Source organism: Heteronotia binoei, chromosome 17, assembly GCF_032191835.1.
Source record: "Heteronotia binoei isolate CCM8104 ecotype False Entrance Well chromosome 17, APGP_CSIRO_Hbin_v1, whole genome shotgun sequence".
Classification (NCBI taxonomy): Eukaryota; Metazoa; Chordata; class Lepidosauria; order Squamata; family Gekkonidae; genus Heteronotia; species Heteronotia binoei.
The window spans coordinates 6,094,875-6,155,822 of NC_083239.1; the positions used below are offsets into that span (position 1 = coordinate 6,094,875).

A 60,948-nucleotide genomic window follows, 5' to 3' on the forward strand; every position below is an offset into this window, starting at 1 on the left:
CTGCCTTGGAGGGGAGGGCGGGGTATAAATAAAAACTTATTATTATTATTATCATTATCATCATCATCATCATTATGGATCAAATTAGAGATTTCCAGGAGAGGTAGAATAGGTTCTGGGTTCAGGACTGTAATGTTAGTTTTAAGGTAAATATCATTGACTGATATGTTCAACACGTTCAAATAAAACATAAGTTTCCCTAATATACATTTTTGCACTTGCGCAGTACAACTGGAAACACGGTCAAAATTTTTCATCTTAGAAACATTATTGAAGTAGAACATGCAGATATCTGACTTCATGTAATTTATACATCAGACAATACTGATCTTTCATTACCAGTGTTCTAATGCATGTCAAGTTTGCACAAGACACCTCTGCAGAGGCTCCCTCCGGGGTGCTCAACAGAAGCAAGGAAAGGAGGCTCAGAAGGTGATGAGTCTGGGAGTGATCCTAGATACCTCAATCTCCATGAAGGCCCAGGTCACCACAGTTGCCAGGTCAGCCTCTACTATCTTTGGCAGTTCAGGCAGCTAGCACCCTACCTCCCCTTTTAGGACTTAGCTACAGTGGCCCATGCAAAGGTCACTTCCAGATTGGATCACTCTAACTTGCTCTATGCGGGCTTGTCCTTGGGGCTAAATCCAGAAACTCCAACATGCCTGCTGACTGCACAACCTGCACAGGCATGCATTCAATGTCACGGGCTGGGGCCAGGTCAGGCAAAGTCCAGGGGCAGTCCAAGGTCTGTAGCCGGTGAGCAAAGAGGGTCCAAGGCGCCAAAACCAAATCACAGTCCAGGTATCGCAGGTCAGAGGTTCAGAAGCCGAAGTCAGGGGGTCCAGAAGTCAAAGCCAAAGTCAGGGGGTCCAGAAGCCAAAGTCAGAAGCCGAAGTGGATGCTAGAACGTCAGGTAAGTGACTAGTTGCTTCCACAAAGCCTCCTCCCAAAGCCCACAGCTATATAGCCCTCTGCTGTCTGTTGCCCATTTGGGTTAATTGCTGGCTCAGAGAGGCAGCCAGGATCCTGCTGAGACTCAAGCATCCTCACTCCTAGAAGGGCCAGAATCCTTTCAAAACTCAGGGCTCAGGGAGCGTCTTGCTCGTGAGCGTGCCGCCCTCCTCCGATCCCTGAGGTCCTGACGAAGGCGGTCACGCACATGAGCCACCCGAGAGGGCGAGGCAGGGGGCCTTGGATCTTCTCCAGCAGGAGGCAGGGGCACTGGTGCAGGTGGCAGGGGCACCGTTTCTTCTGCAGGGTCCCCAGTACCCATGACATTCAACTGGTGTTAAGCTGGCTACTTAACTGGCTACTTATTGAGTACCAAATTTGCTTCAAGGTAGACCTTCAAAGCCCTACACAGCCTGGGACTAACATACCTGAGGGACCGCCTCTCCCCATACATACCCCGAAGGGCTTTACACTCAGTAAATCAACGTCTGCTAGTTTTCTGCGCCCTGGCCCCAGCCTGGTGGGACACGCTCCTGCTAGAGATCAGGGCCTTGGTGGACCTGTTACTATTCCACAGGGCCTGCAAAGTGGAGCTGTTCTGCCAGGCCTTCGAATGAGACAGCAGACATCCAAATTAAATTGGCCTCCCTTGCTGAAGCATTCCCTCTTTAGGCAGCCCAATTAGAGTTCGACGGCATCTTGCCGATTCGCTGGTCCCAGCTTTGAAACTGTATTCCAATCCAATCACACCTTTATCGGCATAACGAAAAGAGATATACAGAGACTTGCCAATCGAACAGCAATCAGATATGTCTGTTCAAAGCATAAAAGGCTAAACTAAGATTAAGGTCACACTAAAACCTGCTTAGAATAATTTTTTGACAATTTCAGCCAAGGATTTGGCAACAGCTTTTGTGATATCGATTATGTTGTCATTTAATAGGAAACGCCAATCAATTCTATTTTCTTTAATGTAGGACGGTAAGGAAAGACTGTCTAACAGAACCTTCTGGAGATTTGTATACAATTGGCAGTTCAATAAGATATCCTGGATGGAATCCGGCGAGCTTGACCCGCATAGACACCTGGAAGCTGCAGCTAGTGCAAAACGCAGCGGCCAGGCTGTTATTAGGACTCCCGAAATGGGAGCATATACAGCCGAGTCTGCGCGAACTGCACTGGCTGCCAGTTACACACCGGGTTCGCTACAAAGTGCTGGTCATTACCTTTAAAGCCCTATATGGCCGAGGACCTGCCTACCTGAAGGACCGTCTCTCCCCATATGAGCCCCAAAGAGCACTGAGGTCAGCAGGGAAGAACATGCTGACTGTCCCTGGGCCAAGGGAGGCAAAATTACAGACTACACAGGCACGGGCTTTCTCCGTGGCAGCCCCGTGCCTGTGGAATCAACTCCCGGAGGAGATGCGGGCCCTGCGGAACTTAGATCAATTCCGCAGGGCCTGCAAGACCATCCTCTTTAGGCAGGCCTTCTCAGAATGCTGACAGAGGATGGCTGAACGGAGGATCCAACAAAGTGATTCTTTAATGATTCTTGCCACCATTTAAATATGTAATAGTGCCCGGAACACCTCTGCTGCTGTTAAGTTATAGATTATATATGTTATAGATTATATACGTTGGATTAGTTCTTAAAATGTATTAACTATGTATATTATTAACTATGTATAATTTTAATGCTGTTTTATAATTTTAATGTGTTTTAATTATTGTATTTATATTATGTCTTATTGAATGTTGCTAGCCACCCTGAGCCTGCCCAGGCAGGGAGGGCAGGATACAAATAAAATTTAATAATAATAATAATAATAATAGACTATGTCTTTCGCTAAAGGGGACTTGGAGAACATTGGAGGGAAACGCATTCATCCTAGCCAGCATAAAAACTCTCCGATGTTGCGGATTATCTAGGTTCAGATAAATATTTGGCCGTTTTCCTGGCCGTCTGATCAACTCCAAGTGAGGCAGGAGAGCAGGTATAAAATTGGACAGGACACAGCTTATGAGATTCTAGATCTAATATTCTCTGTTTGATAAATCTAGCTGGTTCAGCCCTATAAAATATCTGTAACCAATATTTAAAAGTTAGAGTCCAAGCTTTTGTTTCAATCAGAGATTGGCCTGTTTCTGAACACATTACAAAATAAGGAACACAGCTGGGGATTCCTAAAAGTTATCGAAGAAATGCAGCCTGGATACTTTCTATTTTTTGGTTCAGAGCATTAATCCACAGAGGGATATCATATACAAAATTTGTGGTAGTGTGTTAGCATTAAAAGCTCTGATTGCAGCAGGCAAACATTGGTTACCTTTTTTTTTATAATAAAACTGTTTAATCTGAGATGAAGAACAACTAACTATATTTATTATTCCGTCACGGTGAACTGCCCATTTGAGTTTGTAATCAAAGGTTATGCCCAAATATTTAAAGCATTTGGATTGCTCAATTTCCTGCTTGCCCTATATACCATTTTTGTGGTCGCCAACTTTTAGAAAAGACCACAACCTTAGACTTGGAATAGTTTATAGCAAGTGAGTAAAGTTGGCAGTAGTTGTTAAAAGCTTTCAGGTATCGCTGCAGGCCGACTCTTGTGCGGGAAAGTATAGTTGTATCATCAGCATACAATAATATTGGGACTGAGAGATCATCATTTAACTTAGGTGGGTGCCCATTTACGGAACTAAGATATTGTGCCGTATCATTTAAGAAAAGGTTGAAAAGATGTGGGGCTAACACACCCCCTTGTTGAACTGTATTAATTTCAATCAATGCTGTCTCCTGCTCTGAAATCTGATGGTTTTGATTGGTTTAATTACTGATCCATGAATTTTAAACTGTATTTTGAGCCTGTTGTAATCCGTCCTGAGCCCGTTTCACAGGGTAGGGCAAAATAAAAACCCACAAAAATAAATAAATGTAATTTACCACCAATGGAGTCAATGCAGGAGGATTATTCACTTCTGTAACAAGTTCATTAAAGAGCAGAGAGCTACGGCTAACGCGTATCATTTATGCACAAGCATCACGGCTACAGCATCAGACATGCCAATCTGCATGCGGCCATCGTTCTTTTCTACAATGTTCTCAAACAGCTTTGCTGAAAAGGAAAAGCAACGCACCCTAGAAAAGACATGGGATTGGCTCCTACCAATGTGTCTGCTCTCTTGCCCCATTCTGCTCCCCACTGCGGCTTTCATCCTACAATGGCTTTTGTCTGTGTCCCATGATGCCCAGAATAGCTTTTTTGGGGGGTGGCTTCTTACCTAAACAACTGCGCTTATTTTTCCAATTTGTCTCTACAGCCGTTCTTCACTGGAGTCCGCAGACCGCAAAGGGGGTCGCCGTGAACTTGAACAGGGGGAAAAAAATCAAACCTTTATTTTCGCTAACCTCTGAAATTTAGTATTTCCTCCAATCATGAATGTAGGCAACGGACCATATTTTGTATTGGCAGTACCTGTGACTCTGCCACCAACAGAAATCACAAACACTTTCATTTCACACGACACTTGCTGCTGCTATCTTGAAATAGCGTTTATGCTCATTACTACTTTGAATAGTCCAGGGGCTTCACCAGACTGCCAAAGAGGTCCATGGCACAAAAAAACGGTTAAGAAGACCTGCTCTATAGCAACGACGGCTAGAAACTTGAAAGACAAGACTGAACAACAACTTGTGTGTCATACAAAACTGCACTAAGTAAACCGATATCCACTGTTCAGGTCACCTCAAACTGAGACCAAAGCATGCACTTTAACCTGAAACTCCCTCCTCCCCAAGTTGGAAGGGTAATTCCAATTTTTGCCATCCCTTCCCGCACACACTGCAGAGCTCCTCTAGGCACCCTGCATTTTTCCTGGCCATCTCCCTCACCCTCCACTCCTAATACTGGAAAAGAAACAGGAGAGAGAAGGTGGGAAAGTTGCTATTCTTCTCGCAAGGCTCCATTCTTGCTACTTTGATCCAAGCCTTAAAAAATCACTAAGTGCTTGAGAAACTGAACAAACAGACAAAAGAAATGGCGGAAAGAGAGCAGGGAGAGAATGTAATGTGAACTAGACAAGAGATGTGGGTTTTTCATAGCACTCTTTTGTGAAATATTCTCAATTACAAAGCACTGTGGGATCACTGAAAGAAAAACTTGACAAGGCACTTTTCAGTTCCTTTTATTTTAAAGAACAGAACATCTCTTATGTATTCATCCAAGCCCTGACCACATCAGTTCATTCTCTCACCAGCTTCCTACCTACCAAGACACACATGGATGCATCACATAATCGTGTTGGAAGGGACCTCCAGGGTCATCTAATCCAACCCCCTGCACAATGCGGGAAATTCACAACTACTTCCCCCCATGCCCCCAATGACCCCTGCTCCATGGACAAAAGATGGCAAAAGAACTTCCAGGATCCCTGGCCAAACGTGCATGGAGAAAATACCCCCAGTGACCCCTGCAGGCTCCATGCCCAGAAGATGGCAAAAAAACTTCCAGGATCCCTGGCCAAACTTGCATGGAGAAAATTGCTTCCTGACCCCAATGTGACAATTAGCATTTCCCTGGGAAAGTTTAAAAAAAAAACAAGCCAATTACCACTTTGGGGTGAGGAAGCAATTTCCTTCAGCAGTGCAGGACCTTGTGTGGTAGGTGTCATGTTTCTTGTTCCTTAGGATTCAGCTGAAAGTGGAAATATGCAACACAGCCGCATGATGGCACTGAAAGATGTACTGTCATTATCTCTGTTCCAGGAGCAGAATAATCTGTAGCTTAGTCCTGCTGACATGCCCGGTTATTTTCCCCCCCCACCATTTTTTATCTTGCACATATTATCAGGAAGTTTTTTACCTGCTCACAAGTATACGCCAAAGAACTGCATGGAACATACTTTCAGTAAAAAAGGGAAATGGCACTATCTAAACAGAAACCTGGCAAAAGCCACATTGCTACTGAGAATGCATGAACAGCATGTCAGCGCATCACGTACAGATGTACGGAACGGAGTTCTACCATATTCATATTCCACCCAACCCCAAATGTCCCCTTGCCCTTTCTCCCGTTTTCCAAAAGGACACACCCTTAAATTAGCTCTGCTGGAAATTTCTAGAGCCTATCGCGATTCCACCTTTGCTCAGATGTTCCGGAGCGACAATAAACCTCAGCAGCACCCACCCGTTTGGGACACTAGAGAAATTAAAGAACGTATGAAAGACCGCCCTATATGCCTGCAAAAGTAGCCCAAATGTTATAAGACTGCCACCATGGTGTAAAAGCAGGCCTGCGATTACAAACACTTGGCTCATCGAGCAAAGAAAACAGAACACAAGTGAGCATGCCGCACTTGCTGCCAAGTTGATATTGCAATGCACAGGGCAACACCAATGAAATGGTAGCTGTTATAAGCTGTCACAAGCTCATTCCACCTGCCTTTATTTCCTCAACAGGATGCCATCTCAAAACTATGTACAAGCATCAAAGCCGCAGCCTATGTACTAAGAACTAAGGGGCACAAAAGTGATGCTCAACAGGATCTCACGTTTATTATTGAGAACTGATTAATGGTGAAAGAAAGGCAATGCCCATTCCTCATTGGCTTAACAAGAAAACTGAAGAAACATTCACTACACAGATACAATATTTTTCTTCCAAAATTAATTTTCCTGTAAACAAACAAGGTTTTTTTTTTTTTACCACTGTTCCTTTTAAGCCTTCAAATGAAATCAATCCAGACTTAATCTGTAATCCATATAATGCACAAGAATAGAACATTTCTTAGGACTTCTTTGCATTTGACTTTTTTTTTTTTGAGTGACAGAGGGTCAGAGAAAACGTAGCATTCCCTCCGAGACAGACCTGTCGACAAATTCCATCCAAATCTTCTAGGCATAAGAGAAAAAAAAAAAAACTCAAATTCATCGTAAAATTCTTCTTCCAGTCTGTGGGAGAAGGGGAAAAGTTATTCATTCCACGTCTTATGGTGGATGTCCAAAAGAAAGTCACAACTCGGTGTTCCAAGTGCAAATGCCAAAAAACAAAACAGGAAAAAACAACCACCAAGGGAAAGATGGGTTCAAAAAGGCTTACGGGAAAGGGGAAAGCGGCAGGTTTAAAAATTAGAGGAAAAAGGCATATGCCACTTACGGACTTTAAAATCCGATTAACATAGTAAAAGACAAAAAAAACCAAAGCGTAAGCTCTGAAATCACAATCAAAGCCAAAAGGGGGACAGTTTTCACCTATACTCTACCTAGAAGGGTTTTTTTGTTTTTCTTTGTTTTTTTAAAGTCCTATGTATCTTGTGAAATGCCAATACTTTTTTTATTTAAACTGAAAGTTTTTAAGAGTCTTTTTGAAGTCAATGAAACAAGTCCTAATTCTCTTGGTGTAGTTTTCCTTCCTGTCTGCAAGACACCCAAGTTGCAACATCTGCTGCAGTCTCTGTGGAAGGGGCCGTTGTTCTACTTCACACGGCCTTGGCGTTCCTATAGCAGAGGGGGAAGAAAAAGAGAAGGTTAGTGGAATGCCATTGTGGGAAGCTTTGAAGGATGTTACTTTGTTATATACTTCAAGGGGTTCTGTTGAGAAACATTCCTTATTACAGACATTCAGCTGATCTGAGCAACCTACTCGGGTACCAAGTTCATCTAGATAATGCACCACGTTTAGTCAAATTCTATCTTTTGCTTATCCCATAAACAAAAAGCAAATACTTCTTTTACCAAATCAGGCTGTCTTGCAAAAAAGAACTACACTAGTATCAATCTGCATCTTTTTGCTGCCAGCGTACACTTCTAATACCTAAGACTTCTAACACCAATCAAATACATTACAATGAACATTATCTAGTGTTCTTCTCCCCTGGCTTTCATATATTGCCATCAATGTAAAGTTGGTATTAAAAGTTTCTTCTAGTTCTATAGAGCTAGTTCTTATAGTTCTAGTTCTATAGAGCTAGGTCTTATAGTTCTAGTTCTATAGTTTGGTGTAGTGGTTAAGTGTGCGGACTCTTATCTGGGAGAACCGGATTTGATTCCCCACTCCTCCACTTGCACCTGCTAGCATGGCCTTGGGTCAGCCATAGCTCTGGCAGAGGTTGTCCTTGAAAGGGCAGCTGCTGTGAGAGCCCTCTCCAGCCCCACCCACCTCACAGGGTGTCTGTTGTGGGGGAGGAAGGGAAAGTAGATTGTGAGCCGCTCTGAGACTCTTCAAAGTGGAGGGCGGGATATAAATCCAATATCTTCATCTACCTCACAGGGTGTCTGTTGTGGGGGGGAAGGTAAAGGAGATTGTGAGCCGCTCTGAGAATCTGTCCTTGAAAGGGCAGCTGCTGTGAGAGCCCTCTCCAGCCCCACCCACCTCACAGGGTGTCTGTTGTGGGGGAGGAAGGTAAAGGAGATTGTGAGCCGCTCTGAGAATCTGTCCTTGAAAGGGCAGCTTCTGGGAGAGCTCTCTCAGCCCCACCCACCTCACAGGGTGTCTGTTGTGGGGGAGGAAGGGAAAGGAGATTGTGAGCTGCTCTGAGACTCTTCGGAGTGGAGGGCGGAATATAAATCCAATATCTTCATCTACCTCACAGGGTGTCTGTTGTGGGGGAGGAAGGTAAAGGAGATTGTGAGCCGCTCTGAGACTCTGTCCTTGAAAGGGCAGCTTCTGGGAGAGCTCTCTCAGCCCCACCCACCTCACAGGGTGTCTGTTGTGCGGGGGGGGGGAGGTAAAGGAGATTGTGAGCCGCTCTGAGACTCTTCGGAGTGGAGGGCGGGATATAAATCCAATATCTTCTATCTTCATCTTCATCTATAAGCTTGCTCACAGCTATAACAATTTAGCTGGGAAATAATTCATGTTACTACGATGAAAAAGAGCAAATAATTAAAGTGCTCTCTAACAAAAAAGTTAATGCGCACAGGCAAATGCTCAACATTTACATCCTCTAGGAAAGACTGCACACAGGCAACCTGGTACACTGGCTCCAGTTGAACAACATCTTACTTTTTATCCCTCCTGCACTACAAAAACCTGCAATGCACCACAGGATGGTCTTTTCCCCCTTTACATAAAGAGAGCCCCCATGTTATAAGGGCAGCTATGCCGGGCTTACATCTGAGAGTTTTAGGCAGCCTTGAGCAAGCAAGTGTCAAGCATGCTATTTCTATGCATTATTGAATTCTGATTTCTTCCTCTCTAGTCCTGACAACTGTCCCTTCTCATAGCTGCATAGCAAAGCTAAACCCACACCCCTACTTTCTCACCTCCCTTTCTCCTTTCCCACCTCTGGGTAGCAAATGTAGGAATGCTGTAACTTTGATGATAGAAAGAAAGGAGGCGCCTCCCCCCGAACAGTTCCCATTCATTGCTTATCTACTGTAGCAAGAATGTATGAGAGAGGGGGAAGTTTCAACCGCAAGATAGTACTTTGCATAGTTGTAACAATTCACACATGCGTGTTATGTCTTGAAGCTATCTTCACTATACTCTTTGATGTAATCCTTAAAACGCCATGCTATGAGCAACTCTGTATCACTTTCAAGGTGCTGCACCTTGAGCAACAATGGATTATCAATAAACTAAGACTTTGTATTCAACAGTGGCTTGGTTACTTAAAATACCTATGCTTGACAGCAAGTTCTTCCCTAATCGGCTTAACACAGCTACTGTGAATTTTTTTTTGGGGGGGGGGGGAGGGGAAGACTTCTAAACCTCTTTGTATGCTTAAAAGTTCTCTATGAATGATGCATGGAAAAGAACTCTACTTTCATTCAAAGAGCGACAAACGAATTTCTCCAATCATATAAACAAACCTGTATCATCTTCTCATGGACCTGTATCATCTTCTCATTTGAGAAAGTTTACCTGTATAAACAGAAAGCTGGTCTTACCCAAACAGGTTGGGCAAGAATGTGACTCCAGCATGTCGTTCATAGTGCTATGATTCTCTAGTTCTATGATCACTATGGAGTGATTGTTGGTTGTATTTATTATACAGTCCTCCCTGCACTATTTTTAGCTGTAATCTGCCTTGAGTCTCAGTGAGAGAGGCAGATCATAAAGTAAGGAAATCTGGGGGGGGAGTACACAAGACCAGTTTCTCCTGTAACCTGAACTATGCTTCAGAGCCAAAATGCTGCAGGCTGCTAACTAGGAGAACCTGAGAAATGCCATCAGCTTCCTTAACTACCCAGGCAATAAGTGATCCTTTCAAGCTACTCAGAACAGCAAGTCAGCGGATTAACACATATTAATATCAAGGCAATGATGACAACAGAGCAGACTCTGACCCATGTAAAAGAACAACAGAGATAAGCTATAAGTTATAAGGCAAGCCAAAACTGCTACAAGGGAGCTTGAAATATGGCACCATGCTCTGAGTCAACAATGTCACTAAGGATCGTCAGGGCATGAATATCTAAGGGCAGCAACCATAAAGACAAAGTATATCAAAAGCCAGCATTACCCAGCAATGACAGACTGCACTTTTAAAAGCTTAGACATGTTATATAACAGGGGTGGTCAAACTTGCTTCATGTAAGAGCCACATAGACTAAATGTCAGACGCTCGAAAGCCACAAGGTGACTTCAGAGGAAGAGGCAGGTATGGGGGAGTAGCCTAAAAGTGACATCACAGGAAGGGTGGAATAGGTTGTGACATCATTAGAAAGGGTGGGATTTAGGAAATGATATCACCTGATCATTAATCTTGAAGTGACATCACAGGGCATGACATCACATCCTTTCTAGGTGCCACCTAGAAGCAGAGGTGGAAACTTTGGTATTTTTGAAACCCTTTTCAGCATTTTCCTCCTTATTTCCTTCCAGAATTCTGGTAATTAAAATTACACCCTGTCTGTGCATCAGCCTTCTGGACTGTATGTCTCCCGAGAGGAGGCAGAAACATCAATCCAATCTGGAGCAGATTTTTAACCTCTTAACTGTGCTATTTAAGAACTTTCTAGTTATCTTTTTTCACTAAGAGCCCACACTGTGACTCAATAAAAACCCAGTTAAAACAGATACACCAAAGAAAATAATCAAGAAACAGAAAATATCCACTCCTCAATCAAAATATTAGTAAAGCTTTCATGAAACAACTAAGCATAAAAGAGCAATCAATAAAATATTTGCTATGGGATAATAGGAGAGAGTGAAGAAACAGAAAAAAAATTGGAGAACGGTATTGCAGAATGAAGGAACGGAACAGTGTTCCATCTTCACATTTAGTAACATCTGACAATCTAAATTGGACGTTATTATCCTGAGTAATTATTACTGGCATCCAGCACTTCTAACTAAAGAAAATACAATAACTGAGTAAAGTCATAAGGATAATATACATCTTATATACACGATCAGAAACATACAAATGTACAGTGCTGTACAGTACTGTGGCAGGGCTTCTTAAAGGTTGTGTGGGTGATTGGGAAAGGCAATGGCAAACCACCGCATAAAAAGTCTGCCATGACAACGTCATGATGCGATGTCACCCCCGAGTCGGAAACCACTGGCGCTTTCGCAGGGGAGTAACTTTACCTTTTAACACAAATACAGTGGAAACCCAGAACAGGAAAGACCTCCTCCCTGGTCTTTTTAATACTTTCAAACAAGAGTTTTCCCATTCCCTGAATGCAGTCTTCACTTCCTCCTCTTTTTTTGCTTTCCCCACTAACTGAAAGTGTCATTTGTTGTACCCAGGGCCAGCTTGCCCACTAGGCAAGCTAAGCAGTTGCCTAGGGCGCCAGGCAAATCGGGTTCCCCCCCTCTGGTGTCCCAGGCAAGTGCTTAGTTTGCCTTTCTCCCCCACCACCGCTAGCCCCTTCCAGCCTGCCACCACCCCTCTGGCCCGCTGCCACCCCCTGTGCCTCCCCCGCCACGCTGTGCTCGCTCCCCTCCCCCCTGCTTGCCGCGAATAAAACTAAGGCCTGCCGGCTCCTTGCAGTCCGTGCCTGCACATTTTGTTAAGAGACTCTTAACAAAACATGCAGGCGCGAGCTGCAAGAAGCCGGCAGGCCTTAGTTTTAGTCACAGCGAGCGGGGAAGAGGGGGGGCGAGCGAGCAGAGTGCAGCAGGGACGCGTTGGTGGGCCGGAGGGGGCGGGGGCAGGCTGGAGGGTGTTAGCGGCAGCTGTGGTAGCGGCGGCGAGGGAGGGAAATGGGAAAGGAAGGGGAAGGAAGGGGGGAGGAAGTGAGTGGGCACCACGCCTCAGCGGGGCACTGGGGGGCGGCTGGGGGGTGCCCACGGGCCGGCGCTAGTCGTACCCCACAACCACCAGCCCCTTGTCAGGCTCTGGTAGCATTTCCAAGCACGGCTTTATTATGGGACACAAACACTGCAGCCAAAATAAACAACGAATCTGCAACGGTTTGCAAGCCCCCAGCTTGCTCAGCTCAGCACCTTAAGCAAGGGCAAAGAGGCACTTCCTACCTAAGTTATATTTAAAGAAAAAAAGGCTTTTATTTTCTTCTCCATACAGTGTTCTGCCCCCCTAAAAAAAACTATTTACATAGTAAACAGAGGCACTTTGGAGAAGCCATGGAGAGACTTGCTCCATGCCTGCTTCCCTCCCCTGTCCCTTTCTTTTCACAGATATTTTAAAGGCTGGGTGAGAAATAGACTTCTTAGTAAGCACACTGGGAAAAACCTGGAGGGACTCTTTTCTCTTTCTCTGGATCACTGCAGCTTCACACCAGAAGAGCAACATCGCTCCGTGCCTGCTTTCCCACCCCCCTTTCCTCTCCCAGAGATTTTAAGGAGCCTGCCTGACTCAGAGAGAAAGAGACTTCTTGGTAAACAGAGACACATTGGAAAACCTACGGAAGGATTGTTCTCCCCCTCTCTTTGGATCATTGCAGCTGCACATCTGTCACCTAGAAGAGCAACACTGCTCCCTGCCTGTTCCCCCCCCCCCCCCCGCTTTCTTGTTGCAGATTTTAAGGAGCCTGCATGGTTGGGCAGGAAAGAAACTTCTCTCCCTCTCTCTGGTAGTCATTTCCAACTCATGGCAGTGGCAAGAAGAGATAGCAGCTGCACCTGGGGCTTGTCCTGGCAGGACTGGGGACTGCTGGGGGCGGGGCTTAGCTGTCTGTGAACAGGGCCTCCTGGCTGCTCACCAGCCTGCCTGCCTGCCCACCCTCCTCTTTGCTTTAAAAAAAGTTTACTCATGCTCCACTTTCAAAGCAGGGTTGTGGAGTGTGTGGGGTGGGAGACAGCTTCGGGAGCAGCAGAGGAAGCCTTAAAAAGCCTCATGAGGCTCCCGAGCCACAGTTTGGCCACCCCTGTTATATAAGCAAATACATAACTGTGAAGGGTTAATTCTTCACAGAAAGAGAGCACTGAATGACAGGCTGCTCCAAGGAATCTGACTGGTTAGCATCAGCTGAGCAGAAAAAGACTCAAGAGTTGAATGCTGAGAAGAAATTCTGTCTGATTTCAGCCCTAGCTGGGAAGAGTTGAGTACTGACAGCATCTGAAGAGCAGTTTAACAAAGAGTACTGGGGGGATTGGCAAGGATGAGTGGGTAGTTCGGCAAAGACTCCCATTTGGGCCAAGGAAAGGAGTTAGATCTTAATGAGAATAATTTTCCTACCCAGTCAAAACCAGAAGGGTCAATAAAACTCAAGAGGAGCACGTGTGTTTAGAGAAGGGGTTTGGTTCTGGATAGAGTGTCCCAGCCTTCTGGAAACAAAAGACTTAGTGAATACTCAAAGAAATTTTTACATTATCAAAAAGGAGGTGATGTGGAGGCATTTCTCTTCAGTTTTGAATGAACTTGTCAAGATTTCGGGGTCCCAGATGAGGACAGAATGATTTGCACCCATAGATTTGTGGAGGATTGAGTGAAATTTACTCAGAGAAGATGGATGATTTTTAAGCAGGGTCCGAGTCAGATCTGGGCTGACCACTGCACAAAGTCAACAAGCTTTCAGAGAAATCAAAAGAGAGCAGGTCAAAATTCAAATTCAAATGTATTGTACAGTCAAAGACCAGCATCCATAAAATACCACAAAAAAACACAAAAGATTAAGATTAGTAAAAATTGCACAAAATTAAAATAGACAATATAAATACACAGCAATATAAACGGATGCTATTTATATAAACCCCAATAACAAAAGCAACTGATGGAATCTATAGGCTGTTGCACCAAATTTTGCAACTGAGGCTGTAGTTGTTGGATTTCCTTCTTCTAGAAGTAGCCTAACATATTCCAAACTCGTTCTTCCAGGTATTCTATTGATCAAAGGGGTGATGATTTTAATGCAAGCATCTTGATAGGAAGGACAACATAGAAAAACGTGATCGACAGTCTCAATTTTACCTTCATTGCAGGGGCAAAGCCTTTTCCCATAGGGAATTCTATTAAACCACCCATCTAAAACAGCAGAGGGGCGTGCAGCACGCCAAGCAAGTATAAAGGCGCTCCTGTGACCATGCACTTCCTAGAGGGACAAATAGGCAGCCAGGCTGACTATATATCTGGTGTTTGCAGGGGACAAGAAAGTACGGACCCTTCCTAAATCAAGCTGGTGTTCAGTGTCCAATAGCCTTTGCTTTCTGGCCTGTTTTGCCTGGTCAAAACCGATGGTTAAGATCACGGAAGGCTCGCAAGTTTGTAAAGGACTGTCTTAAACCATACAGATTGATGTTAATCCTGAAGGAGCAGTGGGGTCAAGCCTTGCTGAAACGCAGCCAGTAATTTAGGGAGGCTAAGGCACACCTTAGCTTCCACTCTGACACTGCCAGTCTCCAGACTTAGCAACACATTTGGCACACAATTGGGAACTCGTAATGTTGCTCTCAGGAACTTTGATTGGACACACTCAAGGGGGGGCAAAAGAAAATGATGCTGCCCCTATTACAGTCTTGTAGAAAAGTTGGGCCAAGGTTTTGCTTGGAAGAGTTTCAGGACAGCAGGGATGTAATGTCCACCCTTAGTTCAAAGAAATCTAAGTACCGTATTTTTCGGTCCATAAGGCTCTCCGGACCATAGGACGCACCTTCCTCCTGGGGGGCAATCCGCTGCCTCTGCCTCCGATCCGGAGCTTCCCCCGCGCCTGCCTGCCTGGCTCCATCTTCTCCCAGCAAGCGCTGGGATCGCTCCACGTGGCCCCACCACAAACCCAGCGCTTCGCGAGCGCCGGCTGCGGAGGGGGCAGCGTGCTTCCTCCTTGCCTGTCTGCCTGGCTCCACCTCTGATGTTTAAAGCAAGCACTGGGATCGGAGGCGGAGGCAGCGGATCCCCCCCCAAGGTACGTACCTTCGGACCATAAGACGCACACACTTTTTGGGGGGGGGGGTGCGTCTTATGGTCCGAAAAATACAACATATTGTGAGTCGACTTTTGCCCAGTATTTGCTGCGTGGGCAACGTGCACTTGGAATACTGCACCAAGATATTTAAAGGTCTACACCTGGTTCAACCAAAGGGCTATCAATTGTCTAGGTTCTATCTAGCACAGCTAGATTGTTGTTTGGACAGAGCCTTAAACAGGGAAGCAAAGCACAGGCATCTGAAGAACTGAAGTAATTAGCTGGCTTAGAACAGTTTTATAGACAAGTTCCAAAACTACAACTTAGATGGTTCCCGAGTGACAGAAAGTTCAAAACAGTATGTGCAGACACCACTTTATTAGATGAGATAAAAGGAGATCTCTTTTCCCACTCCACCCCCATCAAGAAAAAATAAAGTTTGGGGCACCTGTGAGTCAGAACACCTGCAAGCCAAATAGAAGGGATGGGGTAGAGTGTGCTTTAACTGCCAGGAAGACACATGAAAAGCCTGTTGTCCAAAATTAAACAAAGGAAGATAGCACACTTCAGCCAAGACTGCCAATGTAGATAAAAGAAGCATATCTGAATATGTTGTTAGCCGCCCTGAGCCTGCCTAGGCGGGGAGGGCGGGATATAAATAAAATTTATTATTATTATTATTATTAACAAAACTCCCACCAGATCCTGTACCAGAAGAAGCCCAATAAAGAGACTAGCTAGAGTCTTACAAGTATGAAAAGTGCAGAACTTAAAACAGGGAATTTTTGGAGTCTGTAGACATAAAAAACCAAGAAGTAATAGGCTGGAGAGATAGAGACTGAAGTCACCTTAAGAAAGCCTAAATTTACAAAGAAAAAGCAATACTTACTAGGAAGAACATATATGGTTAAGGGAATTAGTGGCCCAGAGTTTGGCATGTTTAAAGGATTCCAGGGGAAATGGATAATGGGTATGCTGGGAGAACTGGACACTTCAATTTTATTAGGGAACGACCAGGCCTTACAAGCAGCAGTAGTTAATGTGGTGACCAGAAGTAGGCCGCAGAGTCAGGCTTCAGAGCAGCAGCCTAGGCCTGAGACTCAAGTGGTTGATATGAAAAGCACCTGCAACACACTGAAGACAATTTACAATGAGGGTCCAAAGTGATGAGCCTGACAGCTTGTTTCCGTGTACCCGTGGTGCAGAATTTCTTAATGAGCAAAGACAAGATGCAACTTTGCAAGATTTGTGGCAGGGCTGAAATTTCTCAGGGAGTGAGTGACAAGTGAACATCCTTGTCTAAGATCCTATAACAGAGACTCTTCTGAGGCATAAATGTGCAAACAGCTAGTTATACCCAGGAGATAGAGAATACAACTTTTTCAGATAGCCCATGAGATACGTATTTCACAACATCTAAGGATCTGCAAGCAAGATTCTACAGGCCAAACATGGGGAAAAACATCAAGGCATCTTGTCAGGCGTGTCAGCTAGTGGACAAAGCGCATGACAAAACAAAAAGACTCTTGCGACCGATTCCATTTGTGTCTGAAGAATTCTCTAAAATCAGTCACACATATCGTCACTGCTTCATCAGCTGCGTTGGCTTCCAGTTGAGTATAAAATCAGGTTCAAAGTTGTGGTATTAACCTTTACAGCCCTACGTGGTCTGGGGCAGTCATATCTGCAGAACCAACTCTCCCCGTATGTTTCCAGAGAGCCATGCGCTCTTCGGAACAGTATCTTTTGGAGGTCCCCAGACCTAAAGACATCTGTATAGTTTCTGCCAGGGCCTTTTCAGCCCTGGCCCCAGCCTGGTAGAATGCTCTTCCAGGTGAGATCCAGGCTCTGTGGGACTTATTACAGTTCTGCAGGGAATGTAAAATGGAGCTGTTCCGCCAGACCTTTAAGGGACATCGAAGCAAAAACTGTGGCAGAAGCCTTAGTAATGGTGTTCATCAGGTTAGGTTTCCCACAATAAATGGTCCTGGATCTGGGAACCATCTTCATGACCCAGGTGATGAAGGAATTGTTGCAGGCTTGTGGAATCAAACACCTCACCACCACAGCTTATCACCCGCAAGCAAATGGACTAAATGAAAGATTCAGTGACACCCTGAACACATGCTGAAGACCTACACAGTAAAACATCCTAATGACTGGGGTCAGCGACTTCAACATCTCTTTGGTTATCAGGAACTGCCACAAGAAAGTTCTGGTTTTAGTCCCTTCACACCACACCAGGGTTCAGGAAGCATAACGGATGACTTAATATGCCATTTGGGAAGCCACGCAGTCCCCAAGGTCATCTGACTAGGCTCTAGAAAGCAAAAGAGAAAAGTTATGTCCCAAAGCTTGTGTGAAATAAACTGGGTAGGGGAGTTTCAGGGACTGCACAGCTTTCTCCAACCCTGCACTGATGGGACAGCATGCAAACTTCTGAATCTTATATAACTTTAGCACATAGTGGGTTGGATCCCAGCTAAAAGTTCCAAGGTCAGAATGTACCTTTCCTACATCTCTCCCACAGAGTTTACTAATACCCACAAAATATTGTTCGTGGAAGATATGGGGTCCTGAGGAACAATATGAGTGGGGTTTGCAGAGAGAAGGGGGAATTGGATCCACTCTGTGACTTAGTTTTTGCCGTATGAGAGGGAGGGAAGAAAATGTGGTGCATGTGTGTGTTTCTTTAAGAGAACTGTTGTTATGGAGAAGAGGTGTATATAAGTTGGATGTAGGAAGTGAGAATGAGTGCAGCTGTAGGAATGTGTTTTAACTGCTATTTGGCTGAAACCCTAATAGATTTTGGAATGACTTGAAAGCATTACAGAGACCACAAATTGGTAACAAAAATAGGATGGCCTTTTTGCCTTTGAATCCACCAGCATCTTAAGAACATAAGAGAAGCCACGACTCTTTGCAACTCCATGGACAAAGTCACACCAGGCTCTCCTGTCCTCCACCATCCTCCGAAGTCTGCTCAAATTCATGTTAGTTACATTAGTAACGCTGTCCAGCCATCTCATCTTTTGCCGTCCCCTTCTTCTTTTGCATTCTGTCTTTCCCAGCATCAGGATCTTCTCCAGTGAGTACTCCCTTCTCATTTGGTGGCCAAAGTATTTCAGCTTCAGCATCTGACCTTCCAGGGTTGATTTCCCTTAAGACTGACTGATTGGATCTTCTTGCAGTCCACGGGACTCTCAAAATTCTTCTCCAGCACCACATAATTATCTGCTTGCAATTAGTGACACAGATGTGTCTGAAGAGAGAAAACTTGGGCTGCTTGTTCACTCCTTGGGAGTAGGACAGCATGGGGGGGGGGGGGGTTTACACACATCCTCTTGCTGATGGTAAATATGAGACTGCTTTTACTGCACTGAAGGGGGTTTTTTTGTACCCAAAGTTAATGTAGTAATTAATTATCATAAATTTCATCAGCGTGAATAGAAGCCGGGAGAATCAACTTTACGATATACTGTTGTTTTGAGAAACTTAATTGGCCCCTATGAGTTTGGAGCATTGGCCAATAAGATGATTAGAGACCAGTTGATTGAAAAGACAAATATGCCTTGCATAAAAGAATGGTAGCTTTTAGAACCAGGACTCTTTGCAAAAAGCTATAATAGCAACTAAAAACGAGGCAGCTTAGAATGAAACTAAGATAAATTTGGACACTAGAGTACAAAATGTGGACTTGTTGCAGAAGCTCCAATACAGACTAGGAATGGGCAAGAAGAAAAATTCAGAATTTTTCAGATTCAGGTATACTGGACCCAAAAAATATCAATAAATACCTACTGGTCAACCGTTAAGTTTAGGCCATTTAAACCTAACAGCTGAACTGTGGATGAGAATGAAACTACCCAGTGAAAGCAAAGCATGTTTAAACATCTTTCTTTCCCTCCCCAAGCTGGCTGAGGAAGTGAAGGGAAGGCATTTAAACATCCCTTCCTTCCTTCCCAAGTCCCCCCTGCCTCAGTGGGGTAGCTGGGGAAGGGAAGGCATGTAAACACGCCATCACTCTCTGCCTTCCCTTTTCCAGCTGCCCCACTGCAGTGGGGAGACTGGGGAAGGTGGGGCAGAAAGCGAAGGCATGTTTAAATGCCTTTCTTTCTCTCCCTGAACCAATTCAGGGCAAGAAAGAAAGGCATTTAAACATGCCTTCTCTCTCTTCCTTCTCTCCTCAAGTCCTCCTGTCACAGCACGGCACCTCTGGAAAGAAAAGCATTCCTCTCATGTAAACTTAGCAGCATAGCAATCCACCTGTCAGCTGATTGGTTTACAGGGAATGAAGTCATTTCAGCCATCCCTCTTGCCCACCCCTGCTCTGGAGGCAGGGGGAGCAAAACGGAGAGCTTTAAATAAAGGCTTCCTTCCCTGTAAACTGATCCACTTATAGGCGGATCCACCACGCTGATCAGTTACATGGGTGGAAGCCATTCAGCCCTTCCTTCTGCTCCAGCCACTCTGGAGTGGAGGAAGTGAAACGAAGTGTTGAAAATGGCTCCCAGGCAGGCATTTAAACCAAACAGCTCATATGGAAAAGTTACAGAGTCAGCAAAGTAGAATATCAACAAAAATGTGTCCTACACAGTATCTTGCAAGTTATCTTAAATGTCCTGCAAAAGTAGCACACTGAAACTATTGCAAGAAGGCTTGTAGTAGTCAATAAGAGTAATCACTAAGTGCATGCAATTCAAGTGCCAAATGTAAATGTTCTTGAGTGTGGGTGGGAGTAGATCTGTATCTGTAGCAAAAAGAACTGTGCCCTGTTAAGATCTTCGCTACCCCTTTTGGGAAGGGTCAGAATATTGAGTAGATGCTAGATATTGGTTCAGCGATCTTTATATTATTTTCAGTATTTTAAGAATGTGCCATAGATGAGGGGGGTTTTGTTACCAGTAATTCAAAATGAGGTTGGGCCTGATTTTGATGGGAACATTTCAGGTCTTCAGTCAGCACCTTTAGATATGTCTCAAAAGACATTACCACCATCAGTTCTATCCCACCTGTTGTAGGGGTTGAGAAAAAAGAAGCAAGAATGAGACAACCACCTGTTTGGATGAAAGACTGTGTTATAGGTATCTGTATGCCCCTTCAAGAGAACTGTTGTTATGGGAAGAGGCATATATAAGTGGGATGCAGGAAGCAGGAATGAATGAAGCTGCAGAAATGTGTTTCAATTGCGATTTGGTCCTTCATAAACAATTCTGAAATTTGACTTGGATGCATTAATGAACAGATATAACAGAAAGTAGGAAATGTAAAACAAATGTCGTAGTAAATGAAATAAAGCTTAATCTTTGGGGAGAAATATACTGTCCGGTACAACTAGCAAAATATTTGGATATATGGATAGAACCAGCAATTGATGAGTGAAGTATGTTATATCTTTTCCTTGTTCTCTCCTCCCTACCAGGTTCTTTCCAATCCCAGGGCTGTGAGGTGACGAGGAAGGGAAAGGGAGGCAAAATCACCCTCTACTCCTGCCAGTGAAGCTCCAAGTAGTTAAACAATGAAAACATTAACTCCCCAATAGCATATTATCATCCCTGTTCATATCCCTGAAATGTGTTGTGTTCAACAATCATATACAAAGGAATCATCATTATCGTATTCTGTAAATTGTCCTACATTAAAATTGTCAAAGCACACACTGAGTAAAGCTTCACCTTAACAAAAAAAAATGTCATTCATTCCAAAGGAGAAAATATCTCAGATTTCCTTTCTTAAGGCTCCCTCAGAATCTCTAATTTTTCCACTATACAAACTGAACATCGTTTCAAGGAAACGGGAGGATGGTTTTCTGAGATTGTCCAGGTTTTTCACCTCAAGGCATTCACATCTCTACAATCTCATATTACATCCTGAACAAGCTGCACTATTCTGCTAAGACACCTTATGTTTTAAGACACTGAGGAAGCGGCAACTGCTATCATTTGGAATGAGCTGAGTAAACTAATTAGAGCCATGTGACCAATGTATCTTAAAAGAAGCCCCCAACAACATCCTTCCCAAGTACCCTTCTATAAAAGCGGAACAGCACAAGCAAACTTGTGAAAGTTTATTTCAGTAAACAAAATACTATCATAAATATATCTCCTTTATGTCAAGCATGCTATTTCTATGTACCTAATAGGCCAGATATAAAGCAGAACACCACCAGGGCCTATTCCCCACCACCACCACCCTTGTGCATAATATATCCATCTAGACCCAGGATGTTTAGGTTAACCTTGCAGTAACTGTGTAGAGTGCCTCTCCCCCAGATTCACACAGCCAGGTCTTATTGGCTCTCAGAGAAAGTGTGAGAAAGGGAGATGTTTTTATTAGCTTGCATTCCTTAGCCATAAAAGAGATACTAGCTAGTAGTCTTTGAACCCGTGACTCAAATAGCATCTGTATGCCATCCTTTTGAAGTTTTCCTATAAGTAATTATTCAATGCTGTGTACGTCATTACTTCCAAGGATTCCGTCCTTGACTAAGCTATGGAGTTAAAGCAACTTTTGATTAAAAGAACAAAAGCTTGATTATTGGGAAATATCGATGCTTGACACTTACCTCATTCTATCAGAAATCATCTTAACTGCCATAAGCCCTTCTTAATTCGGTAACACTGACTGTTCTCTGACACACTATCCTAAAAGGAGGGGGCAAAGCTGTAGCTGAAACAGATTCAAAATTCTGAAACATTCTGAACAAAGACAATCATGAAGCTAAATGTGCACACAGGAAAGCAGCAGTGGCATCCCATTGTTCACACTCTCCTCAGTATTTAAAGAAAAAAAAATAATGAAGCGATTTCCTGCATTTGTCTGGTGCCAGCATGAAGAAATTTCAGCTCTGCTAAATTTTTAAAGAACCTCAATGAAATTCAGCAGCAAAGGCTTGAATGTGTGTAAAGGGCAGAGCTAAGAAGCAGAGCCCATGGGCTTTACATGCAGGAAGTCTCAGGTCCAGTCCTTGGCCTCTCCAGCTAAAGGATCTAAAACAGCAGGTGTTGGGGGCTAAAGGATCTAAAACAGCAGGTGTTGGGGGGGAATGATCTCTCTCTGAAATCTTAGATAGCCTCTGCCACTGACCAGGGCATATATAGTCAAGGCTAAGAAATATGGACCAATACATTCCCTTGGAGAACCACAAAAAAAGAAAACTGCACTTACCTGTAAATATTTAACGATGTATCTTCTGTGCAGGCACACACTGGGACTGCACATGAGCAGGCCAGCCACAGATAGAAGTTTCAAGCACTAACAGACCTGAGAGGGTGCACTTCCTCCTTCAGAGTGATCACAATGATTTTTTTTTTCTTGCCTAAACCATCACATGCTCTCGGGGAGCAGCAGTTCCTGCTTGTCTGCTGCAAAAACTCTCTCATACCAAAACAAAGAGAGCTCGCGACAGGACAGGACAGAGGGAATGTGTGCCTGCACAGAAGATATGCTGATGTACAACAGTTACAGCTAAGTACAACCCCGTTTCAACCTCTGTCTTCTGCGCAGTCTCACTTTGTGATTCTTGCAAGCAACTCATCAAAAGGAGGTGGAGTGATGCTCTCATTGGAACAATTACTAAAGAACAGCTATGCCAACCTCTGTATCTTTTATTGCTTGCAGGTCTAGAGAGCACAGCACCTCACAGACGTGCCCTTCAAAGACCCACATGCCCACCAACCATACATTGCAATGTAAAACAGCAGAGGAATTCTCACTCTGGTGGAATGAGCACATATTTTGAGAGGACAAGGCGAACTGGCAATCTTACAGCACAACGTTATTGTGCCCACAACCCATCTTGACAGGGATTCAGCAAAAGCAGATCTACCCTTTCAAGAGCAAAGCAGGAAATAAACTAACCAAGTTCTTTCCTAAATGGTTCATTTCTCTATGTAAAACAATAACACCTCCTCAAGTCAAGCGAATGTAGTATCTTCTTAGCCCAGGACAAGGGACAGAGAAAGAAAACCAGGAATACAGCTGTGTCGGACTCAAGGAAGAGTGCCAGGCACAACCGTGCATAGTACCCGGTTCCATTCTAGGCCTACAAACTCCGCCCCATTCAGGGAAATAAGCTGGCAGCATATAGTAAGTTTGCAAATGCACGGAAGGCAATATTTATTTATTAAATTAGACTTTTAGGCCATCCTTCTCTGAAAAGCAGGGCTCCGGGCAGCATACAGCACAATAAAATTCCAATACGTTAATATTCCAGAATCAAAATATAAAATATGCCTAAGGCATTTAATGCAGTCCAACCCATCTCAGGGTGAAAAGTTTGCAAGAGATGCCACAGCCTCAGAGGGGAGGGAGGCTAGAGGAGACGGGAAGGAGTAAGCTGTTGTCCTCAACCAAATGCCTGGTGAAATACCTCTGCCTTACATGCCCTGAGGACAGGTAGATCCTGCAGGGCACAGATGTTATTCAGCAGGGAGTTTCACCAAGCAGGGGCCAGGCCAATAAAAGATCTGGCCCCAGTCAAGGACACCCAGATCTCTCACACACCAAGGACCACAGAAGGTTCTTATGTCCTGAGTGTAAAGCTCTTTTGGGGGTACAGAGAACATAGTGTCGCCAAAGTTACATGGATCCCAGACTGCAAAAGGTCTTAAAAGTCAAAACCAAAATCTTGACCCTAATCCAGTGCTCCACCAGAAGCCAGTACAGATTCCATAGCACAGGCTGAATTGTGCACCATGTTTTGGGGGGGAGGTCCTGATAAGGACCCACATGGCCGCATTCTGGACCAGTTGAAGTTTCTGGGTCAGTCTCAAGGGTAGGCCCACGTAGAGCGAGTTACAGTAGTATATTCTGGAGGTGACTGTTGCATGGATTACCATGGCCAGCTTGGTACAATATGGGTAGGAAGCTAGTTGCCTGATCTGACAAATCTCGAAAAACAGGGAGGAATCCAGAGTCACCCTCAGGCTCTTGGCCATCAGTGCAAGTGTTAAGGGCATGCCAAAAAGGGTCAGAATTTGGCATCCCAATTCTGTGGCCCTTGCACCCAGCCACAGAATCTCCATTTTACCAGGATTTAGTCTCAACTGACTCTACTTTAACCATCCCACTATGGCAGCCACACCCTCATCCAAATCCACAGGAGTGGCAGTTGAGGCTATGACATCAGAACTGTTGGATCTGAGTATTGAGCTAAACAGAGCTCTTCAGAAGCTATCAGATCCAACTGCAATTCAGAAAGCAGCTTGTCCAGGGAATGGGAGTGAACAGCAGGACTAATATGGCCTCCTATTGCTCAGGGGTCAGAATTGATGGTGTCTAGAGACAGACTTTGACCTTTCCTTATGGCTGGTTTCAGTATTCTGCAAGTGGTTCTGAGGAGCTCATGGGAGCAATATGTTGATTGAGAGCACTGTCTAGGACAGGGGTGGCCAAACTCGCTTAATGCAAGAACCACAAAGAACAAACACTAGATGTTTGAGAGCTGCAAGACATGAACACTGGAGGGAGGGAGGGATGGGAGAAGTGGAAAGAAAACAACTTTAAATGCATTCTCCAAGCCGCCGACTGGTTTGGAGAAATGATTTAAAGATACAAATGCCTTCTCCAAGTCAGCCAACGGGCCATGTGGGCTTCGAGAGCCATACAATATGTATGAAAGAGCCACACTAGCCACAGTTTGGCCACCCCTCGTCTAGAAGACTCTGATGTTGTAATGGACAGAACTGTCAGAACCAATGCCAGTCTCAAATGGCAACTGGAACCACTCAAGTGCTTAGATACTTTGGCAGATGAGAGCACCTTTTCCCAAAAAGCAGCCTTCAGTTGTGATGCCCTATTACTCCGAGCCATAGGGGTGAACTGCTGGCACCATTTCACAGGCAATGTTTATTATAAGCTGCAAAGTGTTGCGGGCAAAAATTCTCCTTTGTGAGTCAAAAGGATTGGGCCATGCGCCAAAAAATGCTCCGGTTCACTATGGGGGTAGACCCGGACTCTGGAGATTAGGTCTCCCCATGATGATCCACTATATTGGTAGATCTGGCCTGCAGGGAACAGATCTACCAATATAGTTGAAGGACGGGGAGACCAAGGACTCGGGCTGTTGCCCTGCACTGAGTCTACTATCTCCTGCACTAAAGGCTAGAAACTGGTGTGCCAGTGCTCTCTAGAGCAACTTAGCAGGAACACTGTTTGCGGGCAGCCGCGTTATGACTTTCCCCAAAGTACATTAGGCACAGATCATGCTTGTTTATGTGTGCTATTTTTGTGCCACACTTGACACATTTTCTCAAACATTACTTTGACAACGTAGTTGCTTATCACTCAAGTGCAATAAGCAAACCTAGCAGGAGGCTGAAAACAAAGACCACGGCCAGCCTTGGCAAGAACAGCAGCCGCTTCACACAAAGTTAATAAAATAAACTTCTCCCCCCCCCCTTTTTTTTTACTTTTACAGTTCACATAAGAACATAAGAGAAGCCATGTTGGATCAGGCCAACAGCCCATCCAGTCCAACACTCTGTGTCACACAGTGGCAAAAAAATCTATATATACACACACTGTGGCTAATAGCCACTGATGGACCTGTGCTCCATATTTTTATCTAAACCCCTCTTGAAGGTGGCTATGCTTGTGGCCGCCACCACCTCCTGTGGCAGTTAATCACCCTTTGGGTGAAGAAGTACTTCCTTTTATCCGTTTTAACCTGTCTGCTCAGCAATTTCATCGAATGCCCACGAGTTCTTGTATTGTGAGAAAGGGAGAAAAGTACTTCTTTCTCTACTTTCCCATGCATTATCTTGTAAACCTCTATCATGTCATGAAGCATTGAGAGAAAGAACTGAGAAAACAATATCACCTTCGGTCACGGCAAGAAGTTCAAAAACACTAAGTATAGTTGAGCAAATAACAGAAGGACTAGGATGTTCATATCCACTTAGCCGCAAGAAAGAAACTAAGGGAAGGGGCTGCTGCTCCTCCAAAGTATGTGATGGTTCAGGCAGAAAAGCCGCTGCACTCAGGTTGAAGGAGGAGGTAGAAGAGACAGAAATTCCTATCCACGGCTGGCCTGTAGTCCCAATGTGTGACTGTAGAATGGAAGATGAACAATTCACAGATTGCTCTACACTTGTTTAAGGTGAAAAGCAGAAGTCTATACGGTTTGATAGCTTCAAGCAGGGGTGACCAAACTTGCTTAATTTAAGAGTCACATAGAATAAATGTCAAATGTATGAGAACTGCAAGATATGAATTTCAGATGTTTGAGAGTCGCAAGACAGGAAGGCAGGCAGGCAAAAAAGTGGTGGGGAGAGGTGGAAAGAAAGCAACTTTAACTTTAAATGCATTCTCCAAGCCACCAGCTGGCTTGGCTTGGAGAAGTGATTTAAAGAAATGCCACACAACAGATGTCCAAGAGTTACATGTGGCTCCTGAGCCAAAGTTTGGCCAGGTCTGCCTTCAAGTATATAAAGCTTTATTTATTCAGGTGAGTAGCCATGTTGATCTGAAGTAGCAGAACTATGTTTGAGTCCAGTGGCAACTTTTTACAATGGTGACTTATGCAATAATATGTCACTGTAAACGGTCCAAGCTGGTTCCAAGGATTAGTCACCTTTACCGAGATGTATTTTACTAAAAAAATAAATCCTGCACTGAACATTCCATTTTTCTAGAAGTCAGACAAGTATCACACTTTTATTAAGTCACTGACATTTTAAAATGATTTTTCTCAATAGTACACGATGTAGTAGATGTGATGCAGAGGTTATTAGTATCTGACTAAGAACATAAGAGAAGCCATGTTGGATCAGGCTAATGGCCCATACAGTCCAACACTCTGTGTCACACAGTGGCCAAAAAAATTATACACACACACACACAATGGACCTCTGCTCCATATTTTTATCTAACCCCCTCTTGAAGCTGGCTATGCTTGTAGCCGCCACCACCTCCTGTGGCAGTGAATTCCACATGTTAATCACCTTTGGGTGAAGAAGTACTTCCTTTTATCCATTCTAACCCGACTGCTCAGCAATTTCATCGAATGCCCACGAGTTCTTGTACTGTGAGAAAGGGAGAAAAGTATTTCTTTCTCTACTTTCTCTATCCCATGCATAATCTTGTAAACCTCTTGTCACCCCGCAGTCAACGTTTCTCCAAGCTGAAGAGTCCCAAGCGTTTTAACCTTTCTTCATAGGGAAAGTTTCCAACCCTTTAATCATTTTAGTTGCCCTTTTCTGGACTTTTCCCAATGCTATAATATCCTTTTTGAGGTGCGGTGACCAGAATTGTACACAGTATTCCAAATGAGACCACACCATTGATTTATACAGGGGCATTATGATACTGGCTGATTTGTTTTCAATTCCCTTCCTAATAATTCCCAGCATGGCATTGGCCTTTTTTATTGCAGTCGCACACTGTCTTGACATTTTCAGTGAGTTATCTACCATGACCCCAAGATCTCTCTCTTGGTCAGTCTCTGCCAGTTCACACCCCATCAACTTGTATTTGTAGCTGGGATTCTTGGCTCCAATGTGCATTACTTTGCACTTGGCCACATTGAACCTCATCTGCCATGTTGACGCCCACTCACCCAGCCTCAACAGATCCCTTTGGAGTTCCTCACAATCCTTTCTGGTTCTCACCACCCTGAACAATTTAGTGTCATCTGCAAACTTGGCCACTTCACTGCTCACTCCCAACTCCAAATCATTTATGAACAAGTTAAAGAGCATGGGACCCAGTACCGAGCTCTGCGGCACCCCACTGCTTACTGTCCTCCACTGCAAAGACTGCCCATTTATACTCACTCTCTGCTTCCTATTAATTAGCCAGTTTTTGATCCACAAGAGGACCTGTCCTTTTACTCCATGACTCTCGAGCTTGCTAAGGAGCCTTTGATGAGGAACGTTATCAAAAGCTTTCTGGAAGTCAAGGAAAACAACATCTACTGGACCTCCTTTTTCCACATGTTTGTTCATCCCCTCAAAGAAATGTTAGTGAGGCAAGATCCTCCCTTACAGAACCCATGCTGAGTCTTCCTCAATAACTTGCATTCATCAATGTGCCTACTCATTCTGTCCTTGATAATGGTTTCTATCAACTTTCCCGGTATTGAAGTCAGACTGACAGGCCTGTAATTTCCCAGATTTCCTCTGGAACCCTTTTTAAAGATGGGGGTGACATTTGCTACCTTCCAGTCCTCAGGAACGGAGGCAGATTTCAATGAAAGATTACATATTTTTGTCAGAAGATCCACAAGTTCAACTCTGAGTTCTTTCAGAACTCTTGGATGTATGCCATCCGGACCTGGTGACTTATTCGTTTTTAATTTGTCTATCAGTTGTAGGACCTCCTCTCTTGTCACCTCAATCTGATTCAGGTCTTTCAACATCCCTTCCAAAATATGTGGTTCTGGAGCAGGCAAACACTTCTCATCTTCCACAGTGAAGACGGAGGCAAAAAATGCATTCAGCTTCTCAGCCATTTCCCTATCCTCCTTCAGTAATCCTTTTACCCCTTGGTCATCCAAGGGTCCCACTGCCTCCCTGGCTGGTTTCCTGATTCTAATATATTTGAAGAAATTTTTATTGTTGGTCTTTATGTTTTTTGCAATATGCTCCTCATAGTCCCTTTTTGCCTGCCTGCCTGATCAGTCTTGCATTTGATTTGCTACAGCCTGTGTTCCCTTTTATTAATCTCACTTGGACTAGTTTTCCACAGCTTAAAGGAGTCCTTCTTACCTTTTACAGCTTCCATTACTTTGTTTGTTAACCATGCAGGCCTTTTCTTATACCTGTTTGTGCCTTTCCTAACTTGTGGTATATATTTTTTCTGAGCTTCTAGGATTTTAGTTTTAAATAGCCTCCAAGCTTCCCCAAGGCTTTCAGCTTCCTCTTCACATGCCTCCTCATCTCAGAGAATTTACCCCTTTAAAGTTAAACGTGGTTGTGCTGGTCTTTTGGGGCAACTGTTTATTTACACAAATGGTGCAATCAATAACGTTATGGTCACTGCTCCCTGTCAAGCATTGGAGTTTCAAGTAACCAAGCAGCTGTTGAATACAAAGTCTCAGTTTATTGATAATCCATTGTTGCTTCTGGTGGAACACCTTGAAAGTGATACAGATTTGACCATAGTGTGGGGTTTTATGGATTACATCAAAGAGCATAGTAAAGACAGCTTGGAGACATAACAAGGATGTGCGAACTACTGTAACTATGCAAACTACTATCTTTGCGGTTAAAACCCCTCGGTCTCATGCATTCTTGTTACTGTTGATAAGCAATTAATTGAAACTGTTCAAGGGAGGCGCCTCCTTCTCCTCTATCATCAAAGTTACTGCATTCCTACATTTGCTACTCAAAAGCGGAAGAAGGGAAAGGGAGGTGAGAAAGTAAAAGGGGGTTCTTAGCTTTGATATGCAGCTATGGGAAAGGAAAGAGCGACTAAAGGAAAAGCAATCAGAATTCAATAATGCATAAAAATAACATGCTTGACACTCCCAAGTGGTGCGATCACTTTTACATCTCTCACCAAGTCTTGGGCATTATTTAGGACCAAATCCAGGATCGCCCCACCCCTGGTAGGTTCTGTTACCATCTGCTCCATAGCACAGTCATTGAGAGCATCTAGAAACTCAATCTCTGTCTCTCGACCTGAACACATATTGACCCAATCAATCTGCGGGTAGTTAAAGTCATCAATTATGACACAGTTTTTACGCTTAGCCGCTATCTTTAATCCTTCCATCATATTATAATCATCCTCTATCTTCTGATTTGGTGGGCGATAACAAACTCCCATAGTTAAATTTCCTTTTGGGCCCTCTATTTTGACCCAAAGCATTTCTAGAAGGAAATCTAATTCTTTGACCTCAGTCTTACTGGACTGTATACCCTCTCTGACACAGAGAGCCACCCCACCTCCAACCCTTCCCTCCCTCCTTTCGATATAACTTTTATCCAGGTATCACCGTGTCCCACTGATTCTCCTCATTCCACCAAGTTTCTGAAATTCCCACAATGTCTATGTTTTCCCCCAACACTAAACATTCCAACTCACCAATTTTACTTCGAACACTTCTAGCATTTGTATACAAACATCTATAAATTCCCAGGCAAGTTAGGCCCGCAACCTTCCTCCTGCCACCTCGAGACTTTGGCAGACACTCCATACTGTTTGTCACCATCTCAGTGGACAACTCTGATCCATTTACCTGGTAGAAAAGTAACAGCTAACCCTTCATCTCTTTGAGATGAGTCCTCCCAAACCAGAGACATTCATCTCCTGTCAGCTTTCCCCCAAGATTTAGTTTAAAAACTGCTCTGCCACCTTTTTGATTTTAAGCGCCAGCAGCCTGGTTCCATCTGGGGACAAGTGGAGACTGTCTCTTTTGTACAGCTCCCGCTTGTTTCAGAAAGCACCCCAAGTGCCTAACAAACTTAAACCCTTCCTCCTTACACCATCGTCTCATCCACACATTGAGACTTCTAATTTGTGCCTGTCTCTCCAGCCCTGCACATGGAACAGGTAGCACTTCTGAGAAGGCTACTTTGGAGGTCCTGGCCTTAAGTCTCCTACCTAGCAGCCTAAATTTTTCCTCCAAGACCTCACAACTGCATTTCCCCACATCGTTGGTGCCAACATGCACCACGACCACTGGCTCCTCCCCAGCACTGTCTATCAGCCTATCTGCTACACGCTTAATGTCCGCTACCTTCGCACCAGGCAGGCAAGTCACCTTACGGTCAGTACGCGGTTTTGCCACCCAGCTGTCTACTTGCCTAAGGATCGAATCACCAACTACCAAGACCCCCCCCCCCCCCCCCCCGTCTCCCTGCCCAGGGATGGTTCCTTGGAGCATCCGGGAGACCTGAATTTGAAACCCCACTTGTGCCATGGAAGCTCACTGCTGACTGGTGACCTTGGGCCAGTCACACTTTCTTAAGAACATAAGAACATAAGAGAAGCCATGTTGGATCAGGCCAACGGCCCTTCCAGTCCAACACTCTGTGTCACACAGTGGCAAAAAATGTTATATACACACATACACTGTGGCTAATAGCCACTGATGGACCTGTGCTCCATATTTTTATCTAAACCCCTCTTGAAGGTGGCTATACTTGTGGCCGCCACCACCTCCTGTGGCAGTGAATTCCACATGTTAATCACCCTTTGGGTGAAGAAGTACTTCCTTTTATCCGTTTTAACCTGTCTGCTCAGCAATTTCATCGAATGCCCATGAGTTCTTGTATTGTGAGAAAGGGAGAAAAGTACTTCTTTCTCTACTTTCTCCATTCCATGGATTATCTTGTAAACCTCTATCATGTCACCCCGCAGTCGACGTTTCTCCAAGCTAAAGAGTCCCAAGCGTTTCAACCTTTCTTCATAGGGAAAGTGCTCCAGCCCTTTAATCATTCTAGTTGCCCTTCTCTGCACCTTCTCTAATGCTATAATATCCTTTTTGAGGTGCGGCGACCAGAACTGCACACAGTACTCCAAATGAGACCGCACCATCGATTTATACAGGGGCATTATGATACTGGCTGATTTGTTTTCAATTCCCTTCCTAATAATTCCCAGCATGGCGTTGGCCTTTTTTATTGCAAACGCACACTGTCTTGACACTTTCAGTGAGTTATCTATCATGACCCCAAGATCTCTCTCTTGGTCAGTCTCTGCCAGTTCACACCCCATCAACTTGTATTTGTAGCTGGGATTCTTAACCCCAATGTGCATTACTTTGCACTTGGCCACATTGAACCGCATCTGCCACGTTGACGCCCACTCACCCAGCCTCAACAGATCCCTTTGGAGTTCCTCACAATCCTCTCTGGTTCTTAACCTACCCTATCTCATAGGGTTGGTGTGAGAATAAAGAGGAAAGAATGCTATGAGCTGTTTTGGGGTCCCATTGGGCAGAAAGGTAGTATGCAAAGCAAGTTAATATATAAAATAATAAATTCTAAAATACAGTCTGGCACTTGCTTTTTACTTTCACTTTGATCCAATTACATTATTCATCTCTATCTGTGGACAGTAAACTACAGAATGCAAATATTTAAGCAAATTCTTAAAGCTCATGAACAGCATGCCCTGTGTTTATGAGGTCTATAGCCATAAGGCCTATCAATGAAGCACCTAAAACATTACATACCATCGATGGGAGAAGGCAGTAACTGATGCTGTCATCTGAATGTACAAATTAACTGTTATTCAACATGAAATCTTGTAAATAAAGCCAACAAGGAAACGGTTTTTGAAAAACTAGAGTGCAAAAGCAATTCTCAACAGCCCATTGGGGCAAGACCACTGTGCTCATCAACACAGATAATGCTGCTTAAACAGCTATTTTAAAAGGGGGGAGGGGAAATAGGTATATGTCATGGCAAAGCAGAGTTTTAAAATATTTTCGCTTCTCATCAAAGCAGCTTCTATGCCACACCTACCTATGATTATTCAATAAGAAGTCCCATTTGTCTTCAGTGGGATTTACTAGCAAGGTTTAAGCAGAGAGGACTCATTTGCAGTGCAATAGAGGGGCACGAGGGTCCTGATAGGATGCTCCATGCCAATTAAAATATGGTTAAAAACTCTGAAGACCGCTTCCACCCAAGAACGCTACTTCAACAGTTAAAATATTCCACCCACAACATTGCTCTGATATTTTAAACGCGATGCCGCAGGTGTGTCTAGGTGCTCCAAAACTTCCAACACCCTGGCTGCTGAGCGGCGCTAGTTTGCTACAGAGCCCAGTCACTTATGGAGAGGTTGGCTGGTTTCTGCAACAACATAGTTCTAGCCCCCTCTATAAAGTAAAGCAGCTGGTAAGCTCTAAGCTGGTGTGTCCTCACTGCAAGGCACCATGGGGGTACAGAGGAAAACCTGCAAGGGTGGACTGGAGAGCCAGCAGCACAGCACCGGGGAGACACCACTGCACTGTCGGGAAGGGGGGGGGGGGAATAGACCCTTTCCCTGGCCTGCTTCCAATGCTGTGAGTCCAGGCCCTAGGGTAAAAATGTTGAAGCAGCTGGGGGTTGTGAGCTCCCCCCTGCTCCTAAACCACCATGGATAGGGACAGGGAAAACAAGCTGAACTAACTCCCCTTCCTCTGGAAGCAGGGTGGTAGCTGTCCAGGTATGAGGCCATGTGCACAGCAAGACCTAGGCCAAGCAAAGCCTGTGCAGCAGTGACCACCTCTGCCCAAGGCCACCAGGTGATCCATGGTAGGGCGATAGGGCTTCAAGCCAGGGATCACTGGTAAGCTGTGAAGAAGATGAAGATATTGGATTTATATCCCGCCCTCCACTCCGAAGAGTCTCAGAGCGGCTCACAATCTCCTTTCCCTTCCTCCCCCACAACAGACACCCTGTGAGGTAGATGAAGATATTGGATTTATATCCTGCCCTCCACTCCGAAGAGTCTCAGAGCGGCTCACAATCTCCTTTCCCTTCCTCCCCCACAACAGACACCCTGTGAGGTAGATGAAGATATCGGATTTATATCCCGCCCTCCACTCCGAAGAGTCTCAGAGCGGCTCACAATCTCCTTTACCTTCCTCCCCCACAACAGACACCCTGTGAGGTAGATGAAGATATTGGATTTATATCCCGCCCTCCACTCTGAAGAGTCTCAGAGCAGCTCACAATCTCCTTTACCTTCCTCCCTGCAACAGACACCCTGTGAGGTAGATGAAGATATTGGATTTATATCCCGCCCTCCACTCCAAAGAGTCTCAGAGCGGCTCACAATCTCCTTTCCCTTCCTCCCCCACAACAGACACCCTGTGAGGTAGATGAAGATATTGGATTTATATCCCGCCCTCCACTCTGAAGAGTCTCAGAGCGGCTCACAATCTCCTTTACCTCCCCCCCCCACAACAGACCCCCTGTGAGGTAGATGAAGATATTGGATTTATATCCCAGCTTCCACTCCGAAGAGTCTCAGAGCGGCTCACAATCTCCTTTCCCTTCCTCCCCCACAACAGACACCCCGTGAGGTGGGTGGGGCTGGAGAGGGCTCTCACAGCAGCTGCCCTTTCAAGGACAACCTCTGCCAGAGCTATGGCTGACCCAAGGCCATGCTAGCAGCTGCAAGGGGAGGAGTGGGGAATCAAACCCGGTTCTCCCAGATAAGAGTCCGCACACTTAACCACTACACCAAACTGGCTCTCTGAAAGCCAAGGGATCACCTGATGGGGGTGCAGGCACTGTGTGCATAAGGCCGCATGTGAGGCCCCAGTCCACCTAGTAACCAGTATAGCTGGAGACCACCAGCATCGCCCTCCCATGAGGCAGCAGCCCACTACAGCTGAAGGCTGCTAGGCGTTTCGCGAGAGAGGAAGACCCAGCCACCAAGTTGCATGCTTGGTGGCAGGACTAGGCCCCTGATGTGTGAAAGAAACTGCCCCCCCCCCCCATGGGCCAAAGCACAGCCACCTCATAGGCAGATGTAAATACAGCAGAGGTGCTGGCCACCAGCAGATCATCTGCACACACACACCCCCCACCGGACAGCATACCCAGAGCTGCAGGCTGAGCAGAGAGGCATATGGCCTTGCCTTGAAACCCTGAGTCAGCATCAATGTGGCCGCAGCGGCTCTGAACTTACCAGTGAGACTGCAAAAAAGGTTCTGCTTGACTGCTGCAGACGAGGTTGTTCTACCGTGCCGAAGCTACAACTGGAGCGGTTCCACCCCCTCCCCTCCCCCAACAGCCTCCTGTTCCCTCTATCACACCGGCAGCTTGTGGCCTGATAAGAACCGCGGACCTCAGGGCTCTAAAATGAAACCAAGTCACTTTCCCCTAATGCACCTTTGCATAGCGATCTGTAGCAAGCTTTTGAGTCACGTGTAATACTGTCGTAATAAAAAAAAAATATGACAGTACATACTTAAGAAAAATTTGCTTACTAATTAGACAATATTACGAAAGACGTAGCAACTTTCACAGAAATCACAGAGCTGGAAGGGATCCCTAGGGTCATATAGTCCAACCCTCCTGAATAATGCAGGAAATTCAGATTCCCTCCCCCCCACCCCCACCCCGCCCCTACCCAGTGACCCTCGTTCCAGAAGATGGTGAAAAACCTCCAGGATCCCTGGACAAACTGGTCTGGAGAAAAAAATTGCTTCCTGACTCCAAAGTGGCAATCAGCATTTCTCTGGGTATGTAAGAAAGGACCATGAGAACTAAGCACTGACGTAATCCTTCCAGCCCTTCCTCTCATGATCTGCCTAAGTTCACATAATTGGCATAGCTGTCAGACGGCCATCTAGCCAAAGGAGGAGAGCCCACTGCCTCCAGAGGAAGTCTGTTCTACTGAGGAAGTGTTGTTAGGAAGCTCTTCCTAATGTTTAGCCAAACATTCTTTTAATTTCAACCCATCGATTCTGGTCCAACCTTCTTCTCTGTTTATATTTGTCCATTTCACAGCCCACCATTCCAGCTCCAAAAGAAATGAAAAAAACCAATTCCCAAGGCTCTTAAAACATAAATATTTTTTCCCAACAGGTATATATCAACTTTTAACATGTTCAGCATTAAATGCCTCCAGTCATCAGGAAAGGAAAGGACCCCTGCGAAAGCACCGACTTCTGGGGTGACGTTGCTTTCACAACGTTTTCACGGCAGACTTTTTACGGGGTGGTTTGCCATTGCCTTCCTGGTCATCTACACTTTCCTCCCAGCAAGCTCATTTTACTGACCTCAGAAGGATGGGAGGCTGAGTCAACCTTGGGCCAGCTACCTGAATCCAGCTTCTGTCGGAATCGAACTCAGGTTGTGAGCAGAGAGTTCAGATCACAGTACTGCAGTATGCTGTTTTACCACTCTGCCACGGGATCGCTCCAGTCATCAAAAAACACACTAAAATGAACATATGAAGCTGCCTTATACTGAATCAGACCCTCCGTCCATCAAGTCAGTCTTGTCTCCTCAGACTGGCAGCGGCTCTCCAGGGTCTCAAGCTGAGGTTTTTCACACCTATTTGCCTGGACCCTTTTATGGAGATGCCAGGGATAGAACCTGGGGACCTTCTGCTTCCCAAGCAGATGCTCTACCACTGAGCCACCGTCCCTCCACAACTAAATTCTAAAGCAACTGACTTGCCTATTTCAATCTTTCTTTTGCCATGTGATCCCATCTTAACAGCACCAAACTTTACTTTTGTAGGAGGATTTTTTTGCCATGTCATGTTTTTTGAAGAACAGGTAACTCTAAAAGTTATTTCCATAAAAAATCATGGCACGTACTGAGAAAGTCATAATTTCCAAGGTTCTGGAAGCAGCCCTGCACAAAGAGAGTAAGACTGTCGTGTAAAGGAACAGAAGATGTTTTAATAGAGGGAACAGGACTGTAATCTGTTCTGCTCTATAGTCCATGTATTATCTTGACCTCATTGCATTATTTTCTATTCTATTTAAATTCCATTCTTTTCTGCATTGTTTGACAAATTGTATCTGAAACTTTTTTGCACTGTTTCCGGTTTTTGTGATCCTAGTCCTATTGCACTGTTTGCCGCATGTCATCCTGCTGAGAAGGAAGACTGGAAATAATGTTCATTCTCAACTAGATATTAATATATTGAAGTATACGCCATACCAGTGGCAAAAGCTATGGCGCCAGCTACAGCCGATCAAGACTCTCAAACGCATTAGAATGGCAAGTTCTATCCCACGCCACCGTACGCCACTCCCCACCGCTTTTTGGCACTCTCTCATACCAAACCCCAGCAGTTACAGCAAATTACCTTTTTCACATTTTCCTCCTCCTCCTGGCGTTTCTCATAGTGTGAGAAGTCATCAAAAATTGAAGTGGTGTGCTTGTAGGTAGCAATGATTTTGAGCACCTGCTTGGCCTTTTCCAGAGGCACTTCCTGAGTGTCCCTGGAGTTGGTCACTGGTTTATTCTCATTGTTCTCTAGGCGAATGTGCCGCAGTTGGCTGTTGGGAACGTCCTTCACAAAAATCCACCTGATGTCAAAACGTCCCTTCCATTTGTCCTGGGACCATACACCTGCGCACGTGTTGTAGTCCACGGCAGATTTCATTTCCGCAACTCCGCAGAAGTGACCGCTGCCATTGACGCTGAACAGCAAGTAAACAGGACCTTTCCCATTCATGGAGCGGTACGCGGCATCCAGTCTTTTATTCCCGTGCTCTGTGCTGCACCAGATGTTATACTTAATGGAGCGGTGGATATCGTCCTCGGAATAACTCTTGATGATGAAAACCCGGCCGTGCTTTGGGTTCCAGTCAAAATCCTTCGGGTTGTAGTTATTGATGGATCGCAACTTCTCTAAGACGGGGTGCGGCTCTGAAGGAGCAGCGCCAGAAGCGGCCTGAGACTGTCCAACGGAACTACCGTCCACTCCATTTTGGCCAAACCCGTTGCCACGGTTACGAGGCGCAACCCAGCGGGCGGGCTGAGCTGCCTGCTGCTGCACTGGCAGCTGAGCTGATTGGGGGGGTGGCGGAGGCAGAGGTTGCGGCTGTTGTCCTGCCAAAGGCTGTACAGTGGGGGGGCTGCTGCTCAACGCCTGGCCCATCGGCTGGGGGGATATCTGGGACGACGGCTGACCAATATTCTGAACTAAGGCCTGGGACGGAGATTTCGCCGCTGGTCCTTTATTATCCCAAGTTCCAATGTCCATATTATGCTTTATTGGGGGTGGTGGAAGACTTGAACTCGCGATGCCGTTCTTGGTCTTCAGCTTGGGCTGCTGTTTAGCAGGTTTGCTGGCAATATCAGCCCAGGAGGCTGGTTTGGGAGGAGCGATGGTTGCTGGGGGCAAACTGTTAGAAGTCACGATATTACCGGCAATAGAGCCACTGCCTACAGCGGACCCGACGACTTTGGGGACGGCGTTTGCGACGTCGGTGCTGCCCAGCTTCAACGCTGCCATCCCCTGATCTATGGTGTTCATCCCAGGAGCCTTATTCAGAGTTTCATTGGCAAAAGCAGACTGTCCATCTATCATGGCTCCACCCAATGAGCTTGGTGCATAAGCATAGTTGCTGCTATAGCCAGAGCTTTGAGTGGACTGCCCCTGAGAACTGTTATTGCCCCAAGCCGAGAAGTCAATCCCGCTTGGGAAAAAGTTAAAGCCATGCTGTCCGAGAAATGGAGTGCTGCCAAGGGCCCCTGGCTGTCCAAACATGGCATCTGGAAGAAAGTGAGGCTCACCATTGCTCAGCTGTCCATAGGAAGTTAAGTAGGGCATGGGTGGATCACCTCCAGTTGACCAAGCAGCTTCACCCAAGGAGTAGGAGAATCCAATAGATGGGCTGTAGTAACTTGGCAGGTAGGAATCGGACATTGCGGTATATGCATTATTCTGAAATATAAAAAGTACTGAACAATTAGAAGAGCATTACAGGGGGGGGGGGGGAAATCCAGAAAAGAAATATCATAGGTCCCTCTTCAAATATTTTTCACTGGTATTTTAATTGCTGGAAAGTCTAGAATTTCAGTAAAAACCTCTATTTCCACGTTTTCTCCACACAAACACATAACAAAGTATCTCTGCATGAAAAGGTTCCCGTGTAAAAAATGGGCAGTTTGCACAAAGCTTGCCATATACTGCAAGCCCAGTTTTGAACAGTTCTTGCCAATAAAGCACCCTTAACCTTAAATAGAATTACACATTTAGCTTAAACATTACTGTTTTTAAAAGGCCTGACACCTTCTGAACTAGGTCATTAAAAAAAAAAGTTTTCACTTTATTTCCTGCATCAAAGCTGTTTCTCATTGTCAAAACGTAGTGCTTTGCTAAGAGAACCTACAAAGAAATGAAAAGCTTTACTTGCTTTTTACAAACACAATTTTGAACTTCTGCAGTCACGGTCACCAAGGACAATCTGATCGGGCTCAGTTTGTGTTCAAAGCACCGCGATGTCATCAGTGCCTATCAATTTTTTGCCTCACTAACATTTTTCAGGTACTCTACTAATAATTTCTGAGGATGGGCATGAACCTAAAAAGGCGGTTCAGTTTGGGGCAGCCCACAAACCGAACTAAGCCGAGTGGGCCCCACCCCATGTACCGTTCTTCCTTTCACTTGCCACCTTTCACTGTGGGAGGGGCTTCCACCTTTCTCCCAGCTGTGGCTCATGGGGACCAGAAAAAAAAGAGAGTGATCACCTAGGAAAGGACTTCCTTTCCCCCTTTCTCCCAACCACGGCCTGCAACAGCTGGTAGAAAAGGGTGGGGATCACCCAGAAAGGGGCTTCATTTAACTCTTCAATTTGACTCCCCCTCCTTGAAGCAACATGGAGCAAAACCAAAGTGTTAAATGGCTTGGTAGCCATTTAAACCTAACAACTGAGTGGCAGACCCTGAACCGCTAAGCTGTTAGGTTTAAATGGCTGGCCCAACCAAACCAAATCAACCAAAACGTCTGGTAAATGTGGGGGGAATGCGCCTTCCCCAAACATCAGTTCAGTGCTCCGAACTAGTCCAAATTTGCCTGAATTTTGGCTTGGGGGCCAGTTTGTGTCCATCCCTAATAATTATTTCAAGATTTAGTTGCTATTCCTCTCAACCACCATGAAGGCCTTCGTTTAAGTCACAGCAGAATCTTGAGGACTGCTGTACATAGTATCACAATTTGCTGCTATTACTGATAACAATGAAATACTGCACAGTTTAAAAAGAAACTTTAATTATGTTCACACGGTCAACAATTCAAACACAGGAACTGTGCAGCACGGAATGAAAGGCTGAAAACTTCTGTGCTCCTTAAAACTTGTGGGCATTTGGCCCGATAGTGAGAGTCTAAAATTATTCCAATATGTGAAACATCTGAAAAGATGGCTGACTTATACAGGGCATGTGGGTGGCAACGGAGTAGATTTTTATAACACAAAGCCTGGCCATTCTTGCTAGACGAGAAATCTTTAGTAGTGTTCTCCCACTGAAGCCTGGATTGAGCTTTCTTCCATGATACGACATTATTTCTAATTTATTATTTTACATACAAGACACAAAGCAATGCTGTTCAGTGAATTATGTGTTTTTAAACGTCAGCACAAACATATCTAACAGCATTCTTTTAAATTACTTTCGGTGTTCAGTGAATCATAGAATCGGAGATGGGAGGGATCTCCGGCATCATCTAGGCCAACCTCCTGCACAATGCAGGAAACTCAAATACCTCCCCCCCACTCATCCATCCCCAGTAACCCTGCTCCATGACCAGAAGACAGCAAACAGGCCTGACCCCAAAGCCGTGATCCCTGGGTGTAGAAGAAAGGGTCACAAAAACTAAGAACTGATGCAACCCTTCCTGCCCTCTTTCTTACGATCTGCCTGTTCACACACTCAGCATTGCTGTCAGATGGCCATCTAGCCCATTTGAAAATCTCCAAAAGGAGAGCCCACGACCTCCCGAATAGGCCTGTTCTGAGGAATCACCCTGTCGGGAAGCTCTACTTAATGTTTGGCTGAAAACTGTTCTGACATAAATTCAACCCCTTGGTTCTTGGTTCTGGAAAACAGAAAACTATTCTGCATCATCCTCCACATGACAGCCCCCCTTCAAGTACTTGAAGAGGATGATCATATCGCCTCGGTCATCTCCTCTCCCAGCTAAACATCCCCAGCTCTTTCAACCTTTCCTCCTAGGACTTGGGTCTCCAGACTCCTCATCATCTTTGTCGCCCTCCTCTGGACCCGTTCCAGCTTGTCTATAATATCCTTCTTAAACTGTGGTGCCCAAAACTGAATGAAAATGAATAGAGCAGAGCAAAGCAATACCATCACTTCACATGATGTGGACATTATGCTTCTGTTAATACAGCTCAAATTGCATTTGCCGTTTTTTTTAGCCACCGCATCACGCTGCTGACTCATGTTCAGTGCATGGCCTAAGACCCCAGATCCTTTTCGCACATATACCGCCGAGACAAGTCTCGTATAAGTATACATATGATTTTTTCCTACCTCAATGCAGAACTTTAGACTTATCCCAGTTAATATTCATTTTATTTGTTTTAGCCCAGTTTTCAGCCTGTCAAGATCATCCTGTATCATCTTTCTACCGTTATCGGCTACCTTTTCCCAATTTAGTACCATCTGCAAATTTAATAAGCGTTCCCTCTATTCCCTTATCCAACTCATTTATAAAGATGTTGAACAAAACAGGTCCTGATACAGATTCTGAGGCACTCCACTTGTCACTCAACTCCAAGAGGAGGAACCAATAACAAGTTTGGCCAAGGATCCGGAAGGTTTTTTGCAATCTTCCGGGCATGGAAAAGGGGTCACTGGGGGGGGGGGGGTTGGGAGGGAGGGAGGTACTTGTGAATTTTTTTGCAGATAAAGTCTCATCACTCAGTCACGACCTCTCTGCCACAGTTGAAACAGTAAGCGAGACTGTAAGATTGAGAGACGGTAATTGGAAAGAATGTATGAAAACTTGGGAACCAGTGTATATATGGGCAAAAAGTATTAGAATGGCGGTGAGATACTAGAACTGGTATTTGGTAAAGCCCTCACAACTCCTTATACATGTGGGTGGATAGGTGGTGGGAAGTCATGGGTTTTTGTGTGTATATTATGTGTATGTTGTTTGACATGTGTTTGGCTTTGTTTGTTATTGTTTGATTCACAATAAAATATTTAAATTTTGGGGAAAAAAAAACAGTAAGCGAACTTGAGGCTCTGAGTACATCTTTGGGTCCATTTCTGGATCACTTTGACCCACTCAGCCTGGAGGAAGTTGACAGGATTCTCATTTCTGTGCGCTCTACAACTTGCGTTTTAGATCCGTGCCCGTCCTGGCTGATAAAAGCTAGTCGGATCACGTTATGTGATCCACTTCAGTTCTATTGTCAACAGAGCCCCTCATAGAGGGGGTCTTTCCCACACCTCTTAAAGAGGCTGTGATCCGCCCTCTCTTGAAGAAACCATCTTTAGACTCGACCACTTTGGCCAACGGTGTCAAACCTGCTCTTTTTGAGTAAGATTATAGAGAGGACGGTGGCGACACAGTTACAAGGTTTCCTGGAGGATGCTTCCATACTGGACCCGTTCCAGTCCGGCTTCCACCCAAGCCACGGGACGGAGACGGTGCTGGCTGCCCTCATGGATGACTTCCTGAGACATCTGGATCAGGGCAGCTCGGCAGTACTGCTCCTACTAGACCAGTCGGCTGCATCGATACAGTCGATCACCAGCAGCTGTCTAGCTGTCTGGCAGACGTGGGGATATAGGGGTCTGCCTTACAGTGGCTCTCCCCTTTCCCCCAAGGTTGGGGACAAAGGGTGGCAATTGGAGAAATGCTGTCTCAGAGACACTCACTTATTTGTGGGTTGCCCCGGGGGTAGTTCTTTCCCCAATGTTGTTTAATATCTATATGCGCCCCTTGCCCAGATGGTAGGAGGTATGGGCTGGGTTGCCATCAGTATGCAGATGACACCCAGCTGTATCTATCGATGGGTGGCCAGTCCGCCTGCGCCCCGGAGAATTTGGACCTGGCGCTGCAAACCGTGGTATCATGGCTCAGGCTGAGTCAGCTAAAGCTGAATCCAACGAAGACGGAGGTTCTCTATCTAAGTTGCAGCGGCCCGGGAAGGATGATTCCTCTACCAGCCTTCGAAGGGGCGCCACTGGCGCTGGCGTCGAGGGTTAAGAGCTTGGGAGTGCTCCTGGAGTCCTCCTTAAGTATGGAGGCCCAAGTAGCAGCCACTGCCGGAGCTGCTTTTTTTCAATCTTTGGCAAACATGGCAGTTGGTCCCCTACCTTGAGCGCAACTTGGCAATGGTGATCCACGCCTTGGTCACCTCAAGAATCGATTACTGTAACGCTCTCTACATGGGGCTGCCCTTGACTCAGATTCGGAAGCTGCAGCTGGTGCAGAATGCTGCAGCCAGGCTACTAATGAGGCTTCCCCGTCAGGAGCACATTCAGCCTGTGCTGAGAGCGCTGCACTGGCTGCCTGTTGCGTACCGAATCCGTTTCAAGGTCCTGGTATTAACCTTCAAAGCTCTATATGGCAGGGGTGGCCAACGGTAGCTTTCCAGATTTTTTTTGCCTACAACTCCCATCAGCTCCAGCCAGCATGGCCAATGGCTGGGGCTGATGGGAGTTGTAGGCAAAAAAAACATCTGGAGAGCTACCGTTGGCCACCCCTGCTATATGGCCTAGGATCTACCTATCTGCAGGACCGCCTTGCCCCACATATTCCCCCAGAGAGCACTGCGATCAAGTTCTCAAAATCTTTTGGTTGTCCCTGGGCTAAAGGAGGCTAGGCTTAACTCCACCAGAGCAAGAGCCTTCTCAGTTGTGGCCCCGATACTTTGGAGCACCCTTCCAGAAGCCATCAGGGCCCTGCGGGATTTATCGCAGGGCCTGCAAGACTGAACTGTTTCGGATGGCATATAACATCTAATGGGAGAGGGCTGTCACCGCGTCTGGATTCACAGCGCTTTTATTACTAACTGCCCAGGATCTGTGCGCGTGAGAAAGAAAATATTATATGATCTGCCTGAAGTAGCACCATCGTTATTATCTGATTGTTTTAATATTGTTTTGTTTACTGTCTATTTTATGCTGTTAGCCGCCTTGAGTCCGTATGGAATGGGCGGGATATAAACATAACGTAAATAAAAAATAAATAAATTTCCTGCATTTTTTTATTGGATTATAAAAGTTATGAAATGGACAAATTAACAAGAATATTAAGAGACTAAGAAGTTTTTAAGATGGAGTGGAAAAAGTTTAGAAGATATATAGAAAAAGAGCGGAAAATAAAAGGACATTGGACAATTTTTGATAATAGTTAAGTTTTAAAAAGAAGAAGAATATAAATTTTTGTTTTAATAGTTAAGGGTACCTTTAATATTTGGTTTTTTTTAAGTAAATAACACTGGCGGGGGGTCATGTAACGGGGGGAGGGGTTGGGTGGAAAGTAATATATGGGGTAGATAAAAGAAAATTTTAAAGATGTAAGATATAGATTTATTACCATATGTTACTAATAAAATTGTTTTACATACCAGTAAATTTCCTGCATTGTGCAGGGGGTTGGACTAGATGACCCTGGTGGTCCCTCCCAACTCTATGATTTATTACTCTAAGCACATTATTGTTTTCTACTTCACCAAACAGGGGAAGGTGTGGTGCTTTTTTTGTATTCTCAGTATCAGAAAGTATAGGGCTGGTTTGGCCAAACCTGCTTAACATAAGATCTGCAGAGAATACATGCCAGATGTTTGAGACACGTAGGACATAAATGTAAGATGTTTGAGAGCCATAAGACAGGAAGGAAAAATTGAAAGAAAGGTGGAAAGAAAGCAAATAGATGGGGGAAGAAGAGGTAGAAAGAAAGCAACTTTAACTTTGAACGCATTCTCCAAGCCGCTTTGTCTGGCTTTGTTTGGAGAAGGGATCTGGACAGACAACTGCATTCTCCAAGCCAGCCAACAGGGCAATTGTGGCTTCGAGAGCCAACGATACGTGTGAAAAAGCCACATGAGGCTCCTGAGCCACAGTTTGGCCAACCCTGCTTAAAAGAATAGTTTAACAACTATTAATATCACATACTCAAGTTTCCCTACCGCCTCTCCAATTAAGTTGGAACTTCCCCATTCAGGGAATCGAGCACAATGATGTTATCATCAAACGTCTCATACCTCCATGCTACCAAAAAAAGAGAGAGAAAGAAGAACCATAACTGGCACTCACAGTGGTGGTCAAAACTAAAGATGGGCATGAACCAAACCACGAATCATGATTTGTGCGAAAAATGGCTCATTCATGGTTTGTTCCAAATTGGTTTGTCTGATCCCACCGAACCCAAACATGAACTAGGATTTTTCTTGGCATGTTGTTTGGTTCATGTTTGCTTTATTTATCCAGACAGCCTGGCTTTGGCATGATTCCCCAGTCCCTTCGCTGCTGGTCATTACTCAGTGAAACTGACTAGAAGCAGAAGCTCTGCTCTCCTGGTGCTGCACTTCTGGTCAACTTCACTGGAAACTGAACAGAAGCACAAAGGGCTAGGGAGAGCATAGCTGCCACTTTAGTCAGTTTCCAAGCTTCCTGGGAGTGAAACTGAACAGAAGCGGCAGGGCAGCTTCCCTTTCTTCCCCCAACTTGATATACTTCTAGGATAGCAGTTCATTGGGGGCACCTGCTTTGGGGGGCTGTAGCTTGGCCTCCCCAAAATCCAATTCACACCAAATTTGGAGAGCAGGTAGAGGAGAGTCCACTGTATAGGCTGTTGCGTCTCTAGCTCATTCGGGGGCCATTCTGTGCCTTCCCAAACCAAACGAGCCAACAAACCACAAATTGTTCAGGAAATTCAAAGACACACAAAATAAAATGAACCACCAATTTGAGTGACCCAATGAACTACGAAACTAAACGAACCACCATTTTCATGTTTCATGCCCATCCCCAGTCACAACCCTTGCAACGCTCCATCTGGATTTTAGGAGAAATAATTTAAGGGCCTCATGTTAGGTACTGCCCCGCAGATTCACCAGAATTGTTAAGCTTTGGCCTAACCATGTGAATCACATGTCCTTATTAGAAGTGGATTGATCACTGCAGGTAAAAAGAAGTGCAGGAGGAATCTTACTATAAGAGTGGCTTCCTTAAGAGCAACTAAGTAAAGCAATGCACAGCCTCTCAACGGAGAAAAACCTAGTAGCCTTATTGTGACTTCTACAAATCTGGATAATTAAACACACGGTTGTGGCCCGTCATCCCTACACTGAACACTCGCTGCAAATAACTCACTTTAATCTGGATATATGGTTCTCAACGTGCATTTGAAATACTCTTCAAGAATGCAACACCTCCCTCCAAATGACCAATTGTTTCAACAACGTGAACAAATCTTTCAAGCTTGTTACGAGCTCTGTATGTCAATGTCACAAGGGGCATTAACTATGAACATATGAAGCTGCCTTATACTGAATCAGACCCTCGGTCCATCGAAGTCAGTATTGTCTTCTCAGACTGGCAGCGGCTCTCCAGGGTCTCAAGCTGAGGTTTTTCACACCTATTTGCCTGGACCCTTTTTTGGAGATGCCGGGGATTGAACCTGGGACCTTCTGCTTCCCAAGCAGATGTTCTGCCACTGAGCCACTGTCTCTCCCCTAACTGGCAGCGGCTCTCCAGGGTCTCAAGCTGAGGTTTTTCACACCTATTTGCCTGGACCCTTTTTTGGAGATGCCGGGGATTGAACCTGGGACCTTCTGCTTCCCAAGCAGATGCTCTACCATTGAGCCACCCTCCCTCCCCAAACATATGAACATATGAAGCTGCCTTATACTGAATCAGACCCTCGGTCCATCAAAGACAGTATTGTCTACTCAGACTGGCAGCGGCTCTCCAGGGTCTCAAGCTGAGGGTTTTCACACCTATTTGCCTGGACCCTTCTAGTTGGAGATGCCAGGGATTGAACCTGGGACCTTCTGCTTCCCAAGCAGATGCTCTACCACTGAGCCACCATCCCTCCCCTGCTCTCCAGGGTCTCAAGCTGAGGTTTTTCACACCTATTTGCCGGGACCCTTTTTTGAAGATGCCAGGGATTGAACCTGGGACCTTCTGCTTCCCAAGCAGATGCTCTACCACTGAGCCACCATCCCTCCCCAATCATATGGACATATGAAGCTGCCTTATACTGAATCAGACCCTCGGTCCATCGAAGTCAGTATTGTCTACTCAGACTGGCAGCGGCTCTCCAGGGTCTCAAACTAAGCATACTACGGCACATCCACATTAAATTTTTAAATCTTAACTATAAGGGGACTTCTACCACCATCACTTACAAAGGTTTAAACAGAACAAGGTAGGAATCCAGTGGCATCTTTAAGACCAACAAAGCTTCATTCTACCTATAGGCTTTCATGTGGATACACCACGGGTGGCCAAACTTGCTTTAATGTAAGAGCCACAAAGAATACATGTCAGATGTTTAAGAGCCATAAGACCTGAATGACAGATGTTTGAAAGCTGAGGAGGGAGGAAGGAAAAGAGATGGGAAAAGAGAGGTGGAAAGAGAGGAACTTTAATTTTAAATGCATTCTCTAGGCTACTGGCTAGCATGGTCCGGAGAAGTGACTTAAAGAGAGAAATGCCTTCTCCAAGTCGGCCAACGAGGCGGTGGGGGCTTTGAGAGCCACGCAATGTGTGTGAAAGAGCCACAGTTTGGTCACCCCTAGCAAAGACACTTCGGATACAATGAAACAGACTTCCTCATGCTTTACGTAAGGGAGGGCTTTTTTTTCACTGACCGCACTTCTCTCAATGAGAAGCGAGTTGGTTTCCTCACTCTCTAAAGACAATGAGACCGTGGTGGGTCAGCTAGAATCGTCTACCTATGGATGCTCAGTTAGGATTATTCCAAAGCTCTGAGAGTATGGATGGAACAAAATACCTCTGTTAATGACCTAACCCCAAAAGTGTAAGATTAGGCTGACCCTAACCTTAAAGTAGAAAAAAAAATGTAAACAATGCAGCTGTTTTACAACTTTTTTGTATATAGACATCTATTTGCAGTCATAAATGAGAGGGATTTGTGAGCAGGGCGGAAATAAACTGGGGAAAAGATACAAGGTTAAAAGCAACACAATTTGACTTCATTTTGATATACGTTCACAAGGTATTTCAACCTTTGTTAAAATACAGGCTACCAAACACACATCATCTGTTCTCAGTCTGAGAAAGAGAACGGTGCTTCTTACATGTTGAGTTACATTGGGTTTATTTATTTATTTTTGCCGTCAAGTCACAACTGACTTTATGACAACTCCCTCGGGGTTTTCAAGGCAAGAGACATTCAGAGATGGTTTGCCATTGCCCTCCTCTGCATTGCAACCCTGGACTTCCCACCCAAATACTAACCAGGGCAGATCCTACTTAGCTTCCCAAGATCTGGTAAGATCAGGCTAGCCCGGAATCTGTCTGGATGCTTTTCCAAATTGTTTTACATTGTTTCGACCGTAGACAACATTCTAATGTGTCTTCTTCCCATCGCTTCACCTGCGCAACTTTCTTCCATTTACCGAGTTCCTAAGGCTTACGAAACTGAAGAACGGGCTAGCGACAAGGTTACTCAATACCAACTTTGTGCTGAGCAACTTTTGAAGGAACAGCCCTCCTTTACCAGCGCCAAGTCCCTTCTACCAATCTAATAAGCCTGGGCTATCTACGTCCAAAGACTGACTCATCTCAAACCTAATCGGTCCTTTCATTTAGTAAGTGTTAATGTAGAGTAAAAACAGATCAGAAGGTTCATTTTTTTGTTACTAGTATTCACTAAAACAAAGGGGTACATATGTGATAACCCTGCTCAGAAACAGAACATTGTGTATATTTTAATGGAGATCAGCAACCAAGAAAAACTGGGTATTTTGCTTCCTGAATGTGTATATATACACACCATAGAGTTATGATTCATTCTGACCTTGCTTACATGTTTTGGACCATTAATAACATTCTGACAAATTATTTTTGATGGTCCTAATCCATTCCAATAATGTAGTGGGGCATTACTGAAACGACATGAACAACCCATATTCTTCTCTGACTTGCTGCTTTTGTAGAAGTTGCCAAAGTGTATGTTCTGTAACTTCAGAAATATCCAGATGCTTACCAGATTCTCTGGATTTTTACTAACTAGTAGAGAAACGGCCTTGATCAATAATCTTTGCTTTGAAACAGATAAATAATTTCAGTCACGTAATATTCATATCACTGCTGATCTAAAAAAATTATTGATATTTACACCAAGACTCTCCCTGTCCCCAACTCCTACCCTTACCTCACCCTCCCTCTGGTAATTTTTTTCTACACAAAATTATTTTCCCTTAGAAGCATCTGAAGAAGTCGTGACTCGCAAGAACTTGTGTTGGGTTAAAGGTTAGCCTTTAAGGCGGCACTAGACTCGTTTTATTTCACACGAGCTGTTTCACTCGTTCCCAGCAGAGAAAGAGTTAGAAGCCACCACTTGTGTTCCCGTGGCCTTTCATAAAGGGATCCCCATAGGATTCTGTCCTTTCTTAACTTCTGCATAAGTGCATGTACAACAGAGGCACTTGAACCAAATCAGATGCTGTGCATGAAGAAGAAGAAGATATTGGATTTATATCCCGCCCTCCACTCCGAAGAGTCTCAGAGCGGCTCACAATCTCCTTTCCCTTCCTCCCCCACAACAGACACCCTGTGAGGTGGGTGGGGCTGGAGAGGGCTCTCACAGCAGCTGCCCTTTCAAGGACAACCTCTGCCAGAGCTATGGCTGACCCAAGGCCATCTCAGCAGGTGCAAGTGGAGGAGTGGGGAATCAAACCCGGTTCTCCCAGATAAGAGTCCGCACACTTAACCACTACACCAAGCAGGCTCTTTTCATTAATCATTTTATTTGATACACAAATTATGAAAGGATGCAAGCAAGCCAACAAAATACAGCAATGCTGAAAAATGGCCCTTTTGACTGCAAAAGAAAAAAGAAAAAGAAAGATTCAGCTTGTATGCAGTTTGTTCTGTGCTATGTTTCTCTGGTTTACATGCATAGACAATTCCTAAATCTAGTAGCGTAGCTGAAATTTTACTGCTCAAGGTGGGAATGGATACTTTTCAGTTTACTGATCCATTAAAATGCATCTGCATCTATCCAACCCTTCTTTCCAATTTAACATTACCAACCGTTATTTAATCTTTGGTTACTGCAACCCAGTTGACCTGTTCTTCAACTGATCAGAAGTTGTAAAGTTTTCTGACCTTCAGCGTGCTTCAAGATCTGCAGTTCCTTCTTGCAGTCCTCAAGGCACAATTTCAAAGTACTGCTGGGAGCCCAGAAAGGCTGAACATCTTGAGCCTGTTACCTTTACCTTGAAGCCTGATCCACCACAGCCACATGACCGTGCCACAGCGCACCACTGTCCACATAAGGGTACGCAGCAGCGCCTCCATGAATGTTGGGTGCATAATAATGGAATCCTCTCCCAAGCAGATACCAGCTGGAGCTGGACCCTAAAGATTTCCCAGAACTGAGGAAAGATACTTGTTACTGTTACCTTTCAGTCATTAAACAAAATGACTTTCATATTTCATAATTCTCCAAAATCAGAAGGCCTCATCTAAGTTTTTGTGGATACAATAAGGGATGTTTTAATAACTGTACAGACCACATCAGTAATCCAAGGCCTTAAAAGCTATAGAGCCACAAGTAACAGCCTTCTAAATGCAGTCTACCAGCATTAAATACTTTGATTATTAAATTTATTAGATATGTAAGTAAAGCACCTTCATGACAGATCAGAAACAGAACACCCTACTAAAATGGCGTAGGTAGCATTAGAATTAGTGAGTGCCAAGGCTTACCAAATGGTTGAACAGAGTTATTGGGTTTATCTTGTGTATCTTTACTTGAAAAGTGAACCCCCCACCCTGAACTCAATAGGACAGTCATCTTTGTTGTATAGCAAAAAGCTGTCTTACAACACAGCAACAGTAATTCCTTCTGAGTAAATAATTAAGGTTGGGTTACTTAGCTTACCTGTAATTCTAAGCATGCTTACTCCATCCCACCAAGCTCTATAGGACCTACACAGGAACAAGAGTACTTAGAACTGCAGTCTCATCCCCACTGATGTGATGTGGGAAACTATTTTGTAGCTCAGAATTCTAGTTTTACTTTCATATACAGCACACCTGGAAGTCATGGGAACTTCTGGTGACTGATCCCCCCTCTACATGGGGCTGCCCTTGTGTCGAACACGGAGACTTCAGGTAGTGCAGAATGCGGCGGCCAGGCTGTTGGTGGGACTACCTAGATGGGAACACATACGGCCTGGACTGCGGGATCTGCATTGGCTGCCGGTCGTCTACCGTGTTCGCTATAAGGTGCTGGTTATTACCTTTAAAGCCCTATATGGCCGAGGACCTACCTACCTTAGGGACTGCCTCTCCCCATATGTTCCAAGGAGAGCACTGAGATCTAGCTCCCAAAACCTCTTACAAATCCCTGGGCCAAGAGAGGCTAGACTGAAGACAACCATGGAGCAAGCCTTTTCAGCAATGGCCCCTCGATGGTGGAACCAACTTCCAGAGATGGTGCGAGCCCTGCGGGACTTGAATCAGTTCCGCAGAGCTTGCAAAACTTTTCTCTTTCAGCTCGCATTTAAGTTAGGACCAGACCAAATTGACTAAATTGTTTGTAGCCTTAACCATCTTATGCATAACTGTAACTGACAGTAATGATTGTATGACAGCATGTTTAATTGTGATTGATAGTAGTTATAGCACCTGTTTTATCTATTTTAATTAATTTATGTAATTGAACTGTATTTTAAATCATTGTTTATTTTGTATTTTAACTAAATCATGGCACGCCATGTCTGTGAGCCGCCCTGAGCCCGCCTTTGGCGGGGGAGGGCGGGATATAAGAATAAAACTTACCTTACCTGATCCCTAACGGGGGCCTGGAAAATATTTAGAGAGGTAGCTGAATAAAGCCTGTCTCTGTCCTCCTGACTGCTGGTATTTCAAGGAGATCTCCCCCATCTAAGTACTTGCCAGAGTTGACTCTACTTAGCTTCTGAGATTTGAAGAGATTGGGCTTGTCTGGGCTATCCACTTCAGAGCTCCATTCATACATTTAATGTCACCACAACTGAGAGACAGAGATTTACTGCTGCTTACCTGGAGTTCACTGTTAAGTGTTAAGATGTTTTAATGCAATTGTAGGAAGTAAGCACTCCAAAAAAATTTACAAGCATGAAATTAGGAAAATTTCACCTAATGCCATCACTTCTAAAGTTTAGAAACCAGACTAAGTTCATACTAATTCCACAGGCTTAGATAAAGGAATAAAATAAATAAATGAATGCCTTGGTCTCAGAAAATTGTTTTCCTACTTATGTAATACCATTGTCTGCATTGTTTAACATCTCTTGTCTAATACATTTTACAGACTTTACTAAACCTAGTTCTATTATACCACTTACTAGATCTCATCCTATCGATTGCGTTGACTTACACTGCAATGCACCTTGAGTCTCAGTGAAAAAAGAAGGCTACAAAGAACAAAAATAAATGACGTTCAACAAATACCATACTTAGTTCTAGCGTAGAATCAGCAGGCATGGCAGGGCCATCAGTGAGCTAGCTGAACTCAAAAGATCAAGCTAAAGAAACATGCTGAAAGATAGACAATAGATAGAAAAAGAACCAACTGACAACAGCATGCCTCACCCACTAAACAAATACAATTTGTTTCACTCACCGGTCTAGCCTGAGGACTCAAGTAAGGTTCAATATCATCATCGTTTAACCCATCTTTCTGGTGCACAGATCCATTTTGCACTAAAAATAAATTTTGTAACAATGATTACTCAATACCAACAAAAAATGCTTAATGGTTAATTTTTAATTTTGAGTAGGAAATAAACAAGCTCACTCTTGCCTCCCCAACTGATTTTTTTTCTCCTCAGTCCCAGGCTTGTGGGGCAGGCTTTTGTCATTTGTGCTAAGAGAGAGGTACTTGGGCACATACTCTTTCTGAAACATGTATTTATGTTTCAGGTCTAGGCCCTGGTACTTAACAGCTTAGAAGAAAGAAGAGAGCAGTTAAGGGTTTGTAGAATCTTTCGGGCTCAAGTGCCGTGTTCTACTGGAGAAAGTTTTTCTTCCAGACGTTTCGTTCTCGGCTGCGGAGAACATCCTCAGTGGCGTTGAAGCCGGAGCAGGCGCTCTGACCTTCTTGGCTGCTGTGCATTGAGTGAGGCCAGGGCTGCTGGAGAGCTGCTATTTCTAGGCTGGAGAGGGTGTGGTGAAACGGCAATAGGTTTGTGGATGTGCCCATTGTTTGGTGGGGCTTCCTGGAAGGGTAGTGATAAGGAAACTGGCTGTTGAATGCGACCATTGTTCTGTGTTAATTGCTGGGAGGGTTGGAAGGGGTGTGAAGATAAGGAAGATGGTTGTTGACTGTGCTGATTGTTCTATGGAATATGCTGGTTGTTCTGTGAATTTCTGCAATTTATAGTCTGAAGGGTGTTTTGCAGAGCTGGATACCGAGATTGGTAGATGGAAATGCCTTCTTCCTTTCTGTTAAAGTTGTGCTGGTGTTTGTAAATCTCAAGAGCAGTTAAGGACTAGATTAAGGACTGTAAATGTTTATTCTGTCTATACTAAAAGCCAAGGGAATCTTTACAAACACTGCACTGTGTCAAACCCTCAGTCATTTCCCCCCTTTTGACACCTCTGCTGTGCACAAATTTCAACGTAAATAGGAAGAAGAAGATGAAGATATTGGATTTATATCCCGCCCTCCACTCCAAAGAGTCTCAGAGTGGCTCACAATCTCCTTTGCCTTCCTCCCCCACAACAGACACCCTGTGAGGTGGGTGGGGCTGGAGAGGGCTCTCACAGCAGCTGCCCTTTCAAGGACAACCTCTGCCAGAGCTATGGCTGACCCAAGGCCATGCTAGCAGGTGCAAGTGGAGGAGTGGGGAATCAAACCCGGTTCTCCCAGATAAGAGTCCACACACTTAACCACTGGTGTAGTTAAGGAAACTGGAAATCATTTCACCAGGTTTTTATTCTGCTATTGGAACACATACTGACCCCTTCAACCTCTATCGTGCCTTAAAACAACTTTCCTGAATGGCTTAATATGGAGCTTTGACTCTTACTCTTTTTTCTCCCACTGTAAACAGTCCTCTCAACTACCCTTGCAAATTGATAAGACTTGCGGGTGGTGGTAGAGATTACTGTTTAAAGTGGGAGGAAGAAGTCAGTGGTTTATTTCCTGTTCTCTAGCTTGATCATCACAGATCATATACATTACAAAACATACCCCCAATTACTTTCAAAATTCCATTTGGGATTTATATTCAAGCAGTGCGGAACTCCCTGCATACTCCTATTCTGCGGCCCCTCTATTAAAAATCAAGAGGGAAGAGACTGGGCAATACTCTCAGCCATTCTGATGTTCAGAATGGAGAGCCAGTTTGGTGTAGTGGTTAAGTGTGCGGACTCTTATCTGGGAGAACCGAGTTTGATTCCCCACTCCTCCACTTGCACCTGCTAGCATGGCATTGGGTCAGCCATAGCTCTGGCAGAGGTTGTCCTTGAAAGGGCAGCTGCTGTGAGAGCCCTCTCCAGCCCCACCCACCTCACAGGGTGTCTGTTGTGGGGGAGGAAGGGAAAGGAGATTGTGAGCCGCTCTGAGACTCTTTGGAGTGGAGGGCAGGATATAAATCCAGTATCATCATCTTCTTCTTCTTCAGCAATTATACACAGTTTATAGTATTTCAACCCTGATCCATCCCCTGATATTAGGCCCATGTTAACACCTAGGCATCTGACTGTCAGATCAAAGGCACCCGTTAGCACATCAAAACTTTCCTCCAGGAAGACAGTTTAACCACTCACATTCTATCAACTAATTCAGCAGATTAGGGTTTACCACCCCACATTGAAACGCCATTATTCCCCAGGATGATTTTTAAATTTTATGTGTAAACTACTTAGTGGGCAGACAAAGGAAGCACACTTATCTTCCTTCTCAGACGTGTTTTATTTCAAAGGAAACTACTACATGTGGGTAGCAAGAAAACACTACAGGTAGTCACAAAGGAGACAGATCCTGTGAGGTGGGTGGGGCTCAGAGAGCCCTTACAGCAGCCGCCCTTTCAAGGACAACTCTGTAAGCGCTACGGCTGACCCAAGGTTATTCCAGCAGCTGCAAGTGGAGGAGTGGGAAATCAAACTACTCCTAGATGAGAGTCCACACACTTAACCACCACACCAAACTAATAGAAACAAAGTGCACAACTGTATCATCCTGAAACCATCGCCCCCACCCCCGGTCCATGGAAAAACTGTCTTCCACAAAACCGGTCCCTGGTGCCAAAAAGGTTGGAGACCACTGGTTTAAAGTATACCATCTTACGAACCTAAGAAAAACCTGATCAAGCCAGGGGTCCACCCAGACCAGCCTCCTTTTCCACAAAGTGGCAAACCAGTTGCCTTGGAGGGACATGTAATTCGGATTTAGAGGCTAAAACCTTCCCCTGCTGTTGCTTTACAGCAAAGGTATTCAAGTTTGCCATCTCTGTAAACAGAGGTTCCCTTCAGTCACCTGCATTCACCGGTTAAACCTAGATTTGCTCAGCAAAGAAAAACAGGAGTCTAGCAAGCACCACGAAAACTGAATTGAATTCATACCAGCACAAACTTCCAAAAACTTATACTGGAATAAATTATTCCTTTAAAAGATGCTATCTGGCTTCTGTTTTATATACTTGGACAAATAGGGGAGCAAAAGCCTGTCCTCGGGTAGACCTACAGGGGAAACGAATGGGACGGCGGCAGCGTCCATAGCATCGACTCCGCCACACACCCACTGCCTAAGAACATAAGAGAAGCCATGTTAGATCAGGCCAATGGCCCATCCAGTCCAACACTCTGTGCCACACAGTGGCCCAAAAAAATTATATATATATATACACACATATACACACTGTGGCTAATAGCCACTGATGGACCTCTGCTCCAGACCAACAAAGGTTGAACATAAGAATATAAGAGAAGCCATGTTGGATCATGTCAGTGGCCCATCCAGTCCAACACTCTGTGTCACACAGTGGCCAAAAATTTGTATATATATATACACACACACACACACACACACACACTGTGCCTAATAGCCACTGATGGACCTCTGCTCCAGACCAACAAAGGTTGAACATAAGAGAAGCCATGTTGGATCAGGCCAATGGCCCATCTAGTCCAACACTCTGTGTCACACAGTGGCCAAAAATTTATATGTGTGTGTATATATATATACACACACACACAAACACACACACATACACTGTGGCTAATAGCCACTGATGGACCTCTGCTCCAGACCAACAAAGGTTGAACATAAGAGAAGCCATGTTGGATCAGGCCAATGGCCCATCCAGTCCAACACTCTGTGTCACACAGTGGCCAAAAATTTATATGTGTGTGTGTGTATATATATATATATATATATATATATATATATACACACACACACACACACACTGTGGCTAATAGCCACTGATGGACCTCTGCTCCAGACCAATAAAGGTTGAACATAAGAGAAGCCATGTTGGATCAGGCCAGCGGCCCATCCAATCCTACACTCTGTGTCACATAAGAACATAAGAGAAGCCATGTTGGATCAGGCCAATGGCCCATCCAATCCTACACTCTGTGTCTCATAGGAACATAAGAGAAGCCATGTTGGATCAGGCCAATGGCCACTCCAGTCCAACACTCTGTATCACACAGTGGCCAAAAATTTATATGTGTGTGTGTGTATATATATATATATATATATATATACACACACACACACACACACTGCGGCTAATAGCCACTGATGGACCTCTGCTCCATATTTTTACCTAACCCCCTCTTGAAGGTGGGTATGCCTGTAGCCGCCCCCTCCTGTGGCAGTGAGTTCCAAATGCCAACCCCCCTTCGGGCGAAGAAGTGCTCCCTTCTATCCTCTCTAACCCGCCTGCGCTGAGCGACTTCACCGAATGCCCACGAGTCGCGCGCGCACGCACGCCTGTAACATAAGAATGACTCAACACGCATATACAAAGGGGGGGGGGGGGGAAACCACGTGCCGCACGGCCTGCCCACGCTCCCCACTGGGGCGTCTGCGCAGCGGCCCCGCCCCGCCCTCCCCTCCCCACCTCGCCACACTCACCTTTGGTGCCTTGGCCCTTGGGTCTCTGAGGCGGCAGCGGGAGTCCGAGGAAGAAGGAAAGAGAGAGAGAGAGAAGGGAGGGAAATTGAATCACGGGGAAGGGCAAAGCGGGGCCTCTCCTCGGGCCTTCCCGGCCCTCCTCCCTCCCACCCAGGAAGGGACTAGGCCCGGCTCGGACCGGGGCCTTTCCCAGCGGCCTTCCCCGGCCCGCGCCTCACCTGCTCCAGAAGGCTGCTGGCAGACATCGCTCCGCTCGGCGACACAGTTCCGGGGAGGGGAAGGGGGAGAATGGCCGGAAAGACAACGGCGGCTTTGTCCGGGATTGAAGGGAGGGAGGCACACGGCGCTTGCTCGCTCGGCTTCCTGGCGGACACTGACTACCTCGCCCCGCCCGCCCGCCGTTGCTGCTGCTCCTCTCGGTCTGCGCCGGCCGCTCTAGTCCTCCCGCCGCTCTCTCTGTGGTCGCTTCCGCCAGCGCGCTCGCTCGCTCGCTCAGGGGGGTGCCTGCGGAGCATGCGCACCGGCTTGCCTCTCTTTCCCTGCGCGCGCAGGGTCAATGCTATAGAGGGGAGCGGGAGGGCGGTGGCGGAGCGCGGTTCCCCCCCTTTTTTTCCCCCGCACTAGACCTTCCACCCTGGTTTATCCCTGTCCCCAAGCTGACATTCTGCACTGAAATCTAGATTTTACTCAGCAAAGGAAAACAGGAGTCTGGCAAGAACCGTGGAAACTGTTCTTTAGGGGAGGGACGGTGGCTCAGTGGTAGAGCATCTGCTTGGGAAGCAGAAGGTCCCAGGTTCAATCCCTGGTATCTCCAAAAAAGGGTCCAGGGAAATAGGTGTGAAAAACCTCAGCTTGAGACCCTGGAGAGCCATGAATGGGGCTGTGGCTCAGTGGCAGAGCATCTGCTTGGGAAGCAGAAGGTCCCAGGTTCAATCCCCGGCATCTCCAAAAAAGAGTCCAGGCAAATAGGTGTGAAAAACCTCAGCTGGAGAGCCATGAATGGGGCTGTGGCTCAGTGGTAGAGCATCTGCTTGGGAAGCAGAAGGTCCCAGGTTCAATCTCTGGCATCTCCAAAAAAGGGTCCAGGCAAATAGGTGTGAAAAACCTCAGCTTGAGACCCTGGAGAGCCGCTGCCAATCTGAGTAGACAATACTGACTTTGATGGACCGAGGGTCTGATTCAGTAGAAGGCAGCTTCATATGTAGGAGGGACGGTGGCTCAGTGGTAGAGCATCTGCTTGGGAAGCAGAAGGTCCCAGGTTCAATCCCCGGCCTCTCCAAAAAAGGGTCCAGGCAAATAGGTGTGAAAAACCTCAGCTTAAGACCCTGGAGAGCCGCTGCCAGTCTGAGAAGACAATACTGACTTTGATGGACCGAGGATCTGATTCAGTAGAAGGCAGCTTCATATGTTCATATATGTAACTGAATTAAATTCATGCCAGCATAAACTCCCAATTTGTTTCAGATAGTTATACTGATACAGTATACAAGTTTATACTGGAATAACTTCTATTCCTTTAAAAGATGCTATTTGGCTTCTGTTTTATACACTTCCACAAAACCGGTCCCTGGTGCCAAAAAAGGTTGGGGACCACTGGTTTAAAGTATATCATCATATAGGGTTGCCAAGTCCAATTTAAGAAATATCTGGGGACTTTGCAGGTGGAGCCAGGAGACATTAGGGGTGGAGCCAAGATCAAGGCTGTGACAAGCATCATGAACTCCAAAGGGCGTTCTGGCCATCACATTTAAAGGGACGGCACACCTTTTCAATTCCTTCCTTCCATAGGAAATAATGAAGGATAGGGGCATCTTCTTTTGGGGCTCATAGAATTGGACCCCCTAGTCCAATAGTGTTGAAACTTGGGGGATACTTTGGGGAGAGGCACCAGATGCTGTTCTGAAAATTTGGGGCCTTTACATCAAAAAACAGCTCCCCTAGAGCCCCAGATACCCATGGATCAATTCTTCATGATTTTCTACGGGAATAAATCTCTCTAATGTGGCAAACCAGTTGCCCTGGAGGGACAAATAATTCGGATATAGAAGCTAAAACCTTCTCCTGCTGCTGCTTTACAGCAAAGGTATTCAAGTTTGCCATCTCTGTAAACAGAGGTTCCCTTCAGTCACCTGCATTCACTAGTTAAACCTAGATTTACTCAGCAAAGAAAAACAGGAGTCTAGCAAGCACCACGAAAACTGAATTGAATTCATACCAGCATAAACTTCCAAAAACTTATACTAGTTCCGCAGGGCCTGTAAAACAGCCCTCTTCCGGTTGGCATACAACTGACCGATACCGGGATGCCTGAATATTTAAACTTATGAACATCAGAATATTTGAACACTGGAATACTTGAAGAACTGACTTAAGGAAGAGGTAGCATAGTATACTGATGTGAGTTTTATGTATTTTTATGTATTTTATTGTATAATCATTAATGTATTTTAAACTGATTTACTGTTAGCATTCTGTGTTGTAAGCCGCCCTGAGCCCGCTTTGGTGGGGTAGGGCGGGATATAAATCGAACAAATAAATAAATAAAAACAAAGTCTTCTCCTGATGCTCTATCCCTGCCCATTAGCCTCAAAAGTTGGTAGCCCTGGACCCCCTCTCCCTCCATTATGGACTGTAGTGCTCTGGCTCGGATGCCAGGCTCACATGAACTTACAGTTACAATGGACAATAATAATTTAAAACTCATATGCCTACTGCTTTATGCACACTCAGTCTTATTGGACTCTAAGCATTTGTCCCTTGTGTCAGCCCAGTATGGACACTGACCCTGTATGAACTAAGCAGCAGTGTTTCCAGCCAGCTTCCTGCCTGTAACTACTGTGTGACTGTTTGTGCCTGCCCTGCAAAGAGGATTCTGGACTGCACTTCCCAGCTGAGCTACCAAGCCCTGCAGACCACAGTGGCGCTCCTGCCATCCAGAAGACAGCGCTAGAAGCAGCCCTGAACGGAAGCCATATTCCTGAGGTGTCTCCCAAACAACAACTGCTCCTACAAACCACCATGCAGAGGAGATGTGTGAACCATGTCTCACATTCCAGGGGCCATGCATGCTTTGGAGATGTAAATGAAGAAGCCTACAGTCAACAATAGATTTGCTGCAACATCTTCACCCGCTGAGAATGTCAAGACCACCCAAACTTTCTTGGAGAGAAAAGGTGGCTCATTGTTGATTCAGGAACAATGCAACCGAACTGAACCTAGTCAAAACGAACCACAAACTGCCCCATATGAGTAAAAACTCGGTTCGTTTTGTGGTTCGTAACCATCCCTTCTCATCACATCTTGAGACCCATTCAGAACCAAGTATAAGATCACTACCCTTTTGATTGCCTCTGTGTCCACCTGTTTCAGTGCACAGTCATTTATGATGTCTAGGGATTTCATTTCTACAGCATGAGTCAAGCACAGGTTTACCCAGTCAATGTAAGCATAGTTAAAGTCTTCTGGTACAACGTTATTTGTTTTAGTCACCTCTCTTATTTCTTTCTCCATCTCAAGATCAGCCTTAAGGGTTTGGTCGGGTGGCTGATAGTGCACGCTCACTTTTTAGGAACCTTTAGGTCGTGGTAGATAACTCACTGAAAATGTCAAGACAGTGTGCGTTTGCAATAAAAAAGGCCAACGCCATGCTGGGAATTATTAGGAAGGGAATTGAAAACAAATCAGCCAGTATCATAATGCCCCTGTATAAATCGATGGTGCGGTCTCATTTGGAGTACTGTGTGCAGTTCTGGTCGCCGCACCTCAAAAAGGATATTATAGCATTGGAGAAAGTCCAGAAAAGGGCAACTAGAATGATTAAAGGGCTGGAGCACTTTCCCTATGAAGAAAGGTTGAAACGCTTGGGACTCTTTAGCTTGGAGAAACGTCGACTGCGGGGTGACATGATAGAGGTTTACAAGATAATGCATGGCATGGAGAAAGTAGAGAAAGAGGTACTTTTCTCCCTTTCTCACAATACAAGAACTCGTGGGCATTCGATGAAATTGCTGAGCAGACAGGTTAAAACGGATAAAAGGAGGTACTTCTTCACCCAAAGGGTGATTAACATG

The 60,948-nt window shown here is 45.1% G+C and overlaps 1 protein-coding gene across 1 annotated transcript; it reads right to left on the reverse strand.

The window, feature by feature from the left end:
- Positions 1–6,480: 6,480 nt before the first annotated feature.
- YTHDF2 (YTH N6-methyladenosine RNA binding protein F2) lies at positions 6,481–57,345 on the reverse strand. Its single transcript, XM_060257536.1, has 5 exons — positions 57,097–57,345; positions 56,879–56,903; positions 52,412–52,491; positions 36,923–38,509; positions 6,481–7,447 (listed from the first exon to the last, which is right to left on the reverse strand). The coding sequence occupies exons 1-5, from the start codon at positions 57,121–57,123 to the stop codon at positions 7,424–7,426; spliced, it is 1,743 nt and encodes a 580-aa protein (XP_060113519.1). The 5' UTR covers positions 57,124–57,345; the 3' UTR covers positions 6,481–7,423.
- Positions 57,346–60,948: the final 3,603 nt, after the last annotated feature.

What these genes read in the sequence shown, in the direction of transcription:
- YTHDF2 (XM_060257536.1), bottom strand. Translation starts at nt 57,123, where the DNA reads ATGTCTGCCAGCAGCCTTCTGGAGCAG. An exon ending in CCAGCAGCCTTCTGGAGCAG is followed by an intron (nt 56,904 to 57,096) that starts GTGAGGCGCGGG and finishes CTGCCGCCTCAG; the next exon opens with AGACCCAAGGGCCAAGGCAC. An exon ending in AGGAGGAAAATGTGAAAAAG is followed by an intron (nt 7,448 to 36,922) that starts GTAATTTGCTGT and finishes CCTCTGCTATAG; the next exon opens with GAACGCCAAGGCCGTGTGAA.